General features: G+C 42.9%; 2 protein-coding genes across 3 annotated transcripts; one reads left to right on the forward strand and one right to left on the reverse strand.

The window, feature by feature from the left end:
- Positions 1 to 7,100: 7,100 nt before the first annotated feature.
- On the reverse strand, positions 7,101 to 41,422 carry LIAS (lipoic acid synthetase). Its single transcript, XM_077477624.1, has 11 exons — positions 41,287 to 41,422; positions 32,498 to 32,664; positions 30,008 to 30,101; positions 28,275 to 28,355; positions 20,259 to 20,415; positions 16,036 to 16,093; positions 15,666 to 15,794; positions 13,762 to 13,907; positions 11,588 to 11,658; positions 10,888 to 10,999; positions 7,101 to 7,405 (listed from the first exon to the last, which is right to left on the reverse strand). The coding sequence occupies exons 1-11, from the start codon at positions 41,335 to 41,337 to the stop codon at positions 7,353 to 7,355; spliced, it is 1,119 nt and encodes a 372-aa protein (XP_077333750.1). The 5' UTR covers positions 41,338 to 41,422; the 3' UTR covers positions 7,101 to 7,352.
- A 227-nt stretch (positions 41,423 to 41,649) lies between these two features.
- On the forward strand, positions 41,650 to 54,830 carry RPL9 (ribosomal protein L9). Of its 2 annotated transcripts, XM_077477626.1 has the most exons (8): positions 41,650 to 41,744; positions 44,306 to 44,352; positions 44,473 to 44,588; positions 47,070 to 47,165; positions 48,259 to 48,391; positions 51,724 to 51,804; positions 52,903 to 53,012; positions 54,681 to 54,830. In XM_077477626.1, exons 2-7 carry the CDS (start codon positions 44,307 to 44,309, stop codon positions 53,007 to 53,009), a joined length of 579 nt encoding a protein of 192 aa, XP_077333752.1. In that variant the 5' UTR covers positions 41,650 to 41,744; position 44,306; the 3' UTR covers positions 53,010 to 53,012; positions 54,681 to 54,830. The 2 variants fall into 2 exon arrangements, with proteins under 2 accessions (XP_077333752.1, XP_077333751.1); XM_077477625.1 differs by lacking the exons at positions 41,650 to 41,744; positions 51,724 to 51,804.
- The last annotated feature ends 17,259 nt before the right edge of the window (positions 54,831 to 72,089 follow it).

Below are 72,089 nucleotides of genomic sequence, written 5' to 3' on the forward strand. Positions count from 1 at the left end.
GCCAAAATGTGGGTAGATGGAGTATTCCCTAGAGTTCAGCTATCTGTCCTCACACCAAACAATGAAGACCCTCCAATGTTTTATGCTAAATCTTGCATTTCCAGTGACTGAGAAACCGGACAAATAGGGGGGCCTTGGGCCAGTAAGCTTGGTCCGCTTGGAATAGGCCAAGGCCAGTTTGTTGTGGCATGAATCATCGGGACCCTGTCCACATTTTTTGTGCAACACTTAAAGGATCTTTCTTGGAGGAAGGGCATAAAACAGTTTTGCATAAAGTCCAATGTATCACTATAGCATTTACTGCAAAGGCCAGAGAATCCCTGAACCTGGCCATTAACTTGTTAGCTTGTTGAAACTGGAGGACAGAATGTCCACATCTGGGTTTCCCTATTTTAGATAGAGGCTTTGAAAGATCTGGGGGTGTAGAGTCCACTTTCCCAGGTCTGTGCATTGTCTGCTTAGGAAGTCCATCTGCTAGTTCACTCCAGAATTGTGGACTGCTGAGAACTGAAGTGTAAGTTTCTGCCCATGAGCATATTAGACTTGTTCGTTTTAGTGTGTGGGTTGTGTTTGTGTCCCACCCCCCCCCCCCCCTCCTTTAGGCAGGTTTCTGGTGCCCCCTTGATTTATGTAGGCCCCTGCTAAGGCAGTACTCTTGGCTGGGTGACCTTTGAAGTCAGGTCCCAATGTTGTAGAGAAGACTGCTTCAAGTCCCAGAATATTAATGGGCTTTTTTGACTACTGCAGGAACCATATTCCCTGGACAGTCAGAGAGTTGTAAATTCCACCCCCTGTCTGTTTGCACCACTAGTTAACATTTCACAAGTCGTCTGAAATAATGTCTTTCCCATTTCCAGGCCAGAATTGATAATCCACCAAGCCAGAGATTTTTGGGTGAGCCAAGGATTGGATTTTTTTATTCCATGTCTTGAGTATATTAGATTGAAGAGGTCTGGAGTGAAACTTGGCAAGTGGAACTACCTTGAAGGCCACCATGAGGTCCAGATCCCTCGGAAGCAAATTGAGGGGTGCCATATTAAGCTGAAAGTTGGAACTTCGAGAAGCAATATTCTCCTAAGCAGTAACGAGCTCAGGCATATTTGGACACAAGTCCAAACCCACCTGAATTAGCCTGTCAGGAAGCTATCAAAGCTGACAGCTAATGATAGGAGACGGAGGCATTCCCTGTCCAGCAGTACACTTATGCAAAGGGTGTATATCTGTGGGGTAGGAAATGCCTCTGCAGCCTATGATTGGCCTTCAGCTTTGACAGCTTCCCGTCAGGATAGTTTTAAGTGGGTGTGGACTAGAGTTTGGGTCCAAGATTAGACCCAGGTACTCCAGACAGTGTGAGGGCTGGACAGCCAACTTTGAAAAGTTGATTATCCAAAAAAACTTTTTTTGTTTTTTTTAATATAGGAACTGAATGGTCCTTTGGCAATGTCCTGGCTAAGCAGCCCTTCAGCAGGGGGGCTTCTGGGGTAACCTGTGATATGAATGCTCCTGATTTTTAGAATCAGAAGCAGGGCAAATACTTTTGTGAACACCCGAGGTGCAGAGAAGAGCCTGAATAGCAGTTCCATAAATTTGGAGGTGCTGGGCTCTAAGAGTAAAACATTGGTTTGATGGGAATTTGTAGCTAGGTATCTTGTATGTTTACTGATGTTAAATATTCCCCTTGAGAGAATCCAATGACAGATCCGTGACCCAATCATGACATTCTGTACACAAAAAATCTTTATGGATTTAAAAAATATGTAAACCCAACATTTCATATTTCTGCTATCTGTCTGTCCCTGTTCTTTGCATCACTTCCTTTTGTGTGAAAATTGTACATGATTAAATAAAAGCTGATAATTGTAAACGCCCCTGTCAGTGGTAAATGGTTTGTCCCAAAACTAACTGCTACATTTGCAAGAGAGCTTGTTTTGTTGAAAAACAGACTTAAGTCTCGTACACACGGTACGATTGTTGGCCAACCGCGCATCAGATTTTTGTGAAAAGGGCATGTACCATGATCTTGTCTTGCATACTAATGTTACACGATTGTCATGCCACGAACGTAGTGACGTACTATGAGGAATTTCAGCTCTTGAGCGCCACCCTTTGGGCCCCGTCTGCTAATGTTGTGTTTGAGCATCGATTCCGAGCATGCGTGTTTGTATATTAGACATTTGTGTACTGACCATACGAAAATCGGATGTGTAGCCATTGTCCGTCAAAAATTTACTAACCTGGCATCCAACATTTGTTGGCTGAAAATTGGACAATAATTGTCAAAAGGAACGTACTAACAGTAAGAATTTAGGACAACAGTCTCTCAACAGACAATCCCCTTCCAACAATCGAACCGTGTGTACGAGGCTTTACTGGCTCGACCACCAGATGAAAATATAGGAAAGAAAGACATCACATCTAAATTTTTATAATCCGCAATATAATGTTTTGGGCTTTTTGGCTTAATACTGCTTAAGGCTGAAAGCATCAGCTGCAATTGTTCCAAGAGAGCAGGGTCATTAGACAGGCTCCTGGTCTCATTCATTTGTCTTAACCAGTTAGCAATAGTCTAGCAAATAGACATGGCAGCAATTGTCATCTGCAGGGCTGGACTTTCAAAAGCAAATAAGGCCTTTTAAAGAGGATCCTCGGCCTGTTCTAAATAAAAAAAAAAGCATCTTAAAATACTGTAGCTGGTAACTTTTAATAAAGGGACACTTACCTGTCCAAGGATCCAGTGCTGTCCTCACCCGCACTGCTTCTTCACTGGTCTTTAAGGCCCTAGCAGCAACATGTTTAGTGTGAGAAGCTGACTGTGACGGCTTCACAGCATGCATGCTCAAGCGGTGCTTTGCTGTGTGAATGGTCCCACAGCCTCTTGGGACCTGTGCCATGTCCCAAGAGGTTGTGGGTAATGGGGGGGGCTGAACTTCAAGTGGAATTGCTTAGGCGATCTACAGGAAGTAGGATCCAAAATAAGGTACCCACTCTGCCCAACCCGTAAAAAAAAAAAGGGTCTAAAAGTGTTGGAGGAGGGCATAAAACAGTTCTGATTTTAAAGGGCTTCAAAAACATTAACAGAATCCTTAAATAAAAGAACATCATCCTTATCCTCATCCTCAAAAAGAACTGTTTATTGAGAGCTGAGATAGATTGATCCACTATCGGAATTGCCCATTCTTTTTAAATCCTTTTACATAGGAAAAAGCTCAGTGTGAAAACATTTTGGAGCCTGGATGACAGCTGGCTCTCAGCAAGGGGCTAAAAGTGAAAGGCAGATGCACCAGCCCAGCGCAGAGAGCGATGACTGATGCCGTGTACACACGACCGGACTTTCTGAAAAAACTGACTTGGCCACACACAATCACACCAAAGTCTGACGGATTCGACCGTGATGATATACGACCAGACTAAAATAAGGAAGTTCATAGCCAGTAGCCAATAGCTGCCCTAGCATCGGTTTTCGTCCGACGAACTAGCATACAGACGAATGGATTTTTCGACCGGACTCTAATCCGTCGGATAGATTTGAAACATGTTCTAAATCTAAAGTCCGTCTGATTTTTTCAACAGCAAAGGTCAGACGAAGCCCACACACGATCGAATTGTGCGACGGTTTCGTTCCGTCGGACCTAGTCTGCCGGAAAGTCCAGTCGTGTGTATACGGCATGACAGTCAACACTCTGCTCCAGGAAGCTATTTGGCACAAAGACATAGCTTGAACCTCATGGAATAAAATCCTCTGCTACCTCTTTTACAAAAGTGCTGCCCTCAATAATATCTTCAAGTAAAGAAGGTTCTGCTTCCTGAATAGGTTTGGGGGAATAGAGGATGTGTATTATTTCTGAACTTTGAAAACCGAAGTCTTTAGAAGTGACAAAATTGTACAAGGAATTCAGATATAGGTTGAGTTACTGAAACGGGAGAGTGCAAAATCTGGTGCAGCTGTGCATGGTAGCCAATCGGCTTCTAAATTCAGCTTGTTCAAATAAGCTTTGACCAAAAAAACGAAAAAAAAAAAAAAAACAGTGGTTGGTTTCTATGCAGAGCTGCACCAGATTTTGCACTTTCCAGTTTTAGTAAGTCAACCAGAGAAATCTGCTTTTGTCAGACTGTCTGCATGGTGCGTGGATGGGAGGAAGTTGCAGTCAGATGAGAGCAGCTCTGTCAATTTTAAGACGTTGCTCCAGGACAAAAGATTAGCTATGACCCTGAGCAGTATTCTGGGTTTCCAGTAGGTCAGCAGCAGAACCCATCTTGTTCTGGCCTTTAGTCCAAACCCCCTTGTACCATTTCTAGTGAGGGGATCCCCAGTGGGGTGCTCATGGTTTAGGAGGGTGGAATGGGGGGGTTTTGCCTGTTTGGGGAATGAGCTGGTATAACCCAAGTATTGCCCAAGTTCCTGCACCCGTTCCTTAGTGGGGTACCCATGTTTTTTTTAGAGGGCGGGGAATGGAGGGGCTATAACCAAGATGTGTAAGGTAAATGTGTAGCGCTAATGGGATATTATACGTTGTACCACATCTCAGATGTAAGTCTGAGAAATGTGTGCACTATAAGTATAATAACAAATCGCTGTGACGAAATGTGTAAAAACGAAATAAAACTTGGTATGCAAATGATGCGATTAAAAAAAATCGCATGGGCAAATATAATAGTTGTGTGTGATTCTAAAAGTAATAAGTGAGCGCATATAATAGTGAGTGCACTCACACAAAGTAAAGGAAGTGCTCAAATGGCAGCAAATTGTCGGCTAGAAAAACAATCAGTGTATCTGTTGACCAAATGATTAAAGTAAATGTCTATTTCTGAAGGTATATGCTGGGACTATAAATAATAGTCCAAGGTGTGTACTTATAGATAGTGCCCCAAACACTTACACAATCCCGATGTGGCTCAAAAGTCGCACAAAATAACAACTAGCAGTAATTAAGACTGCACTGACATATATCGAAAACAGGGAATGGGGTTCACATATAATGCAGTGAAATCACTGTGAAAAGCTGGTACAATTATGTGAAATATAGTGCAAAGTATAGTGATAAATGATAATGCAAATAAAAAATAGACAATAGTATATATCAAAGTGCAACAATGAAAAAAAAAAACTCTCGTATTACCCCCATCGCACATGCTTCAATACACTCCAAGGAGTTAAAGCACAGTGCTATGGGCCCAGGGAAGGACTAGAAGCTCAGACTCACTGCTGCAGATCAGACTTTCTCCAATAGCAGGATGTTAGGGACAATTCCCATGCTGGCTTTACCTTCTTAGGGTGGTCATACCGAGAGGGCCTACAGGGATGGGTCACACCTTTGGGGATTGCCAAAGCCATGGACCTGTATAGCACCCTGTGGCTAACTCCATGCATGTGCTGAAAATAAGCGCCAAATGCAGAGTCCTACAGGCCATCCCCATGTCTTCCATCCAGCAGAGCCTTGGCACAGTCCCAATGGTATGCCTAAGATATCCGGAAGCTGTGCCATTAGCCTAAGACACCAGTGCACATCTGGTACTGGAAGAAGGAACCAGTAATCTTGTTCAGGCAAAAGAAATATCCATCACCAAAAAACACTAGAAAAAACTCAGGAGTGCTAGGGGTGATATGAAGGTCTATACAGCTCTGTTTTGCCAGTATCTAGTCACCTGAAGGTAGCTGCATATAACCCAGTTGTCTCTGACTATACCTGTGTCTTGTATTGTATGAGAAAGAAACATGGATTTCCACTGCTGTACCTTTCTTCCAAAATTGTCAGCTACCTCTCTGACATTGGTTTTGGGCCACAAAATCAACAGACTGAAGCCAAAGATAACCAGGACTGTAGTATTTTTTGAAGGTCAGTAATGGCAGCATATGTTATTCTTTTCGTATGGATTTCCTTTACACAATGAACCTTCTGGCTTGTGCCGTGGTTGGAATTTGTATGCTTCTTTTACTATTAAAGGATAAGTTCACCTTTGGAAACATGTTACATGTTCCACCTATTTTTAGGGTGGAACATGTAACACGTTCCCACTGCTGCAGCCGCATGCCCCCTCTCCCTGTGACGGGGGGAAGTTCCCCGTACTAGCTGTCACTTTTTGAAAACAGTGTGGCCATGCGAGGTTCTGCCCACACGGCCACATCATTCACAGAACAGAGTTCTGTATATGAATGAACTACAAGTACAGATATCCTTTGCGGCTGCCGGCTTGTAGTTCTCAATTAACTACCATTGCATGGTTGAGCGCTATGGCAGTTCATTGATGCTTCCTTTCAGCGTGAAGCTGCCCACTCATATGATGTACAGGTAGACAGTTTACACTGACAGTCTGTAGGAGACCTACATGGCACCAGCGATCTGCTGATTAAATAAAAAATACAGAACATTTAGGATGCATACTTTTTTTTAAATATTTGTTGATTCAACGTTCTATATTATACTTTGCCACAGAGAATATGTTCACACCATATACCTAAAAGAAATTATTTACTTGCAGCTCTCCTGCGGTTGAGAAATTACAACTATGCATCAGCTGCTACTAGGGCATGTAATTTCTGTACAGAGACTGGCCACATGGTGACCTTAAGTCCATTAATTGTGAAATATCATCTGTTTTATATTTTCTAAAGTTCTGGATGGATCCAGACTTGAGATTAGCCTGCATGTTCACTACAGCAAGGTACAGAGGTTCTACACAGGCAGAAGATCTCTATAATGACTTTGGGACTAGACTCACTTGACAGTAGAGACTATAGCAAAAGCAGTACTGTGCACCACATATGGAACAAGGCTGTATGTATCATACAAACTGTCAAAATTGCTCCCAGTTGCAAGATTCTTGCTTGAGGCTACTGAATGATTCCCATAATTATAACACACTTCCAGTGTTTCCATTAAAAACGTAGCACTTGATTGTGCATGAGAGTACACAGTCCATGTATCCATAACACCAGATTACAGAAGAAGGCAGGGTTTACAAAGACATATTCAGGTTATGACCATGTGCATTACTCTGGGGAATGCATTTTACACATATCTGGTCTTGTGTATCCCCCAAGTGGTCACTAGTAGTACTGCAATAACTTCCTTTGATCAGATGGACGGTTGTTTAAAGCAGGGCATTTTACAAGCATTGTGCTCAATTTATTGCAAATGTTTGAAGAAATGTTGTAGACAGGTTTGAAGGCATTTGGGCGGAAGAGCTGCAAGAGCAATGAAAACCTTTACAAATCCCTTGCTGGATAAGATATACATCCATCATATTCATTCTCCTCGGCCTCCTAATTTTTTCCCCACATGTCATCGTTCCCACATCACGATTCTGGTTGTTGAGTCCACCAGTTCATACACACAAAAAAAACACTTTATCCTTTAACCAACTTTTGTCTTCCTTTTCTCCACTAAATTCTTCAAAAAGAATTCACCTAATAAACAAAATAAAGGTTAGTTTTTGATACAGCATTTCCCTTTCCACTGTCATAAAAATATGAGGTCCTCCAGCTTAAAGTGGTATTAAAGTGTTACTAAACCCAGGACCCTGCATTAACTATATCTGGTCTCCCCCCAGTACACACAACATGGAAATGCAATTATTTTAGTAAATATAAACTGCTAAATACCTTTTCTCTTCAGCGGTATATAGCAGTCTTGTGACTTTCAATCAGTGCCTGGTTAAAGCTTGTAGGAGTTGTCATACTGTACTGGCTGTCCTATCAGGATGCAGGACCCCTGACCCTCTGTCTGTACAGTGCTGATTGACCCGGTGCTGACCACATGCACTCTCTCAAGAAAAAAAGAAAAAACTCTCTAGCAATACATCCCAAACTGAGCATGTGTAGACTGACTATACTAACTCTGTCTTATCCGGACATGTTTTGGGGGCAATGCAAAAAAGGGGAGGATCTGTGCATACAGGATCAAACAGCCTTTTTACACACTGCAGAGGATTAACCCCTTAGGTTCCACAGTGAGTATAACAAGCATGTTATGCTGCATATACAGTCTGATTTTACTGTTGTGGGTTTAGTAACACTTTAAACCCAAAAGCAAAAATGTAATATATTTCAGCTCACCAATCCTTTAATGTCATGGCTGCATGATTTTCACCTGGTAATTCTCCCATTAACACACTTCCTATCTTAGGGTACCTCCACACATTTGGACAGAAGAATTGTTAAGCCATGGAGAGGGCAGCGTTAGATGCATTAGCAAATTTAGATTAACTTGACTAGAAAATTAAAGCCAAACTCCATCTAACACATTTTAGGCAGTTACAGCACATGCTTTGTTGGGATAGAGTTTTTACATAAATAAATAAAAGCTGATGATTGTAAGCACCCCTGTCAGTGGTAAATGGTTTGTCCCAACCCTCTAGTTCATTGATCTGCAATTAGCGGACCTCCAGCTGTTGCAAAACTACAAGTCCCATCATGCCTCTGCCTCGGGGTGTCATGCTTATTGCTGTCAGAGTCTTGCTAGGCCTCATGGGACTTGAAGTTCTGCAACAGCTGGAGGTCCGCTAATTGCATATCCCTGCTCTAGTTGCTACTATTGCTGCTGCTGTGAGGCTCCATTCACACCATGGTGTTCCGTTTTGCAGCCAGAATCGCAGCGATTCTGCCAGTGATTCGGAAACGCCGCAAATCACAGGACAGCCTTTGCGATCCCCGTTACTTTGAATTTTGCCACAATTGTTGCCTGACGATTTGCAGTAAAATTGCGCAGGACCCCCGACGCCCAAAATAAGGATAAGAAATGGCACCAGGTGAAAATAAGGAAAAAAACGAATAAAGAAAGCTAATGCAGACAGCATATCTAAGGATTAGTAAACTGTAATATAATAGGAATTCTGCCATGCCTGTAAATTCTGTATCTTGGGGTACAGTACAGGACGCAGGAATTGACTCTTATGCCGCGTACACACAACCAGACTTTTCGACGGATTAGGTTTTCCTACCCAGTGTTTCCAAAATAAAACACTCCCACCCTATGAATCTTCAGTTTTTTAGCAAGCAGTAAGGAGATCCCAGAGGAGAGGGACCTGTGTCATGTACTTTACTGTAAGACAGGGATCTCCAAAGTACGGCCCTCCAGCTGTTGCAGAATTGCATGTCCCATGAGGCACTGTAAAACTGACAGTCACAGACATGACTACCAGAGGCATGATAGGAATTGTAGGTCCTGAACAGCTGGAGGGCCATGGAATTTACAGGTACATTAAACATAATTAACCGCTACATGTACATGTGTCAGGCGCAATTGAGAGTTCTAATGGCATGCATTCTAACGGGCAGAATAAATTAATATTGCCAATGGAATCCATTAACGCTCAAGCACTTGATGGGCCTAAACGTGCATGCAATATGCAGCTTTGGGCACATTTTTTAAAGCAATTTTTTGCCAGTTCTGGCATTCAGGGGGCTAAACAGCCACCCTGTGTGCATAAGGCCTTATTATTATTATTATACAGGATTTATATAGTAGCAACAGTTTATGCAATGCTTTACAACATGAGGGCAGACAGTACAGTTACAATACAATTTAATACACTAGGAATCAGAGAACCCTGTTCGTTAGAGCTTACAATCTAAGAGAGCGGGTCAAGAGATACAAAAGCTAATAAATGTGGGGGATGTGCTGATGGAGAAAACAAATATACAGTTGTTAGGTGGGGGCAGGATAGGCTTTTCTGAACAGGTGAGTTTTCAGGGATTGTCTAAAATTGGATAGAGTAGAAGATAGTTGCACAGATTGCAGTAGGGAGTTCCAGAATATCGGAGAGGCTCTGGAGAAGTCCTGGAGGCGAGCATGAGAGGAGGTGATAAGGAAGCTAGAGAGCAGAAGGTCTTATGAGGAATGAAGAGAACAATTAGGTTGTTGTTTTGAGATTAGGTTAGGCATGTATCTAGGGGCAGAGTTGTGGATGGCTTTGTAAGTTGTTGTTAGTATCTTGAATTTAAAAGTAGAATTATAGGCAAAACTTTTTTTTTCCATTTTGGATAGAGTAATGGAGGGTTATGACTCCCCCATTAAGAGAGAGAGTGAGAGGAAACCCCTGCAAATTAAGGGTGACCCCCAGGTCACCAGAACTAGTCACCCAATTGGAAGATTTCCCTGCTATTACTTTTCTGGGGACAACCCAAAATTTGAGATTTTCTTTTGCTTTCAATGATAATGATAAATAGGACAAATAGAGAGAGCAAATGTCCTTAACACGGACACAGGTAGGAATAAAAGATGACAGGTGATCTAACTCATCTCCATTCTGTCCAAAATTCAAAAAAAGATTTGCCTTTAGTTATACTTTAATATGTTGGGTGAGCAGAAGACAGTGGAGGGGTCGGCAGAGAAGAGTAGCAGACACGGAGTGGTTGGTAAGGTGGATAAATATGGCAGCAGCATTTATGGTGGACTGAAGGGGGGATAGCCTATGTAAAGGTAATCCAACGAGAAGGGAGTTACAGTAGTGGAGGTGGGAGATGAACAGAGAGTGAATTTTGAGCTTTGTGGTGTCATTGGTTAAGAAGGGAGGTATTTTGGAGATTTTGCAGATGTTGAGGCAGCAAGATTTGGGCAGTGATTGGATGTGGGGCCAAAAGGATGGTTCAGAGTCCAGGATTACACCTAGAACCTTGGCATGTGGGGACGGGTTGATAGTCAAGTTGTTTATCTTAAATTTCTCACATTCAAAATCAATAGTTTCTTCCTCCATAAGGGGAGGATAGAATAGAGCACCAGTATACCCCAACAGAGACTCCATACTATCAGATTGTTCCATAATTTTCTACCCGGCTCAGTCAATTTTTTTAATTGAAAGGCCACCCACAGATCAACATTGCCTGATTCATCAGGGATCAGACCAAATATGAGGCATGTGTGATCCCTCCAACAGCACTGCTGGACATACCTGCTTTAAAGGATGACCGAACCAGAGGTCCACTAGCTGTGTAAAGGAATCCTAATTTGTTGCCTACTTCCTCCCAATATTTAAACTTTTCAGGAGTGACATATTCTTCAACCTGCAGATGACATAGAAATAGCAATCAAGTTTCCATCTTTCAACTGCCAAGGCTATGCAGTAAGTGAAAATCAGTACATTTATACCATTTATTTTATCCTCAATACCTTATAATCATTCAACTCCAATATATGTTTGTTACGTGTTTCCATCCACGCATACAACTGATGATGAGATCTGCCAGCAGATAAGATCATCCAATCCTGGAGTTCTCAAAAGAGTATTTTTAGGCTCCATGCACACTGGCTTAAAAATCGAAGAATGCTTCTCTTTAAAATCAATTAATTCTTTCACACTGGGGCGGTGTGCTTGCAGTGCGGTGCTTTGGAGCATGTTTGTAAATAAATAAATAAATAAACCACATCAAAAATGCTCCTCTCCATTGAAACGAATTGGAAGCACCTCAAAATTGCCCCACAGCGTTTTTCGTGCAGTTTTAGAGTCACGTGCCCTTTAAAAACCTCACTGCAAACGCCTCAAAAGTGGCACAAAAGCAATGCGTTTTGCGAAGCAGTTTTGCCGCAAATCAGCGTGAAAGGCCTAAGGTTGCGAAACACTATATTTATTTATCTCAGAAGTTGTTTATTACCTTTAGATGACGTTTCGTTGGCTGCATATACTGGCCAAGGGTCAGACAGTCCACATCTGCTTCTCGGAGAGCTAAAAAAGATAAGGGGATTTGTATACTGATGTAAATGTGCATATGAGAAAAGTGAGAACTGCTTTCTTTCCATTTCCAGTGGAAGAATTACTTCTATATAATTTAATATAATTAAAGTCAAGCACAACATTTTGAAATATTGCAGCATAGCAGTCATTAATAGGGGGGAGGGGGGGGGATCCTTCATCCATCAGTTTGTGTGGATGGAGGATTCGGCTCATTTGTTTTTCGTTCGGCCCGCTGGCTGAACAAAAAAAAACAAAACTAAAAATGTTAATTGCAGCACAAAAAACTGCTGATGTCAATGCTCTCGTCATTGCAGCATCTAAACAAAGCTAGGATTTCACTTAACCACTTGCTTACTGGGCACTTAAACCCCCTTCCTGCCCAGACCAATTTTCAGCTTTCAGTGCTGTCACACTTTGAATGACAATTGCGCGGTCATGCTACAGTTTTCCCAACTTACATTTTTATCATTTTTTCACACAGATAGAGCTTTCTTTTGGTGGTATTTAATTGCTGCTGGTTTTTTATTTTTTGCTAAATAAAACAAAAAGGGACCGGAATTTTGAAAAAACAAAACAAAAACGGTTTCATAGTTTGTTATAAAATTTTGAAAACAGGTAATTTCTCTCCTTCAGCGATGTGATCTGATGGGGCTGCACTGATGGGCACTGATAAGGCGGCACTAATGGGCAATGATAAGGCGGCATTAATGGGCAGCACTGATCTGTGGCACTGATTATTAGACAGTGATGGGTGGCACTGTGGGCACTGGTAGGTGGCACAGTGGCCACTGGCAGGTGACATTGGTAGACGCAGCTGTGGCTTTCTGAGTGAGGGACCAATGTCCCTCTGACAGAAGCCGGCTTTTTTTCCCCTGACACTGTCAGCGTGAGGGAAAAAAAATAAAAGAGATTACCGAGCTTCTGTTTAGATCACGTGATCAGTCGTCATTGGCTGACAGCTGATCACGTGGTAAGGGGCTGGGATCGACCCCTTATTGGGATCTGTGATCAGCCAAGTCTCATAGACTCGGTGATCACAGACTGCGCTTGCTCGGGAGAACATCCAGGGACGCCCTCCCGGCGAATTAAGGCGGGCACCAAGTAGTTAAAGTGGATGTAAACCTAAAAACATTTTTTTTTTAATGAAGACTTCTACCTGGTACAGTAGAGAATGTCAAGTCATCTGTGTCCAGTATTGCCATGAAGAGTTATGGCCTGTACCCATGATCCGAAAAGTGGACGAAAAATGCCGCTTTTGAAGCGATTGTACTATAATCGGATTGTTAGTTCAGAGCTTTATGAGAGCCGATTATGACAGTTCACCCAATATTATCCGAACAAACACAAATTTTTTGATCGTATGATACCAGATCGAACAATTTCCATTTCGTACCTTTAATAACCTCTCTATTTTCGATATGCGACTAGCATGCAAATAAAGAAAATAGAAAAAAAAAAGGTCTGTCGTCTGATTTTCGGATTATGTGTATGGGCTATTAATCCAGCTCTGAGCAAACCTCTTTTCCTTTTGTAGTAGGATAAAAAATGACACACAGATAAGTTTGTGTCGCCACATCCCCCACTGCTGTGACTGACATCTGATTTCTTTATCTCCTGCATGGTATATGTGCAGAGAGAGAATGTCTACAATTCCAGCTTCACATCCCCCTCCTTTTTTCTCCAGCTCTCCCAGGATTGGCTGCTCGACACCTCACTCAGCATGTGGTGCCTTTCCTGAGTTTTGACTGGATGTTACTCAAAACTCGTGAATAGCGTGTAGAGGTGGGCAGGGAGTCTTGTGACATCACGACTCCGCTCACCCAGCTCCAGCAAAGAGACCCACCCACCGATTCCAGAGTTTTGCAGGGCTCCTGCTGCTTAAGGGTGTGATATTTGCAAGGGCCAGGGATACATGCAGGAGGCTTGCATGTATATATATACACATAAATACTGTGCCATTAGTTTATACTGGGTGAGTGGTGGGTTTACATACACTTTAAAAGCCTCTTGCGGTAGGCTAGAAACACTTGAATTGCTACAGAGTCAAGGGCTTGTCTATTGCTACCTGTACATATAACAATATTTATCTCATACCTGTCATTGTCTCATACACTTGCTCATCTGTCTCTCCTAAACCCAGCATGATGGAGGTTTTTGTTACAATGTCTGGATGGATATGTTTTGCATGCCTCAAGACACTTAAAGACTGTTCAAAATTAGCCCGAGGGTCACGAACATACCTGGAAGATTAAAGATAGACAGTTCTGTGCAATTAAAAGAAAATGCATAATTTTTTTTTATTATGTAAAATACCTTTGTTCAAAATAGTGGTTTCATTTTTAATCAGGTAAATGTAAAATATTGAATATGTAATCAAAATGCTGTATTTGCAAATAGGACTTATAATAGAGTAATTTTCATCTGAATATACAGGTTTTGGTTCCTGTATTGGCGGGGTCTGGGGAGGGGCCACGGGCAGAGACAGGGGTGGGGCTGAAGGAGGGACAAGGGGTGGAGCTGAAGGGGGCCCTGTCAGGTAGGCTGTACAGGGCCCTGTCAGGTAGGCTGTACAGGGCCCTATCAGGTAGGCTGTACAGGGCCCCATGATTTCTATCAGCGGCCCTGTAAGTATGCATGTGCCAAACCTGGCCAATCCTTGCAGAAGCTAGAAATCAACATAGTAGACACTGCTACTACAGTGATCTCTGCTGTCTTCTGGATCTCTTGCTGAGCGGCTTTCCTGCTTTTTAGTGAACACAGTAGGTTTGGTCGATCAGCATGGCCACAATGAAGAGAACACTTTGCACTTTCTCAATGAATGTAAAGCATTCTCTGATTGGACAAGGTGGAGAGTATGATGTCACTGCCCCACCTCTCCACCTCACCCAATCAGAGAACTTTGCACTCATTGGGGAAATGTTTAGAGTTTTCTGAATGGCATACGTGGTGAGCAAGGAACCTCCTCTACTGATTAGGCACCTGCGCAGACGCTCAGCAAGGGACCCAGAAGACAGCAGAGATCACTGTAGCAGCGTTACCTACTACATTGATTTCTAGATTCCATAGGAATTGCCACATGTATACTTAAACATTGGTACAAGCTGGACCAATATAACTATGCCAAATTCTCCATACCTAAAGTTCAGCTTTAAATTGAACAGCTGTAAAAGTTTTTAGCACTCTTTTTGAAAAAAATTAAATAAAAAATGAGTCAGGTTTTGATCTGTCAAGTAAACAAATTTCAGCTAACAGTGTGATGACCATGACACAATAAGCTGTTGGTGAATTCTGGTGATCTGTTTGTGAGCAGCTAGGCTAGGGCTACACAGGAGATTGTTATCTCAGAGAATGGAAAATCGCCTAGAGATGGAGTTGCTTTTATGTGTAAAAGTCATGTGATTAATCGCACACATTTTCTTTTCTGTGTGCAGATATTATTTAATGACAATTTCCTGTTTATAGTATTTCCTAGTATCACAGAGGTGAAACACATTTCCTCTAAGAAAAACACTTGTAGGTTAATTTCACACCCCAGTCATTTCTATGGAAGTGGAAAAATGATCATTCAGAGGAGATTTTGCACTATTGTGCAACAAAAACTGCCTGTGTAGCCCTAACCCAAGGCTGCTCATACCCAACCTGATAAAGACTCATCTGAGCATTACTTGCTACAAATCAGAAAAGGAAAGGGTTAACTGCCCTTTTTCAGTTGGAGAGATTTTCCAACAGAAACAAAAAGATGATTCTAGTGTGTGAATGGGGGAGTGTGTGAAAAGGTTTGAGACTTGGTTTGAGAATGGGGGAGTGTGTGAAAAGGTTTGAGACTGTTTCAGTAAAAAAAAAAAAACAAAAAAAAAACAGTTTTTTAACATTTCATTAAAAGTATGTGAAGTAACCAGTTAAAGGAATAACAACTTGTTCTGTTCTAGGTTGAACAGTTCCAGCAAACCCATCCTTGTGCTAATTAGGACATACCATTGATAAGTGTGCATTAGTACCTTTGTAAAGCTGGCACAGTCTCCACATTGTGAGCAAAGACATCTAGACCGGAACGAACAATGGTTTCTACAGCTTTCTTATCTCCTCGGAAGTCTGGTGTTAAACACTCAACAAGTATTTTAGGATTTCTGCATTAAAAAAAAGTTAAAGTGTTTACTGAAAATCTATGCATACAAGTAAAAATTTGAAAAAAAAAAAAAAAATTTCTATTTCATACCATAATAGTTTATTTAATGCACCTTTCTAAGTCCATCTTAGGATGGTTATATAGCCCAGGAAGAGCATTTAGTACAACAGATGTAATAATCTTTTGTAATGATCAGAAAGCAATTAGTTTGATTGAATTAACCGCTTATTGACTGCATGTACCTTTCTTTCAAGTGAGACACAGTTTTTGCAAAGTGTTCAGCACCACCATCTGTGAGATCTAAGAAGAAATACAAAAAAAAAAATATGGTGGACAAATAAGCATGTATCTAAAATAAACTAACAGCTTTAGCTCACATGCACACTGGGCATCAAAAATTGCATTTTTAAAGTGATTGCAAAGAAAAGAATGAATAAAAATAAATAGAAAACTAAACATGTTTTACTTACCTGCTCTGTGTAATGGTTTGGCACAGAGCAGCCCCGATCCTCTTCTTCTCGGGTCCCTCGCTGGCACTCCTGGCTCCTCCCCTCCACTGAGTGCCCCACAATACCAAGCCTCTCGCTATGGGGGCACTCAAGCAGACTCGCTCCTGAGCCATGCTGTGTGTCCATTCACACACACAGAGTGCCACTCAGCCCTGTCCCCTGCCCTTTCCTCATTAGCACACTGGCTGTGTGAGGTGAGACAATGAGGAAGAGACCCGGGAAAGCCACTGCTCTCGTGGACTTTGCTGAATTGAGACTGGGCTCAGGTAAGCAATGGGGGGAGCTTCACCCAGAGTTTTTTTTTACCTTGATGTATAGAATGCATTAAAGCAGTGTACCGTTTAGGAAATATTTTAGTGAGCAACAGCTGGTGATGTCACCGATGCATGCTCTCTGAAGAAACGGAATGCCCATGCCATTCCTTCAGAGCTGTGTGCCGTGACTGAGACTCCCATAGGCATGCATAGGAGTGACACCAACATGGCTCAGCCATTCATGGAGCCCAAGAACCCGGAAGGAAGACCTGGTGAAGATGGAACCCTTTGCAGAGATGAGGGCTTTGTTTTAAGGCAAGTCTTTCATAATGTGCTTATATGCAGTGCTTATTAGCACATTATAATATTGCCTTGCAGGAGGAAACTTTTTTTTCCCCCGAAAGTTTACTGGAATTTTGAAGTTAAAACCTTTAGAACCACTTTAGGGGCGTTTGACACTTTTTTTTGCCTCTAACTGCCCCTCTATGTCAGCCTATGTGTCCTTGCACACATAGGTGTTTACAGGCAGAAAAAAAGTGCCAGCATGCTTAGGAAAGGAGCATTTTGCCACAAAACAAGCGCTAGGCACATTTACTGTTCATTCATTCCAATGGCCAGAATAAAGAGGAAAAAACGCCCTGTGTGCATGAGGCCATAAATGTATGCAGTAAGGAATTTATATAGTAAGGAATGTTATATATTTTTTTGCATTGTGTTCTTCTGCACATGATTTTAACATTTCTAATAAATTATTAGCCTTTCATATATTTGATGTGCTGATTGCCATTAAAATCCCTTGCTTAATCATTAAAGCAGATCTCCAGTCGAAAATACACATACCCCTTTTACACAAAGTACCTTAAGTTGAGCAGTCTTCTAGGTGTGTATACATGACAACCTGGGCTCTCAGGAAACGGGTTGAATGAAGTTGGTTACCATTTAACTTGGAAGAAGACCTGTGGTCAAATTTTTTGCATGGGACAGCACTGGAAGCAAGAGCTGCTTTTTTCTTTTCAAACATTCCTGGCAACAATTTTTTTTTTATTTGCACCATAGTTTCACTTTTACACCTTCCAATCCCCGCTTACCTTAATCGCATCAAAACTACTGGGTGTTTCTGTGTCAGGTCACTGCCAAAACAACCTGCTCTTTGCACCAAAACAGGCAGTGCTGAGATTCTGGCACCAAAGGCACTTCTCTGAAATATAAATACTGATGCACAGATATCCTCAATATCAGTTTTTAGACAGATTTTTCTATAATCAGATGTTCAGACTTGAGGTAAGGTGTTTAAGACCTACAATTTCAACTGGACTGGAACACATGACTTAGGTCCTGTTCTCAATTATTCCCAACAGGAATAGAGAATTTTCTTTAGAAAGAAAAGTTGTTGTAAATATGACTGATATTACTTGTACAAGGTAAAAGGGAAAGACAAATCTTTTTTTTTCAGTTTTGCATACAGTAGGGGAGGGTTAGTCAAGCTGCACTGCTGTCCCTGCTGAGTAGTTTGCCTATATAATTTAGTGACTGCTGTCACTGGGATCAAAAGTGATGGGAATTCCAACATTTCATAGTGATCATTGGAACATAAAATTAAAAATCTTCAAAATGGGGACACCTGTACCAGTGACAAATATCTAAAAGGGCATATACCCTCACTTTGCAAAGATTTCCCCCAGCTGTGTCTCTAGTTTCTGTTATGTGTACAGCAGGGCTCGACAAAACCCGGGCGCCAGGTCGCATTGGCGACTAGAAATAGCGACCTCGCGCCTGGGGCAGCACAGCTGGGGGTATCCTGTCTCTGTGGACCCCCCCAGCGTGATCGCGTCGGGCCGTTACGCCGGCGGCCGAAAATTTAGGCCGCGGCTTTGAGGCCTTCTGCGGTCCTATGATTCCTTATGGAATCTGGCGCCCTCTTGTGGTCGCTGTTGGTATGACAAACCAGCAATGCTAATGACTGTTTTATATTACCTGCCTCTTCTTCCCTTTATTTAGAACCCCCTAAACATTATATATATTTTTTATTCTAACACCCTAGAGAATAAAATGGTGGTTGTTGCAATACTGTCTGTCACACCGTATTTGTGCAGCGGACTTGTGCAAGCGCACTTTTGTTGGGAAAAATAATTTAGTTAATAAAAAAATTAGACAACAGTAAAGTTAGCCCAATTATTTTTTATATTGTGAAAGATAATGTTACGCCGAGTAAATTGATACCCAACATGTCACGCTTCAAAATTGCACCCGCTCATGGAATGGCGACAAACTTTTACCCTTTAAAATCTCCATAGGCGACGTTTAAAAAAATTCTACAGGTTGCACGTTTTGAGTTACAGAGGAGGTCTGGGGCTAGAATTATTGCTCTCGCTCTACCGATCATGGCGCTACCTCCTATGTGTGGTTCGAACACCGATTTTATATGCGGGCAGGACAGGGCGCGTTTAAAAATTATTATTTTTTCTGCTTATTTTAACTTTTTTTTTTTCCACTGTTCTTTTAAAAAAAATGTTGTCACTTTTATTCTTATTACAAGGAATGTAAAAATCCCTTGTAATAGAAGAAGCATGACAGGTCCTCTTAAATATGAGATCTGGGGTCAGAGAGACCTCGGATCTCATATTTACACTAAAATGCAATTGAAAAAAAAATTGTCATTTGAAAAAAAAAAAAAATGTCCTTCTAAGAGCTATGGGCAATGACTTGGAGACGGGGGGGGTTGGGGCGGCATCGGCGCTGCTATCTTCCCCTCACTCGTCTCCATGTCAGGCCAGGGACAGGTCCGGATCACCGTCACGGATCTGGCTCCTAACTTTTTAAGCTGGCTCCTAGATTCCAAGCAAATTTGTCAACCCCTGGTGTACAGTTTATAGTTGTATACATAACTGTGGGAAATAATATTCACAATATTACATATAAGGTATAGCACAATGTATTTTATGTAAAGTAACTGCATATTTTTTTGGGCTACATGAACAAAGGTGTATACATTTATGCTCCAAATATGCTACCAGAAGTTGGCAGAAAATGCCTTCAATGCAGGTTTATATATGGCATTTAGAAGCGTATGAGCATAAACTCATTGTATTGGCTAGAATATTCATTTATTCTAGCCACTGGAATAAATGTATGTGCATTGCACATGTTTGTATGTGTTTAGGAGCGTATGGGAGTGAATTAGGATAAAAAAAAAAAATCCTCTCCGATTGCAGGTTTGGGGCTTTTTTTTATGCCCCTGAATGCTGCACATATAAGTATATGCACAAGAACGAACAGAGCTGCTTTCAGAGGTGTAAAAACAAAAACAAAACACCAGACACCTCTAAAAACAGCAGATTTTCTGCCCCCCCCCCCAGTCTGCCCGAAAACAGTAGACATTGCTTGTGTACTCAGTGAAAATACACTTTAGCTTCCCTATAAGAAGACCCACTGAGGGTACATAATGGTCAACTAATGACAACAGAGAATCACACTGTGGGACTTCTGCTAGGAGAAAAAGCTATAATACAGATCAGAATTCTTCATCCGACTGATAAAACAATAAATATCCTCTCCCTTAGATGATACTTAGGAGAACATACAGCTCACATATAGGACAAGCCTTCATATTTATGTAAGTATAGAGAAATAAGGCCCTTTTGCTAGTTGAGTTTTTTTTCTGTATACATACACCTAATGAAAGTGGCCAATGAGCATACCAACCATCTCTATCCACAGAGGTGAGAACCACATAGTCCAGTCCCCATTCTGCTATGGCTTTAGCAGTGTTATATGGCTCCTCTGGGTCCAGCGGAGGAGGTTTTCGGGAAGTTTTTACAGAACAGAATCGGCAACCTCGGGTACACGTATCTCCCATTAACTGGCAATAAAGCAGAAAGAAACAAACATAAAATATTACCTTGAATGTCCAAAAACATAAAACATCTCTAAGCCCTTGTACACACGGTCGGACATTCTGACAACCAAATCCGTTGGATTTTGTCCGAAACTGTTGCATACACACAGTCGGACAAAGTTGTCAGAAAATCCGATCGTACTTAACGTGATGACGTTATTTCGTTAGGACGGGACTACATTCAGGCTAGTAGCCAATAGCTTTGGTATAGGAATTTGATCTGAGCATGACAAAGTCCGATCGGATCATGTTGTCGGAAAATTTTATAGCCCAACTGGAAAACTTGGTCCGTCGGATACTCAGACGGAAACAGTCCGATGGAGCCCACACACTGTCGGATTATCCGACAACACGGTCCTATCGGACATTGTCCATCGGAATGTCCGACCGTGTGTACAAGGGCTTAGAGCAAAAAAAAGATTTAGATTTTAGATTTAATAAGTTTAGGGCTAAAGAAAGTCAGCCAGCAGTAAAGTATATGATTTCCAAACAGCAGGGTGAACTCTAGGCTTTATTAGTAAGCTTATATGGACTGCTTTGCTGGAAAAAAAAAACACCATACTCTATAAAGCTCCATAGTTGAAGCTCAGACTACACACCCAGCTGAATGAGTCAAAAGGGTAATTTTTTTCTCCTTCCTTCCTGCCTACTCTGTACAGGGGATAAAAAAAAAAAAGAGGGACACACGCAAGCTATAAATCATGGGCATTGTGTCTATTAATGTGTTAATTGCAAAGCAAATGTTTTATCTAAATCAGGGGTGTCCAAACTACGGCCCTCCAGCTGTTGCAGAACTACACATCCCATGAGGCATTGTAAAACTCTGACATTCAAAGACATGACTAGGCATGATGGGGATTGTAGTTCCTGAACAACTGGAGGGCCGTAGTTTGGACACCCCTGATCTAAATAGTAATAAAAAGGAAATAAAGTATCAATTTAAAGACTTAAAATGGAAAAAATAAATAAAAATAAAATTTTCCCACAAATTGGTCCAAGTATGCAAGATTAGGAAGAATGCAACAAGCGTTCACTCGTCCTTGAAAAATTCGGCCCTTATTTTGCTTACCCTCCCCGGCAGTATGATTATTTCAGATTTTAGGTGCTGAAAGCAGTACCATTATTTTGCGTAATTTGGCGTTTTATATTGTAGGCCTGTAATTAGAGGCCGGCCGATATTTGCCGTTTTTTTATTAATCGGCATTGGCCGATTGTGCTGATAAAAAGCCGATTTAGAACTACAGCGGGACTTTGAAATGACTTCTGTAAGGGCCGGTTCACACTGCAGGCACGGCGAGGCGTCTCCGACTTGCCTCGCCGCGACCTGCGGCGACCTCAGCGGCGACTTGCAGAGGACTTCTGTATAGAAGTCAATGCAAGTCGCCCCCGAAGTTGCCCAGAAGTAGTACAGGAACCTTTTTTCTGAGTCGGAGCGACTCGAGTCGCTCCTCTCAGAACGGTTCCATTGTACAGAACGGGGGCGACTTGCGGGAGCGAGGCGAGGCGAGTCGTGTCGCCTCGCATCGCCCGCTGTGTGAACCGGCCCTAATAGAAGTCAGTGTAAGTTGCCTGAGTCGTCATAGAAACGTCTTTCCTCCTCTCTGGGCAGGCTGCCAAGAAAAGAACAGAAAGATACAATGTTTACACTTCAATGAATGAAATCATCTCTGTGTGTAGAAGTTCTCAGTTTAACCATTTAAAGACTAAATCTTTTCTGACACTTGTTGCTTACAAGTAAAAATCCTGTATTTTCTGCCACAAAATCACTTAGACCCCCCAAAAATTATATATATATTTTTTAGCAGAGATCCTAGGGAATAAAATAGCGGTTGTTGCAATATTTTATGTCACACGGCATTTGCACAGAGGTCTTTCAAATGCATTTTTTTGGGAAAAAAATACACTATTTAAAAAATAAAAATAAAATAAAAACAGTAAAGTTAGCCCATTTTATTTTTTTCGTCCAAAAGTTTTGACTACCTGTTTTTATTTAATATATAGTTTTTTTTTTTTTTTTTATCTAAATCATACATACAAGTAAACTGATTGGAGGTTTGTTTTGTTTAACCACTTCCCGACCAGCGCACGACGATGTACGTCGACAGAATGGCACGGGCAGGCATATTGGCGTACAGGTACGTCCAATATTCAATGCCGCCCTGCCATCGGGAGCGCGCCGCCGGCGGCGCGCTCCCGCGCTGGTCGGGGCCCCCGTGAGTCCAGTCGCGGGACCCGATCGCCGTTGGCATCCCTGCGATCGTCTCATGGAGCGGCCAAATAGAGGAAATGCCGAGTAAACAGCATTTCTCCATTCTGCCTAGCAAATAGTGACGCTGATCTCTGCTCCATGTGATTGGAGCAGAGATCAGTGTTCACTAAATGAAAGCCCAACCCCCCCACAGTTAGTAACACACCCCTAGGAACACTTAACCCCTACACTGCCACCCACTGGTTAACCCCTTCACTGCCAGTGTCATTTACACAGGAATCACTGCATTTATATAGCAGTGATTACTGTATAAATGACAATGGTCCCAAAAATGTGTCAAAAATGTCCGATGGGTCCCCCACAATGTCGCAGTCACAATAAAAATCGCTGATCGCCGCCATTACTAGTAAAAAAAAAATTATAAAAAATTATTAATAAAAATGCTATAAAACGATCCCTATTTTGTAAACGCTATAACTTTTGCGCAAACCAATCAATAATCGCCTATTGCGATTTTTTTTACCAAAAATATGTAGAAGAATACGTATCGGCCTAAACTGAGGGAAAAAATGTTTTTTTATATATTTTTGGGGGATATTTATTATAACAAAAAGTAAAAAATAATGCGTTTTTTTCAAAATTGTCGCTCTATTTTGGTTTATAGCGCAAAAAATAAAAACCGCAGGGGTGATCAAATACCACCAAAAGAAAGCTCTATTTGTGGGAAAAAAAGGACGTCAATTTTGTTTGGAAACCACGTCGCACGACCACGCAATTGTCAGTTAAAGCGACGCAGTGCCGAATCGCAAAAAGTGGTCTGGTCTTTGACCAGCAAATTGGTCCGGTCTGAAAGTGGTTAATAAATGTTTAAATGTAAGAAATTTTCTGTATCCCTTATGAAGGCTGCTTTCACACTGGAGCGGGCAGGCGTTGATGGTAAAACGCAAGTTTTAGCGGCTCTTTACCATCATTTTAGCGGTGCTATTTGGCTGCTAGTGGGGCACATCTAACCCAGCTAGCGGCCAAGGAAGAGGTTAAATGCGCCCATGAAGCACCGCTGCCAAACCACATTGCATGCGCTTCGGCAGTGGTGCCCATTCATATCAATGGGCAGGAGTGGTGGAGGAGCGATATACACCACTCCAAACGTGCTGCTTGCAGGACTTTTTTTTAAGATCCTGCCAGCGCATCGCCTCAGTGTGAAAGCACTCTGTCTTTCACACAGACTGCAGGGGAGCCATTTTGCAGGCACTTTACAGGCGCTATTTTTAGCCACGGTCTCTCAGAATGTGGGTCTCAGCAGCCAAACCGTCAAATTTAGACTGCGTAAAGCAGGATGGTAAATTGGACCCTGTGAGAGCAGATCTGGCCGGAGAGGGAGGAACCAATGGCCTGCCTACTGCCAACTTCATGATCTCTGCGTACCACGGTCATCTGGGCCAAGCCGGGGCCACTAAAAGGACCGATTTTGTCTCCCTCTTGACTCTTGCCAGGAACCGAGACAGAAGCGGGCTCGCGGGGAAGGCATAGATCAGATTGTACTGATCCCAGGGAACTGTCAGAGCATCTGACCCCTGAGCATGTGCATCTCTTGTCCTTGACACAAAATGGTCCAGTTTCCTGTTGAACCTGGATGCAAACAGATCTACGTCTGGAGTACCCCACCTGTGACATATGTTCCGAAAAACATCGGGGTGCAGAGCCTATTCTCCTGGGCACAACTACTGGCGGCTCAGAAAATCCGCCTGCCAATTTTCCACTCCTGAAATGAAGACTGCAGAAAGACACGGAACATGCTTTTCTGCCCAGACAAGTATGCGATTCACTCAGACTCCTGGTACCACCCTGGTGATTGATATAAGCCAACCACCATAGACGCTGGTGAAAAAACTGAGGTGCCTCCCATATGGGAGGGGTTATATAGGGGAGGAATTCTCCTTAATTGGGGTTAACCAGTGTCCAATCACCAGAGGTGCCTATATAACCTCACTATGTAATGAAGCTCCTGTGTCCCATGATGTACTCTCAAGAAAAGGATTTTACAGGTAAGCTGTATATAAAAATCCCATTTTATTCAATACATTTTAAATAATATAATCAAAAACACTGACATTCCTTTTGGCCAAACAAGGGTGCAATATTAGTAGTCATATTGCTTCAGTAAACGTCCCAGGTATGGAAATTTTAAAACATGGTACAGCACAAAGTCCGACGTCACAGTCAGGACAGTAGAACCTGGTTTAATTTCAGATTTTCCTTCCAGTGTTGTCACGCTTAGAGCAGCAAACCACACACATCCTTGTGGCTGCTGCCTTCTTTTCCGTTGGTGGAATGTGGTCCATAAAGTGACGACCACTCAGGTGTTCCAGGTTCACATCTCCAGCAGCATGACGTCCAGATCTATTTACAGTCGGTGTTTGGTGCTTGAGAAATATGTTTGGCAACTTTCCAAACAAAGTCCACATGAACCACAGGCTTGTCACTCTTTTTTTATTTTTTATTTTTAGAAGAATGAAAGCATTCCACAGGCACTGTCCAAGAAGATGCCTGAAGATTTTTTTGTCATTTTTCTTTGTTGCATTCTCATGGCTGCATAAAAAGTCATGGCCTGGTCAGCTCTGTCAACACCTCCCATGGTGTGGTTGTAGTCCATCACGACTTGACATGGTTTCATTACGTCTTTTCCAGCTTTTGTGTGTACCATGACAGTAGAGGTGTTGTGAATAGTACTCATTAGGCACACATCTTTTTTGTCGTGTGCCATCATTTTGCCTTTCTGCCAGGCAACTATTTCTCCTGCCTTGAGCTTTTTATTGGCAAAGGTTGGTGGCAAGTCACGCCGGTTCGCTCTCATATGCATCCGTCTTATGCTGTAGAAGGAACTACTCATAGAGTTCTGGAGAAGTGTAAAAATTATCTGTGGTTACACAGTAGCCCTGATTCAGCAATGGTTCAATCAAAGTAAGAACGGAAGCAGTTGCCATTCCATAATTGCTGAATCTTTTGTTGAAATTGGTTCCTTTCCCAGTGTAAAGGACCGAATTCCATATGTAACCAGTGCTGGATTCACAGAGCATGAATGATTTTATGCCAAATCATGCCCTCTTAGACGCAATATACTGTATCCAGCTGAGTCTTCCTTTGTAGGCCATTAGACTTTCATCGATACTGATGTCTCTAACTGGTACATAGGTCTGCTGGAAATTTTTCTGAATAATTTGATATACCTCTCAAATCTTTTTCAGTTTTGGTACTGGATGAGAAGTTTCATCAAATTCTTCATTATTTTGAAAGTGCAAATATTTCATCATAAGAGAAAATTTGTACTCCAACATGACGGTGACAAAAAAAGGAGTGGCTAGTAATTTGTTGGTTGTCCAATACCACTTCTGCAGGAGTTTCCCCACCACTCCCTGAAGAATTATGGGGTCCAGAAACTTCCAGATGTCCTCTTTGGTCACTGATTCCCACTTTCTGCTCCTTGTAAACCTCTGATGCGTAGCAGCTTGTTGTGCCTGGTACCGATTTGTCTCCATAACGAGTTGGAGGTATGCCAATGGGTTATCATCTTCCACATCCACTTTAATACCAGGTGCTCCAGTAAATGGGAATCTTGGGGGCGCTGCATGCTCCGTACGCAGTCAATCGAGCACCAAGTCCGCACATCGCTGGGCACAGTCGCAGGATCGTCGCTGAAATCGCTTTCCGTGCCTGATGACGAACTTCCCCACGAATCGCTATCACTCAAATCTGCAAGTGATTCTGTATTGCTGTCGCTGTTTTCCAGGAGGTCATATGCCGCTTTTGACGTAGAGGGGCGCTTTTTTGATGCCATGGTCGCTCTGCAGTTTACGGACAGACAGTACAGTAAAACTGCAGGCAAGGGCACTGGATAAAGCACTGGGGGCAAACTAAGGTCAATTTTATTTTATTTAGTAATGTAATCCTATAGGATTACAATGTATCAGTGTGTTTGTGTTTTATACTGATTGAATTTGCCACCAGTTCATCCTCCCTGCGTCGCGATGCTGGCAGGGAATGGAAGCCAGGGCACACAGTGCATCGGGCGGAAGATGTGGAAGATCCGGCCGCCGTACACAGCAGGAGCACATTGTGGAATCCCGGGGACAAGGTGAGTAACCTCTTTCAGGATCCAGCAATGCGATCCCAAGGGTGGCTCGGGGTTACCAGTAATGGTACTGAAATCTCAAACGAGCCACACTCGGGAAAACTGCCAGGGGGGTTAATACAGTGATTTACTATAATTGTCAGGGCCATCTAGCGACCTTAATGATATATTTTTTTCTGACTGAGGTATTTTAGAAAAAATACCGCATTATGGCAACTAGATGGAGCTAATGATTACAGGAAATCACTGTCTTATGCAAAATATGGTCAGAATCTGTCAAGGCTGGGCTAGTTATTTTTTTTTTTTATAAATAGACCCCATAGAAATAAAACTATGAATAGAAACACTGTATACTGTATAAACTGTTTCTATGTATAGTATGCAGTTATAAACGTGTACTACTGCAGCCACACTTACTATGCAGGTTTTGCTTCCTACTTAGTAGCAGCGTACCTCTTTGCTCCTCTTTCTCAATAACTGTACATTATAGTCTTTTACATATGTCTAATTCTGTCATTTCTACACTTTTAGTGCACTTGTACTTCATGACCTCAGATTGGGGCATCAAGTGGGCCGCACCGGGAAGATTTCCCTTTCCAATTCACTATAAAAATAATATTCTCTAGTTCTGCCAGGAGTTTTCTGTTACAGTAAAACCTTGGTTTGAGAGTGTTTTACAAGACAAGCAACGTTTTTTAATAAATTTTGACTTGATATACAAGTAGCATCATTTCACGACTGAGTATAAGGGATAAGAAAGGCGCATCTAACTGTAGCAATATGGTTACATTTAATGAAGGTACAACATTTAGCAACTCACATGGTTGATGATTTAAAACAGGCACATCTAAGTATGCAGGCACCCGGGGTAAAGCTGTCCACATAGACCAGCCTCCACACCATCATCGATGTCATCTCTTCAACACTGGGCTCCACGAGCACTTTAAGCCTTACTTTCAGATTGCTCTACTGCAGGGTAGTCTTCCCGGTCATGATTGCAGACTGACAGTGGTGAGAGCCGGCGGTTCGGCGGATGGTCTATGTGGACAGCTTTACCCAGGATGTCTGCATACTTGGGAGGTGCCTCTTTTAATCAGCAACCAGGTTGCTAAATGTTGTACCTTCATTATTGTAACCATATTGCTACACTTAGAGGCGCCTCTCTTCTTTTATACTCTGTAGCTCCTGCTGGATTTTGCTTCTAATCCCCTTGTGGAGGTTTCCATTTGTGGATGGACATATTATGATTACACAATCTATCACATTGCTATACTCTTTTATATGGACTATAAACTGAAGGACTTATGGATAAATGGTTGTGGAAAGGATCATCTGAGTTTCCATTATCTCTTATGGGGAAATTCGCTTTGATATAAGAGTGCTTTGAATTACAAGCATCCAAGGTGTTACTGCATTGTTCAGCATCAATCACAAATAATGAAACATTTAGTCAAAAAAGCAGTTTGAAATGACGCTTTCCCTCACCATGATGGTTGCTGTAGCAGTGCCATACTCTCCACCACCCCAGCACTCTCCGATGTTGGGACACCGAGCCTCTTCACATACCTGATAATACACAATATATTATCAGCATGTTCAGAAATACACCCAATAGTACGAACAGCATGCCATTACATGATATGTCTAACACACATATCTAATCTTTATATTTCGCACGTACCATCACAACCTCAATGCAAATCTTATTCCAAATGTTTACTAATCAGAATGCTAAAAAAATAAATTGTGAAATATATTAATAAAGCGCTGATATGAGAACAACCTAAAATAATGGCACTAATTAATGAAAAACAGTGAAACCATTTAAAATGTGTTCTGGTACCACATATAAAATATATCAGCAAAAATTAATTGTGCGCTAAAATTTAATTATAAACTTCATATTAAACTCTAGTGAATATGTGACAAACCATGATCTTAAAAAACATTTAAATAGTCCATATGCACAATAATATAAAAAAAAAAAACTCTTGATTGCTGAAGAAACGTGAATAAGCTCAATCGTCTCTGCTAAGAATACGTGCTGACATATTCACTGGAGTGTAATATGAAATTTATAATACAATGTTAGCACACTATTCATTTTTGCTATTCTATGTTAAAAAAAAAAAGAAACACTTCATTCCAAATGGAATTACTCAATGGTCCTTCTATGATTTCTGGTATTACAAAAGTCTTCAAAACACTCACTCTCAGTATGGAACAGAGTATATATATATTTTTTTTACTTCAAGCTAATCTCCAGGAAAACAGCTAAACAGATAATATATTTATAAGGGAGCAGTTTTGCCTACCAAAAGATTAGTATTTCTGTCCATCCAGATCTGAAATTTACACAGCTCTGGCACTCCACACAGAACTATCTATCATATTTAATAAAAAAATATTGTGCATTAATGAACACAGAGCTGCATTATTTGGTGTGTTTTTATACCTGACTGGAGTTCACTTTGCACTAATTTTTCCTTAGTTAATGTAATATGGTAGACTTAAAGTGACACTAAAGGTTCGTTTTTTGTTTTTGTTTAAATAACAAACATATCATACTTATCTCCACTGTGCAGCTCGTTTTTACGAGTGGCCCTGAACCTGCTCTCGTGGGGTCCTTCGGCGGCTCTCGCGGCTCCTCCCCACATCAGATAACCCCCTGGGAGAAGAGCTCTCCCGGGGGGGGGGGGGGGTCCAACATTCTGTGTCCATAGAGGCCGAATGCAGGACTCGGCCCAGCCCCCCTGGCGCACACGTCATTGGATTTGATTGACAGCAGCGGGAGCCAATGGCTGCGCTGCTATCAATCTATCCAATCAAGAGCCGAGAACCCCCGGGCAGAGAGACAGCGCGTCTCCGTGAGTCAAGTTCTAGGGCTCAGGTAAGTAAAACAGGGGGGCTGGTCACTGCCTGGTGTTTTTTCACCTTAATGCGTAGGATGCATTAAGGTGAAAAAACACGCAGGTTTACAACCCCTTTAAAAAATCTAGAAAAAAAAAAAAAGTTGTCTTTAGTTATACTTTAAAGACTGTAAGTAACAACCATTATGGAAATCCAACTGTTATTGCAACGTACAATAAAACAGCTGGCAATGCATCTAGGCAAGACTGTGTGTATATATATATATATATATATATATATATATATATATATATATATATATATATATATATTCAGAAATGTATACTCTCATAGTGTGTAATACTTACAGTGTGGAGATTCAGGTTCCGTAAGGTGTTTTTCAGTTTATTGTAATTTTTACCCATTGGAATTGAAGTCTTTGCCCAAGGTGGGAGTCTTAACCTGTGAAAAAGGCAATACTTCTTACTTCAGTACCCCAAAAAAAAAAATCATTATTGGGACATTTGTGAGATGTAAAGAGCCCATATTTTAAGGCTGAGCTAAGAGAATTTAATAAAAATAGAAAAAAAATACAAATTCTACTTGTCCTACAATTATTTTGTAATGACATCAAAATATTACTGTCTCAATTATTACTATTTGATTGTTAAAATGGGGGCTGGGAAATATTAAAATAAGGCCTAATAAGTAATACAGACTATAATATTATAATTGCATTGGATAAATTCTTCATTTACACAGAGATGGTCCGAGCACCCTGCCAAAAGCCTCCAAAACGGATTTATGCAAAACAGAGGGCACTTTGCAAAGCTACTTTTAGAGCTCGGGTAGAGTCCCAGGCATCACTTCATGCAAGATTATCAACATGTTCCTTCCAGTTTCAAAATGCCTACTTCTATACTGATCCTGTTATAAAGTTATATGGCATGAATGTCAAACTCAATGTCACTGCGGGCCGCATCAGCAGTACGGTTGCCCTCAAAGGACCAGTTGTATCTGTAAAACTATGTGTCTACTTAGATACATAGGAGTACGTGGTGTAGAGTGCAGAGTTCAGGAGTGCGCGAATACAAAAAGTACAGATTTCAGGGATGCCCTGTGTACAGAGTTCAAGGTTGAGGAGTGTGCTATAGAAAGAATGCATGGTTTAGGGTTGTGCTATGTACAGAGTGCAGAGTTCAGGAGTTTGTTGCTATATACATAGTGCAGAGTTCATGACTACATGCTGTGCAGAGTTCAGGGGTGTACTGAGTGAAGAGTTCAGGAGTACATGGTGTACAGAGTACAGGGGTGTAGAGTGTAGAGTTCAGGGGTGCACTGTGTGCAGGGTTTAGGGGTTTGCTATGCACAATGTGAAACCCCAACCCTCTCTCCACAAAGCTTCCTCTCATCTCTACTCTCTCCTACCTGGGCCGGCTCCAGCACCTCCCTCTGTAGGTAGCTTTAGTACTAGTGTATTCAGCTCTAGTACCTCCCTGTATAGGCAGCTCTACTACCTGTGTATTTGGCTCTAGCACTCCCTGTGTAGGTAGCTCAGCCTCGCAGAGAGATTGTTCTCTCTCTCAGATTCTAGAGATCTGTCCCTGCTGTGAGTGCTAACAAGGATCTGTTAGATGCTATAGCTGCTGATAGCAAATCTGTCCCTTGTAAACACAGTAGGCTTCCATGTTTACAAGTGACAGCGGATGCAGAAGTCGAGAGCCAGAGGTGGCAGAATGGAGTTCCTGCCATGTTGCAGCTGCAAAACTGGGTGTGAGGGCCACATAACAAAGCCTGGCAATCCGGATTCGGCCCCCGAGCCTTGTGGTTCACATATGTGCTATAGGGCATTATTGTATTACAATAATTTATATGACCTGTACTGCATATAGATAGCAGCAGCCAATCATCTGGGCCAGCTGAGTTACCTGTATATATTGGTATGTAACATTCAGAGGGCTGCTGGGGATGCAGAAATTGTCAGTTGTTATCTGTTACAAACAGTGAATTTATGGTTAGGCGCCCCTCGATGTGAAAGGCATCAACACCTGCTCTTACTGTGCATTGTGCCATTTGAACTCTTGATTTTTTTAAATAATGTATGAATCTTAGCAACAACAATGTGCGGTCATCCACCTGGTAATTGTCCACATACAGTGAGAGCTTTGTTCTTCTGGCAGTGCTGCAATGACTTCCCATTTCTTGTAGAGAGCATAAAGAGTTGCTTGCTCTGCACTTCCTCCGTTCAGAAAATGTCTTGCATTATTTAATGAACATGAGGTGTTCTCTGATTGGACAAGGTAGATAAGAAGTGTCACAATCTACCCTTGTCCAAAGGATGCCTTGCATTTATTTAAAACAATACATTTTCTGAATAAAGACAAGGCGTGAACACACTCTATCCTCACTGGAAGAGATGGGATGTTGCTGCAGTACTGCTGGAAGATCCAAGCTCACACTGTGAAGCAGACGAATCTCATGGGCAGAAAAAAAAAAGCTGCGTTTAGTCGCATATTTTCTGCATGAAAGAAAGATCCTGCGTAAAATATGCGCCATAAACTCACATTTATGTGCGTTTATTCACATACATGAGTAAAATCTGCAGATCTTCGCATGTAAATTCTGCAGCTGTGTCCTGCTTTTTTGTGCCCAACCAAATGCAGTGCCCATTTTAATAAGTAGATGCAGCTTTGTGTATGGGTTCATTGATTACTATAGTGCTGCATTTAGATGCCTACAAAGCCATCTGCTGTATAAACACACAGTTTTTGTTTTTTTTTGCCTGTGTGAGTGAGCCCTAAAGATAACAAATGTTGGCTCAATCTAACTTTTAAAAATCAAATAAGTGTCACTCTTACCGCTCTCCTTTCTGGCGCTTCAGATTTCCCTTGTATTCAGCCCATGTGGTTTTGTCTGTTAAGTCTCCTGATATAAACTCACGCAGGTCTGGCCCATTTTGGATGAGGTCCTTCTGATCATTTGACAAACTAGACAGTACTCTGTATGATGTGTTGTATTCTGCCAACTGCAAAAAAAAAAAAAGACATGAATCTAATATGGCACAATATTGTATGCCTATTGCTGTAATATAAAACAATGATATCCAATAACAATACAGTAAATATTATCCCTTTATATATTGGAAATAAGTCATTGAGAAAAAATGAACAACTGATTGTTAATTCACTGGCCCCAAACTCAAAGTGTTACTAAACCCACAACAGTAAAAATCAGTCTGTATATTCAGTAAAGCATGCTTGTTATCCTCACTGTGGAACGTAAGGGGTTAATCCTACGCATTGTGTAAAAAAAGGTTGTTTGCTCCTGTCTTCTCTGATCCTCCTGTTCTTTTGCTGTCCCCAATCCCCATCTGCTGATAGTACAGAGCCTTGGAGGCACTCTGCACATGCTCATTTTGGTGTGTATTGCTATAGAGGTTTTTTTTTTTTTTGGGAGGGTGCCTGTGATCAGCATAGGGCCAATCAGCACTGCCCAGATAGAGAGTCAGGGATCCTGCAGCCTCATAGGACAGTCAGAGGAGAATGAAAAATCCTCCCACAAGCTTTAACTAGACACTCTTAGCCCTTGTACACACGGTTGGACATTCCGACAACAAACTCCAACGGATTTTGTCTGAAACTGGTGTTGCATACACACGGTCGGACAAAATTGTCGGAAAATCCGATCGTTCGGAATGTGATGACGTTTGTACGTTACGACGGGACTACGTTCAGCTTAGTAGCCAATAGCTTTGGTCTCATAATTTGATCTGAGCATGCATGGCACTTTGAGAGCTGGATATAAAATTTTCCGACAACATGATCCGATAGGACTTTGTCCGATCGTTTGTAGAGAATTCCGATCGGACAAAGTCCTATCGGATCATGTTGTCGGAAAATTTTATATCCAGCTCTCAAACGTTGTTGGTCGGACATTCTGACGGAAAAAGTCAGATGGAGCCCACAGACGGTCGGATTATCCGACAACAAGGTCCGATCGGACATTTTCTGTCGGAATTTCCAACCGTGTGTACAAAGGCTTAGAAATCATAAGACTGCTATATACTGCTAACGAGAAAAGGTATTTAGCAGTGTATATTTGCTAAAATAATTGCATTCCCATGTTCTGTGTACTGTGAAAGACCAGATATAGTGAATGCAGGGTCCTGGGTTTTGTAACACTTTAAGTGAATTCAGCAATGTGAAGTGACCACTAAGGCCGCGTACACACGGGCGGACTGTTCGCCCAACCTTGTTCGGCAAACAGTTTCATCAAACAGTCCGCTCAAAATTTGCATGAGCGGACTTGCCCACACACGAGCGGACTGTTTGACGAACAAGGTTGGGCAAACAGTTCGCTCAACTTTTGAAATGAACGGACTCGCCCACGTAAGGCGGAGGCAAATCCGCCCATTTCGAGCGCGTGTACAGGTAGGCGGGGCCCGCGAAGGAGACGTCGCGGGCTCCGCCGCCTGGAATGGGCTTAAAGGGGAACCCCAACGCCGAAAAAAATCGGCGTGGGGGTTCCCCCCAAGTCCACACCAGACCCTTGTCCGAGCACGCTACCCGGCCGGCCAGGAAAGGGGGGCGAGCGAGCGCGCCCCCCCTCCCGAGCCGTACCAGGCCGCGTGCCCTCAACATGGGGGGTGCCTTGGGGAAGGGGGGGCCGCGCGGCCCCCCCACCCCAAAGCACCTTGTCCCCATGTTGATGAGGACAAGGGCCTCTTCCCGACAACCCTGGCCGTTGGTTGTCGGGGTCTGCGGGCGGGGGGCTTATTGGAATCCGGGAGCCCCCTTTAAGAAGGGGGCCCCCGGATACCGGCCCCCCACCCTATGTGAATGAGTATGGGGTACAATGTACCCCTACCCATTCACCTGTGAACTAAAGTACAATAAAAAACACAACACAGAGAAAAAATATTTTATTGCACAGCTCCGGGGGTCTTCCGTCTTCGGGGGTCTTCTCGCCGGACTCCTCCGCTATGTGTGTGTAGCTCTTTTGCTAGCGGAGGAGTCCGGCTTTCTTCCTCCCCGCCGCCGGCCTCTTCTCCCGACTTCGGGGGTCTTGTCCCCCTCTTCGGTTCTTCTGCCGGGCCACCGCGCCTGGTCCGGTGGCCCGGTCTTCTGTCGCCGTCTTCCGTTCTTCTGTCGCCGCCTTCGGTTCTTCTGCCGGGCCACCGCGCCTTCTTGTAGCTCTTTTACAGGCGGTGGCCCGGTCTTCTGTCGCCGCCGCCGCCTTCCGTTCTTGTTCTTCTTCTTGTTCTTCTTCTTCTCCTGGAGATGTTGACTCGACGAGCTCTCCGGCCGGAATGCCAGGGACACGCTCCGCTGCCACTTATATAGTGACAATGGGGCGGTGTCACATGGTATATGTCACATGGGTTGGTCACATGGGTTGATGTCACATGGGGACTATGACATCGTAAGGGGGCGGGGTCACCATGTGACCAACCCATGTGACATATACCATGTGACACCGCCCCATTGTCACTATATAAGTGACCGCACAGCGCGGCTCTGGCATTCCGGCCGGAGAGCTCGTCGAGTCAACATCTCCAGGAGAAGAAGAAGAACAAGAAGAAGAACAAGAACGGAAGGCGGCGGCGGCGACAGAAGACCGGGCCACCGCCTGTAAAAGAGCTACAAGAAGGCGCGGTGGCCCGGCAGAAGAACCGAAGGCGGCGACAGAAGAACGGAAGACGGCGACAGAAGACCGGGCCACCGGACCAGGCGCGGTGGCCCGGCAGAAGAACCGAAGAGGGGGACAAGACCCCCGAAGTCGGGAGAAGAGGCCGGCGGCGGGGAGGAAGAAAGCCGGACTCCTCCGCTAGCAAAAGAGCTACACACACATAGCGGAGGAGTCCGGCGAGAAGACCCCCGAAGACGGAAGACCCCCGGAGCTGTGCAATAAAATATTTTTTCTCTGTGTTGTGTTTTTTATTGTACTTTAGTTCACAGGTGAATGGGTAGGGGTACATTGTACCCCATACTCATTCACATAGGGTGGGGGGCCGGTATCCGGGGGCCCCCTTCTTAAAAGGGGGTCCCGGATTCCGATAAGCCCCCCGCCCGCAGACCCCGACAACCAACGGCCAGGGTTGTCGGGAAGAGGCCCTTGTCCTCATCAACATGGGGACAAGGTGCTTTGGGGTGGGGGGGCCGCGCGGCCCCCCCTTCCCCAAGGCACCCCCCATGTTGAGGGCACGCGGCCTGGTACGGCTCGGGAGGGGGGGCGCGCTCGCTCGCCCCCCTTTCCTGGCCGGCCGGGTAGCGTGCTCGGACAAGGGTCTGGTCTGGACTTGGGGGGAACCCCACGCCGATTTTTTTCGGCGTTGGGGTTCCCCTTTAAGCCCATTCCAGGCGGCGGAGCCCGCGACGTCTCCTTCGCGGGCCCCGCCTACCTGTACACGCGCTCGAAATGGGCGGACTTTCCGAGCGGGAACAGTCCGCTCATTTCGAAAGTACAGCGGACAAGCCCACACACGGGCGGACTGTTCGCTCAAACACAGTTTCAGCGGACAGTTTTTCGGAATTTCCGAAAGACTTTGTCCGTCCAACTGTCCGCTGAAACTGTCCGCTGAAAGCCCACACACGAGCGGACTGTCCGCCCAAACACTGTTCAGCGGACAAGGTTGGGCGAACAGTCCGCCCGTGTGTACGCGGCCTTACTTTGTCCATGAAGGACAAAGTAGAAGGGTCACTTAGCTGCCACACTCCCCAGCAGCATATACTCACTTTTATTTGCTTCCCTGTCACTCTGTTTAGGCAAGAAGAGCAAAGTGAAATGTGAATGCACCGAATGGGTTTTTTGGTGCCGAAACCGATACCGAAAATGAAAAATACACTAGGCCGAAAACCGAAACCGATACCGAAACAGCACCGATACCAAAAATGACTGTTTTAAAAAAATATTTTTATACAGTACAGGAGATGGTCAGAGACTGGGGACATGGTACAGGAGATGGTCAGAGACTGGGGGCATGGTACAGGAGGTGGTCAGAGACTGGGGGCATGGTACAGGAGGTGGTCAGAGACAGGGAACACGGTACAGGAGATGGTCAGACTGGGGACACGGTACAGGAGATGGTCAGACTGGGGACACGGTACAGGAGATGGCCAGAGACTGGGGACGTGGTACAGAAGATGGTCAGAGACTGGGGACATGGTACAGGAGGTGGTCAGAGACTGGGGACATGGTACAGGAGGTGGTCAGAGACTGGGGACATGGTACAGGAGGTGGTCAGAGACTGGGGACATGGTACAGGAGGTGGTCAGAGACTGGAGACATGGTACAGGAGGTGGTCAGAGACTGGGGACATGGTACAGGAGATGGTCAGAGACAGGGGACACGGTACAGGAGATGGTCAGACTGGGGACACGGCCCAGGAGATGGTCAGACTGGGGACATGGTACAGGAAATGGTCAGAGACTGGGGACGTTGTACAGAAGATGGTCAGAGACTGGGGACGTGGTACAGAAGATGGTCAGAGACTGGGGACGTGGTACAGAAGATGGTCAGACTGGGGACATGGTACAGGAGATGGTCAGAGACTGGGGACGTGATACAGAAGATGGTCAGACTGGGGACATGGTACAGGAGATGGTCAGAGACAGAGGACGTGGTACAGGAGGCATCCCCCATTGCAGGCCAGTGTGCCCCATTGCAGCCAGTGTGCCCCATTGCAGCCAGTGTGCCCCATTGCAGCCAGTGTGCCCCATTGCAGCCAGTGTGCCTCATTGCAGCCAGTGTGTCCCATTGCAGCCCATTGCAGCCAGTGTGTCCCATTGCAGCCTGTGTGCCATTTTGCAGCCAGCCTGTGCAGGGAAGAGAGCCGCCTCCGCCGCCTGTTTGATCACAGTGCCAGGAACATCACAGCTTTCATTTCAATAGCTGTGTGTTCCCGGCCGCGCGCCATCACACGCAGCCCCTCCCCCTTGTCTGGGCACTTTGATAGACAGATCATCCATCCAATCCTGCGGATGATCTGTCTATCTAAGTGCCCGGACAAGGGAGAGGGGCTGCGTGTGACGGCGCGCCGCCGGGAACACACAGCTATTGAAATGAAAGCTGTGATGTTCCCGGCGCTGTGATCAAACAGGCGGCGGAGGCGGCTCTCCTGCACTATACACCCCCCATGATGGGCGTCACCAGGGGCGGGGGCGGAGCCCCACCCAGGCCACGCCCCATTTTAGGCTCCATTATCGGCCATTTTCGGCCGATATGTTTCGGCGGCCGAAATTTCGGTGCATCACTATGTGAAACCATAAAATGTTCAGTATAGATAGAATATAAAACAAAATCCTTTATTATAACCTGCTTAAAAATACTGGTAAACAGGATAAATAGAGTGTGAATCTTGCTATCTGCATACTAGCACATTATGACATTACCTTGCAGTGAGAAGTTTATTTTGCTTTTTAAGTAAAGCTGTAGTAAAGTTTACGTTTAAGTTCCTACAGGTGTGGGTCCTCTTGTGTCTTTGACACATCTAAATGTATTGCTAGTATCCTTTAGGTACAGTGCCTTGAAAAAATATTCATACCCCTTGAAATTTTCCACATTTTGTCATGTTACACCCAAAAAGGTAAATGATTTTATTGGGATTTTATGTGATAGACCAACACAACGTGACACAATTGTGAAGTGGAAGGAAAATGATAAATGGTTTTCAACATTTTTTATAAAAAAATATCTGAAAAGTGTGGCGTGCATTTGTATTCAGCCCCCCTGAGTCAATAATTTGGGGATGTCTCTACCAGCTTTGCACATCTAAAGAGGGACATTTTTGCCCATTCTTCTTTGCAATATAGCTCAAGCTCTGTCGGATTGGATGGAGGGCGTCTGTGAACAGCAATTTTGATGTCTTGCCACAGATTCTCAATAGGATTTAGGTCTGGACTTTGACTGGACCATTCTAATGCATGAATATGCTTTGATCTAATCCAGTCCACTGTAGCTCTAGCTGTATGTTTAGGGTCGTTGTACTGCTGGATGGTGAACCTCTGCCCCAGTCTCAAGTCTTTCGCAGACTCCAACAGGTTTTCTTCTAAGATTGCCCTGTATTTGGCTCCATCCATCTTCCCAACTCTGACCCACTCCCCTATCCCTGCTGAAAAAAATCATCCCCACAACATGATGCTGTCACCACCATGTTTCACGGTGGGGATGGTGTATTCAAGGTGATGTGCAGTGTTAATTTTACACCACACATATCATTTTGCTTTTAGGCCAAAAAGTTAAATTTTGGTATCATCTGACCAGATCACCTTCTTCCACATGTTTCCTGTGTCCCCCACATGGCTTCTCACAAACTGAAAACGGGACTTCTTATGGTTTTCTTCTTGCCACGCTTCTATAAAAGCCAGATTTGTGGATTGCATGACTAATAGTTGTCCTGTGGACAGAGTCTCCCACCTGAGTTGTGGATCTCTGCAGCTCCCCCAGAGTTACCATGGGCCTCTTGGCTGCTTCTCTGATTAATGCTCTCCTTGCCCGGCCTGTCAGTTTAGGTGGACGGCCATGTCTTGGTAGGTTTGCAGTTGTGCCATACTCTTTCCATTTTTGGATGATGGATTGAACAGTGGTATGTGAGATGTTCAAACCTTGGGTTTTTTTTATTTTTATAACCTATCCCTGCTTTAAACTTCTCCATAACTTTATTACTGACCTGTCTGGTGAGTTCCTTGGCCTTCATGATGCCGTTTGTTCACTAAGATTCTCTAACAAACCTCTGAGTGCTTCAGAGAACAGCTGTATTTATACTGAGATTAAATTACACACAGGTGGCCTCTATTTACTAATTAGGTGACTTCTGAAGGTAATTATTGGTTCAGCTAGATTTTAGTTAGGGGTATCACAGGAAAGGGGGCTGAATATAAATGCACGCCACACTTTTCACATTTTTATTTGTAAAAAAAATCAAAACCATTTATCATTTTCCTTCCACTTCACAATTATGTGCCACTTTGTGTTGGTCTATCACATAAAATCCCAAAAAATACATTTACATTTTTGGTTGTAACATGACAAAATGTAGAAAATTTCAAGGGGTATGAATACTTTTTCAAGGCACTGTATCTATAAATGGATTCTAACCTGAGCAGTATTTTGTCAATTGTCTAATAATAAAGAAAGATATGGTCAGCACTCAGGACAACATTGAAAAAAATAGTACTCCTTTATTAAAAAGACATGTAAAACGCTGTAAACACAGCCTGCGTGTTTCGGAAGTTAGTCATAACAAATGTGTTGAACGCATTGGCTGTTTTTACAGTGTTATAGGAGTACTATTTTATGGATGTCATCCTGAGTGTCAACCATCCCTTCCCTTATTCTGGTACGTTGGAGGTGTCTACAGCCTTGGGGTTTGAACACCGGGTGGAGCTGTTATGTGGAAAGGTTGTAGCGCCTACACACACACTGGTGTTCCCTATTTTGTCAAATGTCTTCTTTGCGAGAAGCTCGAAAAAGTACAGGCATGTTGTTGGCCCCATAGATTCTCATAGCAGCATTTGAATTTTTTTTTTGCATTTTGGATAGAGTAGAGCAGGTTATAACCCCAGCCAGGTTTTTCTGCCATCTGTGTCACATTAGGGAGATTTTACTTCCCTTTACTTCCTGTCCCATAACCAAAACAGGAAGTGAGAGGAAATCCATCCAAGATGAAGGTTGAGACAAACCATTTACTACTGACAAAGGTGCTTACAGTGATCAGCTATTATTTATTCATTCATGTAAATATTTTATCCCAAAAGGAAAAGAACTGATGTAACTGATTATAAAGTGGTAGCCGGAGTTCAGCTTTAACTTGTTGATCAAATCCATCTCAATCTGCTAGTCTAATACTGCCGTCTCCAGACATTGCTGCTGACCAGGGGTGTCTCTGTTGCTGCCCTATAGATAAGGAAAAGATCCATAAGCCTCACATCATGAAGCACATCCATGTGCATGAAGTGAGATGAATGGCAGCCCCAGCCCGGACTCCAGCTAGACCATGCCCCCTACGCGTTTCACTACACCGCTTGGAGTGTAATCATGGATCTATCCTCCATATATAGTGGAGTCAGAAGTTGATTTCTCTATTGACTTCTGTAGCACCTGAAAAAAACAGCTCCTTTCACACTGAAGCAGTGCGCTAGAAGGACATTGAAAAAAGTCCTGCTAGCCGCATCTTTGGAGCGATGAATTCACCGCTCCTACCCATTGAAATCAATGGGGCAGCGCGGCTATACTGCCGGAAAAGCAGCCGCTGCAGCGGTGCTTTGCGGGCGGTTTTAACCCTTTTCCGGGCGCTAGCGGGGGTTAAAACCGCCTCGCTAGCGGCTGCACACCGCCACAAAAGATGCGGTAAAGCACCGCTAAAAATAGCGGCGGTTTACTGCAGACGCCCGCACCGCCCCAGTGTGAAAGGGGCCAAAGTGCAGTGCACTGTATGTGTAGCTGCTGACTTGTAATTATTTGCTTGGGGTGGGGCTCCACTTTAAAATAAAATATTTAAAAAAAAGCTAAAACAAAGAAAACGAACGCAGACACCACATCTAATGACTGAAAGGCTGCAATATATTCAACTTCTGGTTTGGGGTTCGGAGACTCTTTAATCAGCCCCAACAACCTAAAGTCTCCCGGTATAGATACAGTGACGTCTCACCCCGGTGAGCCTCAGCAGCTCCGCCCCTCTCCTCAGCCCGATCAGCCTCATCGTGTCCCTGGAAAACAACCTGACAGATCACGGGAGCTCGGCAGTCTGCTAATCGAGTCTGGGCTCCGTAGACTGAGTAAGGGCGGGCTGAGCCCTCCAGGCATCCGTAGCAGAGCCGTAGTTGGTGATTACCCTGTGGCCGCTTTTATAACCTTTATACAGGTAGAATCGACGCGTTTTGTGTTTCTTTTATAGCCAGACACATACCAGAACCTCTATAGCCTGCAGCCCCGTGGTTAAAATATTCAAGCTGTTGGCAATTCAGATTCTAAACATCTGATCGATAATCGACTGATTACGGCTGCGTTATAGAGTCCTGCCTGGAAGAAGCTTTGGAGGCTGTACGTCGCCGGCTGTATAAAAACGTGATGACGACACGCCCCTTCCCTTTCCCCGTCAGCAGCGAGGTAAGGAGATGGCGGTGTCTGTAGAGGAAGAGAGGGAAATCCGCCTCCATCCTTGTGTATGGGGCCTCAGCAGAGCCCGCGAGGGTGTACAGCATAGAGCGCACGGTGTGTGGAGGAGGACGGAGCGGGTATGGGGCTGAGGCGGGCCTTGTGTGTTGTGTATAGAAGCCACCCAGTCCTCTTCCCACCCGGGCCTACAGATGGCGGAGGGCTGTGTGTGCAGTCTGTCTATATAGAGTATAGACCGTTCTCTGCTATGGTGCTGCTGGGTGTCCTGGTGTCCCCAGCTGCCCTGCCTAGGGGTGATGTAACAGTGAGTAGTGGGGTATTGCCAGCTATCAGAGGTCTCCATTCCTTCCTCCACACTAATCTTTATGATCAATATCATGCAGTTCTGTGCCAGCTCTACAAACCACATGCCATGGGGCTCTGGTGCTACTACTAGTTTTATTAGATGGATTATTATTCTACCTCCTTTGTAGGATTGTTCCATGGATGTGTCAGATTTGATTACATTGCCCCAAAATACTTATACCCTCAGTGTATAGCGCGCTCTCTTTGTTCTCTGACTGCAGCTGTCACTTGTGAATTCTTGGAGCTTTCTTGCCTTGGGTTTTCCATCTTGGGTTTTCCATCTTGGGTGACTCCACTATCCACCATGGAGCCACATTTCAGTTGGTGACAGGGCATGCATGTGCCTTGCCATTATGGCAATGGTTTAGTCATGGGACTAGGGTGTGCAATCTTCAACCTGGGGCTGGGCATGCAAGTGCTGGAAGGGATCGCATAGACAGCTGATGTATGGGGGGGGTGTACATGGGTCACACTATCAATAGAGGTGAGGGCTCAAGTATTGTCAGTGTGCAGCTGTGTTACCTATGCAACACACCTTTGCTATCTGGAAGTTCCAGCTAGGAGCACTGATGTGTAAGGCGCAAGTGACAACAAAAAGTAAGGTCAGGGAGTTATTATCTTAAATAGTTGATGCTGTATGATGTAGTGTTGGTGAATACATTAACACAAGGGAAGCTTCAATGCTACTTTAAAGTGATATTAAAAAACTTGAGTGAGATTAAAGCCGCTTTAAAAAGTCAGTGTCCACAAACACTGTAGCTGCTGACATTTAAAGAGTAAACTCCCCTAGTTTTTTTACTTATAGGTAAGCCTTATTATAGGCTTAGTTATAGGTACTGTAAATATCTCCTAAACATGTGCCATTCAGGAGATATTTACTGTAGATGCAGACAGTGCATGCATTCTGAAGGAACGGCATACCTGTGCCTTAAATGGCAGCTTCCCTGCAGAAAAGTGACGTCATTGTGGCTCCGACCACTCGCACAGCTTGAATCCGCAGACAGGAGACTTGGTCAAGATGGAAGCCTCTTCCGAGGTGAAAACGTGCCCGTGGAGGCCACCATTCTAAGGTAAGTTTCACATAATGTGCAAGTATGCAATGCATACTTGGGCACGATGCTATTGCCTTAAAAGTTTGAAGAAAAAAAAAAGCAGTATTGAAAAGTTAGCTTAATAAAGTTGGACTTTAAGCCAAAAATAAAACTGCGCACAAGCAGGAATTTTAATGTAGAAGAGACATGTTTTATGTCTTCTACATTAAAATTACTTACCTGCTTGTTCGCCCCTGTACAATATGCTGTGCAACTCACTGCATAATTTAGGTAATGCCGACTCTCACTGAACTCCAGCACATGCAAGGGAGTGATGTTCTCCTTGCCCAGCCAATGAAAGTGGCCAGCAATCGAGAACTGGAAGCTGGCCGGCCAAAGATGTCAGTGTCTGTGCAAGAAGTTCCAGAACACAGTATCGCTGGCGCTTGGGTGGTTATAGTTCCACTTTAAGCAATCCAGGGATGCAGCACTCATCACTTGGGGTGGTTAGTTGTGAAAGAGCCTCAAGAGATTAGTTTAAATAAGATGCCATCGTCCCAATTTAGACATGGGGTGGTTGTTTTCTGGTCTTTGGGGCCCAGACATCACTGTTTTGTTTGGGAAGCTGGCTGTGACTTCCTGCTGGCTCATTTGTTACTATACTGCTCATGCTTGGGACACACTGCCCTTTCTGAATGGTCCTGCAGCCTCCTGGGACCCGTCCAAGGAGGGTTATTGTGGTGGGGGGTTATGCACTTGGCTCACTTAAGTTGGAACGGGTACTAGCCACAGATACCCGCTCCCCAGAAAAAAAGTTTACAAAATTGTCAGTCAGGGAGTAGGAGCAAGATCTGAGCTTTAAAATCTCTTTAATTTTGTACCTGCAGGTTAGCTTATGTCTTACCTGTAGGTACTGTGATCGTCTGAACTGGCACTGTTCAATAGTCACATCAGCTGCAGCCAATGACATCTGCATGCGCAATGCACTCTGCGTTCAGGGCACACTGAGTGTAGAGTAGTTTAGAGGTCCCTTGAAGGAGTTTTACATTTCACCAGGCTGTTGCATTGTGAAACTTGGCTTTTAGCTATTTCCTGCAGAAAAGTAAAGGCTGTGTTTTAGCAATATGCCGGTCTGTAGTTATCCTTTTACCAATAGTTTTTTTTTTCTCCCTACAGAATGAAGACCATTCTCAGCAACCAGACTGTCGACATCCCTGACAAGGGTAGGTGTCTTGGGTAGCAATGCTGATCTTGCTTGGCTGCACTGGATTTAGAACACTTGTGTAACGGTGCTTATTCTGTTTGGGTTTGATTTTGCTCTGACAATTTTGTTTTCTTAACAGTTGCCATTTCCTTGAAGGGCCGCACCGTAACTGTGAAGGGGCCCAGAGGAACTCTGAGGAAGAACTTCAACCACATAAATGTAGAGCTGTGTCTATTGGGCAAGAAGAAAAAGAGGGTAAGTGCTGCATTTTGTGATTTTGTTGTAGGTGACTTAGTGGCCGATTCATGAAATCTGACCTAGGCACATGTATCGTGTTTAATGCTCTAAAGCTCCAAGTGCTGTGTATTCCTGCTGCTCTGTTCCTCTTATCAGCAGAGTCACTTGAGAAGCAGGAGGGAGCTTAGAAATGAGACGAGAGCTTGTTTATTCACAGTACAGCTCTGCATGTTCGTTCATTACGCTGCTTATGTAGGGTGGGGGGTGCCTTTTCTCTAATCAGCTCAGTGAATGCCCATACTCCACACCCACTGCTGGAATAGGAAAAAAGATTTCTAACATGATCTGCACTTTATCAAGAGTGTAGAAAGGGAAAGACTGCAGAATATACATATACAACTTGTGTAGAGATTTGTTTCATCCCTGTGTATAATCTGAGGGTGCTCGCTGGTTATAGGAGAATGTTTACATCCTTTTGCTATCCATGGGTCATTTTATATACAGCCTGAATTTCAAGTGGTTAAACTCGTGCTTAGTTACAGATGTGAGCTTTGTACTTTTTTTATATATATATTCATTGGACTTCTGGCTTTTCAGTAAGTGAAGGCTGTAGAGCAGGGGTCTCAAACTATCAGCCCTCCAGCTGTTGCGAAACAAGTCCCATCATGCCTCTGCCTGTGGGAGTTGTGCTTGTAACTGTCCTTGCAATGATTCATGGGACTTGTAGTTTTGCAACAGCTGGAGGGCCACCAGTTTGAGACCCCTGCTGTAGAGCCACTTGATTGCTTTAGGGTATATTATACACATTTCCTCTAAAGCATAATCTGCATTCAGGTAGTGCTTCACAGTTGATTGAGAGGAAGTGATGTGACTACTCACTGCGTATTTTTGGACCTCATTTTGCTGATAAACTGCATTTGTTGCACTTTTCCGTTCATCTGAATGTGTTGCGTTTGGTATTTCCACCCGCCAATCAATGCATTTAGATTTTGCCACAGGCGCAAAACATTGCTACCATGGCATATAAACACCCTCATCTGTTGCCTATTTCAGCTTAAGGGGAAGCGGTTGGTGGATAACGCAGCTCAGCAGGGTTTATTCTTAGGATTGACAAACACTTTAAAACGGCATAATGTGCTAGTATGCATTGCTTACTAGCACATTATGAAATACATTAGAACAAAGTCACCGCTGAGGGGCTTATATGTTCCCTCTGGGTGTGCTGGTGCTGAGTGGCCAGAGCAGTAACGATGGCAGCAGGAGCCCTCTGTTCCGGCAAGGAGCTCCTGAAGTTCTGGCAGGATACGCCTGACCTTCAGAGCGCATGCGCTGCTCACGTCAGTGGCTGCATGCAGGGTGAATATCTCCTACACCGTGGAGGTTTAGGAGCTATTAATTTTACCTACAAGTAAGCCTCTAGGCTTATAGGTAAAAAAATCACCAAGCGGGGGTGTACAACTGCTTTAAGGGCCAGCTCACACTAGCCTGTTGCGGTGCCATATGTCTTAAATAACATGCATACGCATCCTTGTATATGTGCACTAGATCCGTATCCTCATTAAGGATTAAGGTGAGTGGAAGTGATTTTTCTAATTTAAACTTCACGATATGTTCACCTTTCCAAAAATACACAGGTACATTTTTTTTTTTTCCTGGCAGCCTGTAAAGCAGCATACCTGCAATAAGCAGCAGGTGTAGTGCTAGGAGCGAGACGCCAAGTCAGCTGTCTGCCCATGTCTCCGGTATGGGCAGACAGTTACTGAAGAGCAGGAAGAATCCCAGGAGTGCTCACCAGGACCCTCATAGTTTATCGATAACTACAAGCAGTCTGCTGCTCCGGATGACTGTAGTTGTAGTTCATTTATTCACAGCAAACGGAATGATGTGGCTGTGTGGGCAGAGTCCCACACAGCAGTGCCAATTTAAGTGACCGTGAGTGGGGCGAACTAGAGGCGGCAGACTAGATGCCTGTTACGTTACACCCCTATTGGGGTGTAACGGGCTTCTAAAGGTGAACTTGTGCTTTAATGTAATTTAAATTTATTTTACCGTTCTGCTTCAATTTGGAAAAGGCTTTCTCCTCCCTTGTCCATACTCAAAATGCCCTGTGTTTTGCAAATGGTTTAAGCATATGAGCTGGGAAATGAACAAGGGGAGAGATGCATACAGTGTAGCCTCTTTGTATGAAAGCTGCAGCAGGCTGAATGTGTGAGCTGTATGATCTGGTCTGAATAGAGAATTTCAGCAATGTGATATAAACCCCCTTTGAGTTAACTTTTTACACTGCAGATTAATAAACATTTTACTTGGATTTCTGGTTAAGATCTCATGTGGGATGTTTTAGGAGGGTGGGGAGTTTTCGTACTTGTAGATTTCTAGATTTTTGTATTGCTTGAATTTGTAAGGTTGTGTAGTAGTGTGCTTAATTCCAGGGATGAATTATTTGTCCCAAGGATGATTTAAATGTGTTACTATGTTCAGTGCTTGTGTTTCTTGCAGCTCCTTGTTGACAAATGGTGGGGTAACAGAAAGGAGCTGGCCACAGTGCGCACAATCTGCAGCCATGTGCAAAACATGATCAAGGGAGTCACACTGGTAAGTTTATTTTTAGAATTATGTAGCTATATAGTATTCTGCATCCCCCTTCTGTACCTGAACATATGTAGATAAATTTGAGTGGAACAATCTGAATCTAGCAGAACATTCAGTAGATGTGGGAGAGTGGCAAAGTGAAGTCAGTAGCAGAGGGAACAGGCTGTCAATGCTGTAATGGAGAAACTTGAAATGGATTAAAGTGGTTCTAAAGGCTGAAGGGTTTTTACCTTCATGTTTTCTGCATTAAGTTAAAAAGCCGCCTTCATGCAGCTCTTATACTTTAGCAGACTCTCGGCTCTTAGTCTTCAGTAGCTCAGACAGCAACAGAAGCTATTGGCTCCTGCAGTCAATCCCAACCAGGGGGTCTCTGGGGCAAGTATATGCAAGTGCCCCTGTTGTGGGGCCAAAGAAACGGAAGCTTGGGGCTGCTCTGTGCAAAACTATTGCACAGAGCAGGTAAGCTTTTATTTTTTTTTATTTTTTCTTCTCCCCGAACCTTTTAATACCACTATAAAGATGCACAGTTCTAATAGTTAGACCACCTGTTATAAAGTGAAGCTACATCCAAAAGTGGAACATCCACTTTTACGCCCCCCCGCTTTTGCCACCTTTCAGAGGGTGGCCTGTTTTTGAAAGGTAACCTTCCTCACTTCCAGGAGACGGGCTGCCGCTTGGTCTCCTGGCAGTTCGGCCTGCCACAAGGCCAGTTAGCGCAGTGTGCTATGCACAGTAGGGTACCATCAGTGAAGCCTAAAAGGCTTCACTGCCTGGTTCCCTTACAAGGAATGGCGGTGGCAGCACCTGGGAGTCTGTCCGAAGTTCAGCTGGGATGCCGACATTATTTGTAGCTGCCGACTTAATATTTTTTTTTTTCACCCAGGCTGGACTTCCTCTAACTTTAGAGTTTATGGTAGCTCTAGTATAGAAAAGTACAGGGAGGGAGAGCAGCTTTTTAGAAATATTCAGGTGAACCTCTGAAAATGAAATTACGCATAATGCAAAAGCTATATGTTGTGCTTGTAAGATGTAATATGCTCCTAGCACTTACTATAAATACAGCTTAACGTAATATTTTTTATTTTTTTTTGCTCAGGGTTTTCGTTACAAGATGAGATCGGTGTATGCTCACTTTCCCATTAACGTAGTTATTCAGGAGACTGGGTCACTGGTGGAGATCAGGAACTTCTTGGGTGAAAAATACATCCGCAGAGTACGTATGAGACAAGGTATGTGAGGTCGCTTCTCCTGATGGAAATTTTTTTTATATAGACTTGTTTCATGTGTTAACTCATTTCTGAAATACAATTGTCAGAACAGCTGTATTGATGAATGATGACTTTGTCAAGCATTTGACAATGAAGCTTTAATAGGGCCTTATTTTGAGTCATCTTGGAACGTTGGGTAACACATTAAGTAGGTCTGTCGAGCTGTGCACTTTTAACATAAAGTGTACCTGTTATCATATCTAAACGAGAAGTATATGCAAGGTTTTACTCTGTTGGAGTTCATGAAAGTGAACCCCTCATTGCCTTGTGCTGAAGGATGCATCTGGTTTTATGGTAGGAGTAGCCTACATACCGGATGAAGCTAGAGAATGTGTGGGATGCTGCAGAGTAAAATATTGATCACCCATTGAAATTAATACTTCTGCGGCCTTGAAATCCCAAGAAGTGCTGCTTGAGTTTCACCAGCTAAACTGAAATCCCCCTCATTTTGAACTATGACAGGTTTAGTCTGCAGAGGAGAATCCAAGCAGGGCTGACAACGCTGGTTGGAATCTTGGTGCACTACTTTAACTAGTTGAGCTCCTATGGATGTATTGTACATCCTGGCTTTGAAGTGGGTAAAATGAGCTTGTGGCTGTTTTGTGAAGCAGGCTGAGAGCTTCAAATGTATATTATCTGATCAGCTATAGGGCTGTCTGATCACAGGACTTCTGGTTTCAGAACATTTAAATACTCAAGTTTTTTTTTTTTGTTTTTTTTTGCTAGCAATAAATGCTGACTGCAGAAATCAAAATGCCAGCTTTTCTAACAGTTTTAACTTGTTAAAGTATAACTAAAGGCAAAACTTGATTTTTGCATTTGGATAGTGGAGAGGGATTGGAACACCTGCCAGTTTTTGCTCTGTTCCCATTAGAAAGATTCACTGTGTCCTGTGTACCATTATCATTGAAGGCGAAAGTAAAAAAAAACACTTTTTGGGTTGTCCCCAGATGAGGGGAAATCTTCCAACGAGGGCACTAGTTCTGGTGATCTGGGGGTCCGCAAGAGATTCCTTTAATTCTCACTTCCTGTTTTGGCTATGGGACAAGTGAAGTGAAATCTCCCCAATGGACATATATGGTAAAAAAAAAAATAGTACAGGGGTTATACCCTCCTTTTATCCAAAATTAAGTTTTGCCTATAGTTCTACTTTTAAGATTATTTAAAATTGCACTTGTTTCCAGACAATGGACCCTTTTTGCATATTAACAAGCAGTAAAAACTATCTCTCGAAGTAGTTCATCCTCAGGTCACAACGGAGTGTTGACAGTTTCTAACAGATTGCAGTTGCTAGTGCTTACATTGGTCCCTGTGGCCATGGAAAATGAATTCAGTGCCAGTTTTCAACATTTTGAAGATTTGTTTCTCTACAGTTTCTGAAGCTACAATAAATGCCAAATATGTTATGCAAATCTTTCTGAAGTCAATCTGGTCACTCAGCCCAATTTTGGAGGTTTGGGGCTTGGTTTTTGCTTTGGTTTTTGAAATTGGAAATAGTTTGATACTGAGCCTGCGTTCACATCCAATTTGCAATAGCAGGAGATTTTGACTGCCTCTCTATGGAGCCGGTTCACATATCTCTGCTGTGGCTCCTGTGCAAGTTTGCACAGGAGCCCTGTCTTCTGGTCAATTTCAGGTCCAAATTCAGCCCAAAACGTGGGCTGAAATTAAACCTGTAACTATGTACCAGGACGCAACAGACCCCTGCTGTGAGCTGCATGCGGTGATGGTGTGAACCCAGCCTAAAGGGAATTCGTTGGGATAGAAAAATGTGGGAACTGCCAATGCTGGCTTGTTTGGTCCAAGCTCTTGGGCTGTCATCTTTTACTGCTTAAAGTGGTTGTAAAGGGTTTACCTACAAGTAAGCCTAGATTAACGTTTGTCTGTAGGTGCTTCAAAATATCTCCTAAACCTCTACGGTTTAGAAGATATTTGCAAAAGACTGTCTACGGTCAGGCATATTGTAGAAACTGCGATCGTGCTTTGACTGGCAGCTCCCGCGTACATGCGCAGGAGTGATGTCGTCGTGGCTCTGGCTAATCACAGCGCCAAAGCTGCGATACCCAGAAATAAGAGGGTGAAAGATGGACGCTTCAAGGAGGCGAGGAAATTGGGGCTATCGCAGGTTTTGGTTTCAGGTAAGTGACACATAATGGGCTACTATGCGATGCATAGCAGCACATTAGAATTTACCTTTGCAGGGAAATGGGAAGTAAAACCCATCAGGGTTTACTTCCTCTTTAAAGAGGAAGTAAACCCTGATGGGTTTATGTCCTCTTTCATTCCCTGCAAAGGCAAAGCATAATGGACTACTATGCATCTCATAGTAGCCCATTATGTGTCACTTACCTGACACAGGAGCCAGCGAAGTCGCCGCTGTCCCCTGTAGTCCGCCGCATCCATCTTGGTGGTGTCTCGCAGCTCTGCCGCTGTCATTCGGCGAAGCCGCGATGACGTCACTCCCGCGCATGCGCACAGGAGTCGACACGCGCGACAGCTCCATTCTTGGAAATGCCGAGCTCAGTGCGCCTGCGCGCCGCTGTCTACGGCGCATGCGCCGTAGACAGCGGTGCCCGTTTTCGGGCAAATATCTCCTAAACCATATAGGTTTAGGAGATTGCTTGAACCTACAGGTAAGCCTTAATCTAGGCTTACCTGTAGGTCAAAGTGGTTTGTAAGGGTTTACAACCACTTTAATTGGTCTTTGCAATAAAATTGGCTTTGCTATGCAGATTATGGCAGTCTAGAAATACTACTGACAAGCAATTGGTTTGAAAACCTGGCAAGTTTTGATCCTGCATATATGCATTTGTATCTTTATTTTATCTGAATCCTAAATTGCATGATCCTTTCTAAATCAGATAAACCAAACATTGGAGCTGTGATTCTGATTGCAAGCTCATTCACTTTTCTGATTATTAGGTAACTAAGAACAAGTATTCAAATTGAGAAACTTCACTGGCTGCTTTCTTATTCCAGGTCATTTAATTTGAGGGAAACATGCCATCTTCTGTCCCCAACAACTTTTGAACATTGGTACTAGGTTTCTATAAGTGACAGGTTCTCTTATAAAGCTACCATAGGCTGTCTGTGTGCTTTGATTTCTTTGAGAGGACAACTTATTGAGAAACTATATTCTAAAAAAGTCTTAGGATTGGATAACTAGGTGAAACTTTTTAACATAAATACTAAAACGTTCTTTTGATAGAAAGCAATTGATGACAAATTCCTTTGATATTTGAATGTATTGTGTTGCTTGCTGACAGAGGCTGAATGTCATTATCTGTTTGCAGGTGTCGTTTGTGCTGTGTCTCAAGCCCAGAAAGATGAGCTGATCCTGGAAGGCAATGACATTGAGCTTGTTTCAAACTCTGGTATGTTACCTTAGATTAATGTTAATGAGCTAACCTCTGAAAATCCAAAGCTCTGAAGCAAACGTTTGCTTTACTGCTTCAGCCCCAGAGTTGGCTACTCAATGACAGGCCATTTTTTGCGATACAGCACTGCATTGCTTTAACTGACAATTGCGTGGTAGTACGATGCTGTACCCAAACAAAACATTGACAGCCTTTTCTAGTTTTGTTTGTAGCTAAATTATGGGACTCAACATTTAAAATACATGACCCCCCTGCAGTGACTTATGAGAATTTAATGGAGGCTGCCATTGCTGATTTTATCCTTATGGAGAATGTTAGCTCTGTGGCTGCTGTTTAGTACTGTCACTGACAATGAGGATTTATGTTGCTCTGTGAGGCAAGTACTTGAGTCAGCCAGGCAACTAGTATTTTCTAAGAAGCCAACATCGGCCCCCCTTTTTTTTCAAATTTGTGATTTAAAGTTCTGAATTATTGGGGTCCTACCCAGCTGTGATTTGCTATGATCCTTTTAATTTGGACCTTCTTTAAATTCTGGAACCATTGTTTAGAACAGTGGACTCCAAAATGCGGCCTGCTGGCCAGATCTGTGTCTTTGCTTACCATTTTATCTGACCCTTGGGACACTGTTCTTCCCACTGATATGGAGAACTAATCCTTCCACTATCAACAATGAGGCAGTTTCTTCATCTTGTACCAATGATTGGGCACTATTGCAGTATTCCTACTGACCACCGAGCCGAAGACATTCTATATGCCCATTGATTAATGGGCATTTTTTTACTCATTGGCTACAGTCTGGCCCCACTACACTCCGAAGGACTGGCCCTTTGTTTAGAAAGTTTGAACACCGTGGGTTTAAAACATTGGGTGTAAATGTGGAATCGGGCTAGTTTCATAATTATGGAATTTTGGTCAAAGATCGGCTTGATTTTCAGCTTTTTTTGGTCTAAAATATTTACTGTGATATTGGTGTATTCTCATTTATATTTTCTGCTCTGCACAACGTATAACTCTTTAAAATTTATTGTAATAGTTTGTCATGCAAAAAAAAGGTGATCAGAAGTTGTTACATTTTTTACTGCCTTTTTTTCTTAGCTGCATTGATCCAACAAGCCACCACAGTAAAGAACAAGGATATCCGAAAATTCTTGGACGGTATCTATGTCTCAGAAAAAGGAACAGTCCAGCAGCTTGAAGAGTAAAAGGTTTGTTAATTTATCTCTAAATTGTGTGTAAATCTAACAAGCTAACTGTTGGTGTTAAGGTGGAAGGGACCTAGTGGCTGTGTGCCAACTGATTGCTACCACCGATCCCTGGTGCAAGCCCAGGACCCTCCATGGTGGGTGCTGCTGGGTAGGGGAAATTCAAAAACTTGTGTTTTGATATCCCCCTATCTAGGATGAACACGGATGAAATCTGTGCATGAATCCGTTTCAGTGGATGGCTGGTGAGACATCAGGGGTCTAAAACCCCTGATGTTTTGTTGTAAGAACCTGTTATAGCAAATTGTAATCACATAAGGGGCATTTGGTCCCCTCTGTGATTATGTGAATAAAAACGTTGGAAGAAGACCCGTAGGAACTTTAAGTGTTGCCTATGGAAATTTTTGGGTACTGAAGTATGTCAATTCATGGGAGCATGCAGTTTTAAAGCTGGTCATGTTTGGTGTCTTTTTATATTTTTTTTTTTTTTTGCGCAATCTTGCTTTGTTTTACCAAATAATTGGGCAATGCATTTGTCTGACCTAAAATATTTAGGGGTTGTAAGCCTCAATCTGTCTCAGAGCAAACTTGCTAGCGCCATGGAATGTACTTATGACCATTGCATATTACCCAAGTCTCCTAACTGGGGAGGCGGAGATTTGATATCACTTGCTTCCTGGACCAACATGCCTACCAACTCTCTGCCTCTCCAGTCTGTCAATCATAAGGGGTGAGCAATCTTTGGACTGCCTGGTATTGGACTAAATTGTAGCCAAGCAGGGGTGATTGCAGTAGAATGAGAGCCCTTCTAGATATCGTGCTAAGCTCAAATGCTCAATGTATTGTTTGACTGAACTCCTAAACTATTGTGATGATACTGTGATTAAAAAATTTGAAACCATCACTTACCATATATACTAGTATAAGCCGACTTATTCTGCACTTTTTTTATGCTGAAAAATGCCCCCTTGACTTATACTCCAGTGAGGGATCATCCTCACTAAGGCCATCTACAGCTGTACCTTTGATTATAAAAACAGCGGGTGTCTCCTGTGTCATGCAGTCTGTTCAGTGGCTGTCCACTGTAACAAAGCCCTGCCTTCTCTTCTGTGATAGACAGCACACTGATACCATGCTGGGAAACTGTGTTCCATCTATCATGGTTGAGGAGGAGGTGGGGCTTTGTTAGTGTAAGCTGCCGAACAGACTGTGACACAGCTGCGGATGGGTGTTTACCCAGTAGTGGCTGCATTTCCCACCCTAGGCTTATACTAGAGTCAATACGTTTTCCCAGTTTTTTTTTTTTGTGGTAGAATCAGGTGCCTCGGCTTATACTCAAGTATATACGGTATTCAGGCTTTCTGCTTTTTAGTAAATGTTTGGGGTTTTAACTTGCCTTCAGGCTTGCCATTTTTTTAAATGTGTGCAAAAACTGCAAAAGGGTTAAATAGGTTAGAAAGTGGCGATACAACTCATCTAGCAGGAAAAATGTCTGTACATCCCAGTGCATTAAGGCAGATGTTTGCTGTTGTAGTTGGGCATTGACATGCATAAATTGCAGTATGACAATTCATTATCTGCTGGAGTGTGCCATAACATAGTGGCTTAGTGTGTAATTTGTTTTCCACCATGTATGCAATACTAACATATATAAAATGTTTTCTTTTACAGATTAAATTGAAGAAATCTGGATCTTTTGCTATGTCTAATAAAGCCCATTTATCAAAACGTGTGCTGTCTACTTTTTGAGAGCAGGTCATGTGTTCTAAAATGGTGTGCAAAAATCTAGGATTTAACCTAATAAAACTTTCTGTAATCATACAGCTCAATGATCATAATGGATTAGCAAATCTAAGTTTGACTTTGCCTAAATATTCATGCACACTTGGCTAATCTTTAGGTATTCACTGGTTAAGGTTATATGGGGCTGTCTGGTTTTTCATGCACATTTGCAGGTTCACCTGGTCTTTAGGTGTAAATTTAATGATATACCGTATATACTCGAGTATAGGCCGACCCGAATATAAGCCGAGGCCCCCAATTTACCCCCAAAAAACTGGAAAACTTATTGACTCGTGTATAAGCCGAGGGTGAGACATGGCTGTCCATCCCTGTGTGTCCGTCCATCCCTGTGTGTGTGTCCGTCCATCCCTGTGTGTGTGTCCGTCCATCCATCCCTGTGTGTGTGTGTCCATCCATCCATCCATCCCTGTGTGTGTGTCCGTCCATCCATCCCTGTGTGTGTATCCATCCATCCATCCATCCCTGTGTGTGTGTGTGTGTATCCATCCATCCATCCCTGTGTGTGTGTGTGTATCCATCCATCCATCCCTGTGTGTGTGTGTATGTGTGTGTGTGTGTGTGTCCGTGCAGCCTTGTGTGTGTGTGTGTCCAGCCTACCTGTGTCCCAAGCCTCCGTCCCGTGCCGTGCCTCCTCCGTCCCGTGCCGTGCCTCCTCCGTCCCGTGCCGTGCCTCCTCCGTCCCGTGCCGTGCCGATGGATCGCCGCTCTTCTCGGCGGCCATTCTACAATTCAAAATTCCGCCTCCGCCTGTGATAGGCGGAACACTCAATTTCCCAGCAGCCTGTGTTCCGCCTATCACGGACATCCTCTCATACTCGTCCGTAGTATGAGAATGAGCGGATGTCCGTGATAGGCGGAACACTGACTGCTGGGAAATTCAGTGTTCCGCCTATCACAGGCGGAGGCGGAGAAGGAGGCGCGGCTTTTGAATTTTAATGTCCGCCGTCTGTCTGCTCGATACGCTGATCGAGCAGTCAGACAGCGGCGACTCGAGTATAAGCCGAGGGGGCACTTTCAGCCTCAAAAAAGAGGCTGAAAATCTCGGCTTATACTCGAGTATATACGGTAACCCCTCACATCTGAACAGTGATTTAGTAGTGTGACATCTTTATTGTTGTAAGCTTCATGGCTGTATCTTTAGAGTTCAAGGGTCAGAGTAAGCAACTTGGATATCAGTAGTAATATGGTGATCAGAAGTAAGTGTAACAGATTTTTAAAGTCAGTATGTAACCTAGATTTCAGACATCAGAAGTAACTAAAACATGTCTTGCTTAACAAGCAAACATGCCCTGTTACCTTGCAAATGTCTACACCCTGTAAACTAAAAATCGCCCACAGCACAAATTTCCCCCCTCTGTAAAACTTGCCATTCTTTAGATGTAGCAGTGCTTGGCTGAGTAAGGGGAAGTCCTCCCATGACATGACACAGATGAGGGGGAAAAAAACCTAGGGCTTCTCTTGGCTCTTTCAATGGCATTTGCTGCTCTGAGAGGCATTGCAATTATCTGTTGCTGGCCCAGCTTTATAGCCTTTATCCCTTTGGTATCAGGAAGCCAATTTTTCCCCTGCTGTAGCAAATTGGTGCCTGCCTTGCTGTTTTTTCCTTCCTCTGGATCAACTGGCTGGGTGTGCAAATTTTTTTTGGCTCAACTTGATGGCCTTTTTTTTTTTCTTTTTCGAACCTGACTATGAATGGTCATGTAAAATACCCAATTGATATGGGTACCAAAAAGTTTAAATCTGACAATGCTTAACCCCTTCCTGCCATGCGTACTCTGCTTCCGTGGGTTATGCAGCTGCAGGCATCATCCCAGTACCGTTTAGAGCAAGCAATTGGCTATCCAGGGATAACAACCGATGTGCCTAAAAGCTGCTTGGTTGTTATTCCGGAGGAGCGGTTCCAGGGCCTCCTGTCCACAGGCCTGATCAATGATCCGCCGCTTCTGGCAGCTAGGGACATACTGGAACAAAGCTGAAACTTCCAGTCTCCTGATTGTAAACGCTGAAGCATCGTCCCTTCCTGATTATTTGGCTGCCAGTGGTGATGGTTTTAAAAAAAATATATACAGTATTCAGAATTGCCAAAAATGGCTATCTGAATACTTTGAAGGGCAAAGGTGGGATTTGAGGTGTTTTAGACCCCCCAATCCCTCCCATAAAGAGTACCTGTCACCACCTATTACTGTCACACAGGATGTTTACATTCCCTGTGACAGCAATAAGTGATCAAAATTTTTTTTTTTAAACACAACTTAATATAAAAAAGCTTTTAAAGCGCCCTTGTCCCCGCAAGCTCACGCAGCAAAGAAAACACATACAGAAGTAGTGTCTGCATATGTAAACGGTGTTCAAATCACACATGTGAGGTATCGCCATAATTGTCAGCAATAATTCTAGCACTAGACCTCCTCTAACTCAAACCTGGTAACCGTAAAAAAAAAAAAAAATTAAAGCATTCCCTATGGAGATTTTTAAGTATCATAGTTTGTTGCCATTCCACGAGTGTGTGCAATTATAAAGTGGGACATGTTTGGTATCTATGCTGCATAATATCTTTCATGTTGTACAAAAAAATTGGTCTAACTTTACTGTTTCGTTTTTTAAAGTGTCCTTTTTCCCAAAAAGTGGCGTTTAAAACACTGCTGCACAAATACTGTGTGATGTAAAAATTGCAACAATCGCCATTTTAGTCTCTATATTCTCTGCTAAAAAAAAATGTTTGGGGGCTCGAATTTTCTTGAAAAAATACAGATTTGAACTTGTAAACACCAAATGTCAGAAATAGGCTTAGTCATGAAAGGGTGAACAGACACATTGCTATAAAGTCTGAGTGAGTTTACAAACACCCCCACACAACAGAGAATTGCTGCGGGCCATGGGCAAGCTAACTATGGAGAACCACAACCTAAATTGGCATTAAGGTTACAACATGTTTTCCATGCACTGAACTTATCTTCATTTTCAGAGTTGAATCTGTATTTTGTAGCTTTGTTAAAATACCTTTTTCTAAAATGTAATTTTACCTAATGGTGTTGGGTCTCTGCTCAAGTACTCCTTGGCACGGGTGCCTTAGTTACCAGTACCCTCTAATTTATAATGGAGAGAGCTACTTCTGTCACAAGTACACCCCAATTTTTGCTTTATATTGTGCCTGCAGTTTAAAGTCTTTCATAAAGTGAACATTATGGTGTTCCCTGATAGATGTAGAGCAGGGATATGCAATTAGCGGACCTCCAGCTGTTGCAAAACTATAAGACCCATCATGCCTCTGGGTGCCATGCTTGTGGCTGTTAGTCTTGCTATGCCTCATGGTACTTGTAGTTCTGCAACAGCTGGAGGTCCACTAATTGCATATCCCTGATGTAGAGTATAGTCAAGATTTTGATAGGAGGCTCAGAAGTAAAAGGCATATTTGTAAATGAAAATGCAGTGGCATTTTAAATTTGTTGGCAGCAATACTGCTTTATAAAGGGGCCCGTTTCTAAACAGTTGAGAAAAAGAAGCACCCCCAGCATTACAGGTTCCTTCAGTGCTTACACAAATTTGTTCCAATTGGATTATCTTGGACATGGTTAGCATCCTACTACATTAACTTTTCATCCTGCATCAGTGGGCCTTCATGCACGTTGGCCATTTTAGCTCCCTGGGCCTCCAGATTCTGGTGCTGTGCAGGCAAAAGACACGGAGGAGAGCCACTGCCATCCGGTGTCGCGAGTAGAGTGGGGTGACCGTGTAGACAGGAGCAGGGGAAACTACCAAGCGGGAGGACACAAGGCAGACTTATCTGTGAAAGCGGGGTGCCTTTGGAAGACTCAGATGTTTCCATAATTAATGCACAGATGCATCTTGCCATATGTGATTGGAAATTGCACCAGTTTTGTTGACTCATTGCTGAAGGGTTCCTGGGTCTATATTTTCAGTAAGTGTACCTGCATTATTCTTGGTTGTGGACTACATTGTGGTGGAATTCACGGAGTGAGTAGATGCCCTTCTATTGTCACTTATATGAATTTTGGGGTGCATCATGGTGGCCTCCTGAGTTGACTTTCACCTTTCAAGATTCCTTTGGATTATATATGGTCACATTTTTTTCTGCATTATATATCAGAATTGTCTGGTTTTGTTTCGTGCAGTCCACGTTTATTATATGGTTTCACCACAATTATGCCGATTGTGCTATAGTCTATTAGTGCAATAGACACAGATAAACACTTCAAACCCTGCTATGAGGGGTAAACTTCTTGCATTTTTCTCTGGGTGTGTACTGCCCTAAACACTACCACTCAATGCGTCATCTTACCCTGTTAGACTGCAACAGCTTTCAGCCTCTCGTAGCGTTTTACAGGTCAGTGGGGCTGGATGATGTCGCTCTGCCTTCTGCCAGTAGGAAAACACCCGAACCTCATGCACAGGGGCTAAGGAGCTAGTGTGCATTGACTGGATTAACCACTTAAGCCCTGGACCAATTTGCAGCCAAAGGACCAAACCCCCTTTTTGCGATTCTGCACTGTCGCTTTAACTGACAATTGTGTGGTCGTGCGACATGGCTCCCCTACAAAATTGGCATCATTTTTTTTTTTTTTTTCCCACAAATAGAGCTTTCTTTTGGTGGTATTTGATCACCTCTGCGGTTTTATTATTTGCGCTATAAGCAAAAATAGAGCGACAATTTTGAAAATATTGCAATGTTTTTTACTTTTTGCTATAATATCCCCAAAAAATATAAAAAAAAATTTCCTCAGTTTAGGCCGATACGTGTTCTACATATTTTTGGTAAAAAAAATTGCAGTTATCGATTTGCGTAAAAGTTATAGCGGGATAGTTTTATAGCATTTTTATAAAATAAATAAATAAATAAAACATTTTTTACTAGTAATGGCGACGGTCAGTGATTTTTAGTTTTTTTTTTTTTTTTTTTTTCGTTTTTTTATTATTGTCACCGTGACAGTAGGGCGGACACATCGGACATTTTTGACACCTTTTTGGGACCATTGTCATTTATACAGCAATCAGTGCTCTTTAAATGCACTGATTCCCATGTAAATGACACTGGCAGTGAAGGAATTAACCACTAGGGGGTGAGAAGGGGTTATGTGTGTTTGTTTTTTTGTTGTAGGGGGGTGTGGCATGTGACATCAATGATAGTCTGTTCCCTGATGTAGGGAAAGGCAATCGGTGACGGCCACAGTAGGAAGCGTGGCGCGAGGTTTGTTTACACAGACCTCTCCTCGTTCTTCACGGTTAGGGAGCTCAGGACCGGGTCGTGAGCTCGCCACTGGGATCCACGGCTGGGCACTTAAAGAGCTACGTACAGGTACGTGATTGTGCCCAGCCGTGCCATTCTGCCGATGTATATGTGCAGGAGCTGGGCCTTAAGCGGTTAACAAGTGAAAAGGTCAAACAAAAATGTGTAGCCACCACATCTAAAGAGTGGTGTGCTACAATATATTGCATATTTGTTTTGGGGGCTCAATACCATTTTAAGGTTACGTTTTGTATTTCTATGGTCCATCTTTTGCTAGGTTGGTTTCTTAAGTTGCTGTTGACATTTTAACCTCCCATTGTCCCTTCTCTGTATGTGGCAGAAGTGCATTCCTTCCAGCGCTATAGCTGTTGACCTTTTAAAGAGGAAGTAAACCCTGGTGCATATGTTAAGTGAAGTGTGAATAAAAATCCCATATGATGTGAAAAATATATTTATTATGTGTACATATTAGTTTGTCAATTAAAGTGGTGAGAAAAAAAAAGGAATTAAAAAAAAACTAAGAAAAATAGTGTACCTATGGCCAACAGAAGACCTGTGAAAATGTGAGTATGATGATGTAGAGCAGATAATAGTATGTGATCCTAACTGATGAAATGCCTAAATAGGTGCACCGCCTTTGTCGCACCCCCAGCACCACGCTGACCCAGACAACACCAACAAGAGGAATGCTTTCTCCTGTGCGGCTCGGCCGTCTGGCGATTAGCGCCAGTCCATCTCCCCAGTGTGTCTAAGCCAGGGGATGACACTGTGCCAGCAATGCATCTCCACAAGGATCCAGCATGCCTGGTGTCCACAGCGTGATGCAGGCAGGGACCAGAGGTCCGCCCCTCCCCCCGTCACAGGGAGGCGGGGAAGGGCGGCGTACCCGCAAGGCACATTCCAGTGACCGGAAGGTGAGCAGCAGCGAACGGGACAGCTAAACCAAATGCATCCCCCAGGGTGTGCAAACGCAGACCCGGGACACAGCCCGCACCAAAACCTACTGTTTATATGGTTTGATAATCAATATATTCAAAGAAAAAAGTGAAATAAAATGTAACTAAGCAATATTTTTTCCTAACTAAGGGAAAAAATATTTTTTTTTAAATATAAGGCCATTGATGTCAACAGCTATGTCTGCATACAACAGAAAACATTAAGATTGAACTACTGCTGTGTGCTTCCATCCCTAATTAATTTATCAAATAAGGAAAATAAATTGAAGCAAGCATCAAAGGGGTGCCCGCCTCCATCCCTCTCAATAATATAAAAAGGGGGGGGAGTGGGACTTCCCTCCTCAGTGCTCGGTTATGAATGGACAGTCTGTAATCACTGACTCTGCATTTGGAAAAGGAAGGACTCGGTAAATGATGTGTGTGTATGTGTGTGTGTGTATGTTGGCTCCTTCCTCTGCTCTCCATCCTGAAAAATCTGGGTGGTGGGGGCGGGACCAGAGGAGGGCAGGGCAGAGATCGGAGGAATACAGGGGACGTTATCATCACCTATCGCCCTGCGTTTTCCTCCTCTCCCCTCCATGGCTGTCAGCTGCTTTATTGAAAGCCACACAGGGGAAACGGTGATTATAACTTTGCTGCCGCTGCACCATTTGTTCCTGAGTGTCCAGGTATCAAATACTCGGTATCGGGACAACCCTTCACATAAGGATGTTTGTGCTGTCTCTTCAGCTAATAGGAAGTGAGGAGCATACTGCGTTTTTGGCAAGAACAATAGGCAATTTTCTGTACTTGCTGAAAATGTTGTTCACTTGAAAAATGAAAGCTTATCTAACTGCCACACCCGTGGACTGGTAAATGGCAATATTATATTTTTAAAGTTTGATATGCTTTTAAAAGAGAACAAATCTCCAGAGGAAGGTTTATAAAAACATTTTTTTATTTCACTTGTGTATTTTAGAATTTATTCCAAAATGTGGCTAAATTGCAACTGATCAAGTTTCCAGAATCCTTATATTACCAATAGGGCATTAACTTTGTATTGAACTTGCATATATATATATACTAGCTGTTGGGTCTTTCAAGAGGGAGGCTAAAATGTTTGCTGATTTATTGACCAGAGCAAACGAAGTTTCTCAGAGGCAGACTTGCACTGCAAAGTGTTGCTACTTATGTCATGCATCCAAATCCAAAACTGGTAGATGCACATGTGGGTCTTGCAGATAGATCAAGACAGCAGAATTTTTATTGTCGCTGTTTCAATGGAGCTCAGGCTCTTTCTGAAGACTGATGGACTGAGCTTCAGCAAAACATTGACTATATAAATGCTGTTTTTATCTCTTCTGACAATTTTGGATTTGTATGGATTTCTTTGCGGGTGAGTACCTGCACGTTTGGTTCAATGTGGTAGCTACCCTTGGTACTATGCCATATATGATCATAGTGGTGGGTAGATCAGAAAATCCATAAATTACTTTAGAAATCTTAGATATAAGCTATTTGGTCAGAATTTTCTGGCGTATCTCTTTTTTTACTGCTCAGATAGCACATCATTTATTTACCTGCACTTAAAGTGGAAGGAAAACCTAATATATTCTCCCCTGCAATGATTCAATATAAGCCAAGTATAACCTTATGTATAAATGGGGGGAAAAACAACAGTTTTTATACTTTTTTTATTTTGCAGTATCCAGTGCCTGTCACATTACTTAAATCCCTCTTCCTTCTGAGTTTAAGGGCCGGTTCACACAGCGCGGCGAGGCGTCTCCGACTTGCCTCGCCGCGACCTGCAGGGACCTCAGCGGCGACTTGCAGAGGACTTCTGTATAGAAGTCAATGCAAGTCGCCCCCGAAGTAGTACAGGAACCTTTTTTCTGAGTCGGAGCGACTCCAGTCGCTCCTCTCAGAACGGTTCCATTGTACAGAACGGGGCGACTTGCGGGAGCGAGGCGAGGCGAGCCGTGTCGCCTCGCATCGCCTCGCATCGCCTCGCATCGCCTCGCTGTGTGAACCGGCCCTAAGAGCAGCCAGTGGGTGTGGTTACTAAAAGCCAGTGACATCACTTCCATAAGTGACACTGTTCCTATGTAGCTAGTGGGTGTTTAACGGATGGAGGGAGCTGATCATAGGTTCCCTGGTCAGCGTGCGTTCATGAATAAGGATGCTTGTGCACCTTTTTATGTGTGAAAAAATTAAGAAAAAAAAAAGAACCATTCACATGGGATGACTGGGAGGTCTAGTGCACAGATACAGTACAGTATAGCTGTGCAAGGCTTTGAATCAAGACTACTTACAAGAGAAGGCCTCTGTGGCTAGGCTGTGACACATGTGGTATTGCCATACTCAGGAGTAGCAGAATGTTTTGGGGTGTTATTGCAAGTATGCCTGAGAAATAACTTAAAAACACAAAATGTATTTACTTTCTTAATTTTCCAAAGAATTGTGGGGAAAAATTACAACTTAAAGCGGAGGTCCACCCTAAAATGGACCTCCGCTCATCGGAATCCCTCCCCCTCCGGCGCCACAATTGGCACCTTTCAGGGGGGAGGGGGGTGCAGTTAACTGCACCCACTTCCGGGATAGCTGTCTGCGGAAAGGGGCGTAGATTACGCCCCTTTCCGCAACTGCCCGCCCCTTTGCGCAAGTGCCCCGCTGCCTGCTGGGAAACACACAGTTCCCAGAGGCAGCGGGGACCGTCCGGATTGCGCCGCGCGGCTCGCGCATGCGCAGTAGAGAACCGGGAAATGAAGCCGAAAGGCTCCATTTCCTGATTCCCATACCCAAGATGGCGGCGGCAGGACCCGACAGACGACCTAGCGATCGGCTTCGGTTGCCGACATCGCGGGCGCGCTGGACAGGTAAGTGTCACTATTTTAAAAGTCAGCAGCTGCAGTATTTGTAGCTGCTGGCTTTTAAAAAAAAAAAAAACGCGGAGTCCCGGTGGACTCCCGCTTTAACCACTTACCAACCGCCACACGACGATGTATGTCCCTTTTTTGAAGAGGGATATCTCGGTAACAGCAGCAACTACTGCCACAACCGAGGTATCCATCTCTTCAGGCGGCGGTTCACCATTATCGGCGGGGAGAGAGAGGCCCCCCTCCTCCACTTACTGGAGCCGTTGGCAGCGGCGGAGGAGATCGGGTCATATCCGTGGCTGGGTATGGAGACGAGTGAGGTTAAGATGGCCCCTACCCGTCTCCATACCATAGCAGGGCAGAAGCAAAGTCAAAACATCACTTCCGCCCATACGTCTTAAAGGCACATTTTTCTACTGTCATTTTTCAAATGACAATTTTTTTTTTTAGAATTTAAGTCCAAATATGAGATCTGAGATATTTTTGACCCCAGATCTCATATTTAAGAGGACCTGTCATGCTTTTTTCTATTACAAGGGATGTTTACATTCCTTGTAATAGGAATAAAAGTGATTCAAATTCTTTTTTTTTATTTTTTTATTTTTTTTAAGTGTAAAAATAAATAAAATAAAATATATATTTTTTTTTTTAAAGTTCCCCATCCCGACAAGCTTGCGCGCAGAAGCGAACGCATATGTGCGTAGCGCCTGCATATGAAAACGGTGGTCAAATCACACATGTGAGGTATTGCAGCAATCGTTGGAGCGAGAGCAATAATTTTAGCCCTAGACCTCCTCTGTAACTCAAAACATGCAACCTGTAGAATTTTTACAATGTTGTCTATGGAAATTTTTAAGGCTAAAAGTTTAACGCCCTTCCACGAGCGGGTGCAATTTTGAAGCATGTCATGTTGGGTATAAATTTACTCGATGTAACATTATCATTCACAATATAAAAAAAAATGTGCTAACGTTACTGTTGTCTTATTTTTTTATTCAAAAAGTGAATTTTTTCTAAAAAAGTGCGCTTGTAAGACCGCTGCGCAAATACGGTGTGAAAAAAAGTATTGCAATGACCGCTATTTTATGCTCTAGGGCAGTGATGGCGAACCTTGGCACCCCATATGTTTTGGAACTACATTTCCCATGATGCTCAAGTGCACTGCAGAGTGCATGAGCATCATGGCAAATGTAGTTCCAAAACATATGGGGTGCCAAGGTTCGCCATCACTGCTCTAGGGTATTAGAAAAAAATGTATAATGTTTGGGGGTTCTAAGTAATTTTCTTGCAAAAAACTTGTTTTTTAACTTGTAAACACTGAGTCTGAAAAAGAGGCCTGGTCTTGAAGTGGTTAAAAAAACTCACCATGCCTCTTACTAAATACCTTGGAATGTCTACTTTTTAAAAATGAGTTATGGGGTGTATATGTACTGTCCTGGCATTTCAGGACCTCAAGAAATAATGCTGTCAATACAATCAGGATTAGTATCATAGCTTGTGTAGGTTGTATAATTTTCACACAGATCAAATAATAAGCATTTATTTGGGTTACTTTTACCAAAGAATTGTAGCAGTATAAATTTTGATCAATTTCTGAATAAAAAAATTGCAACTTTTTTTTTTTTTTTTTACAGACTCAAAAGCTTTTTGTTTTCAATATTTTTGGTGTTTTCATTTATAGTGCGCAAAACCCCAGTGGTGAATAACACCAAAAAAAGCTCTTTGTGTGAAAAAAATAAAACATTTCATCTGGGTCCAGTGTTGCATGACCGTGCAATTGTCATTCAAAGTGTGAGCGTACTGAAAATTGGTCTGGGCAAGAAGGGGGTTAAAGTGACCAGTATTGAGGCAGTTGGGACTCATTTACACTTGCTTCGGCTTCAACACACATTTACGGCTAGTTTACACTTGCTTCAAAACAAGGCTTCGGACAGGCTTTGTTAAAGTGGAGTTCCATTACAGACCTCCCTGACTCCGAGCATAGAGAACCCTCCCTGCTGCCATTCTAACTGCAGTTCATACCTATGGCTCCTCACTCACTGAACTGTCCACAGAAGTTAGAAAGAAGGTATACTGCAGATTAGGCATGACATGCAAAAGATAAGGGAAAGGGCCACTGCTTTGGAGGGTGGGGTGAGCACCATGGAGGGGGAGCTTCCTCTACGTCAGCAACATGTTTAAATGACTGCTGTTAAAGCAACATACGGCAGCCAGCGTGGAAGACATGGAAAACAGGCTGAGATGGAATAATAGCCACATAGTTGGTATACCTGAAAAATCCAAAAAGAACCCAGTTGATTTAATTGAACGTGGCTAGCTGACACGTTTGGAAAAAACAACCTCACTCCATTCTCTTAGGGAGAGCTCACAGGGTGCCTTCTCGCCCACCGCTACCAGGGGGCAATGATAGACCTTTCCTGTTGAAACTACTACACTATAAAGATAGAGATATCCTTTGCCTGGCTAGACAAAAAGCTAATCTGGAAATACAGGGCACCAAACTATCCATATATCCAGATTTCTCAGCAGCCATCCAAAAACAGAGGGCCGATGTAATAAAAACGCCTGCAAACAATATCAGTGATGTATTCCATGCTTTACCCAACCAAACTACATATAGTTGCAGATGGGTCTGTACACTTCTTTGAAAACCCAGCTATGGCTGCCAACTGGCTTGATCGGCTCAAGATGACGGCCCGAGCTAAAAACACACGCTAACCTGCCTTCACTTATTCTGTTTACTCACCTTGCTAGCAATGAACCCCAAACAAGAACACTTAACTTGCTGGTGTATTAGTCATATTCTCAAGAGGTTAGACACCCCTTCCATACTGAAGGGGTTTTGTACCCTTCTTCTAGGATTTATACTCATAAAAAGTATCTTACCCTGCAGCTGAGTTGTCTGACTTTGTGGACAACATATAACTCCTGCAGCTTCAGGGGGAGGATAAAAAAAAAACAATTAAAGGCATCCCTCACCATTAAGGAACTCCAACTCACACTGGCCACATTCCCGAATTCTAAGGCCCCAGGTAACCATAGCTTACCTATCAAATTATATAAAACATTTGAGGGGATACTCTTACCGGAGTTACTCCATATGCTTAAAGATGCCCACTCCCTAGATTCTCTACCAAGTTCTATGTATGAAGCGGTGGTGGTAGTCCTGATGAAGCCAGGGAAAGATACTGGTAAACCTGAATCCTATCGACCCATCTCCCTGCTAAGTACGGATCTAAAGTTAGTCAGGTCCATAAATATTGGGACATGGACACAATTCTAATCTTTTTGGCTCTACACACCGCTACAATGGATTTGAAATGAAACTAACAAGGTGAACAGTGTAGGAATTACAACAGTTTGTATATGTGCCTCCCACTTTTAAAGGGACCAAAAGTAATGGGATAGATTGACAATCATCCATCACACTTTCAATTTTTAATACTTGGTTGCAAATCCTTTGCAGTCAATTACAGCCTGGAGTCTGGAACGCATACACATCACCAAACACCGGGTTTCATCCCTGGTGATGCTCTGCCAGGCCTCTACTGCAACTGTCTTCAGTTCTTGCTTGTTCTTGTGGCATTTTCCCTTCAGTTTTGTCTTCAGCAAGTGAAATGCATGCTCAATTAGATTCAGGTCAGGTGATTGACCTGGCCATTTTATAACATTCCACTTCTTTCCCTTAAAAAATCTATTTGGTTGTTTTTGCAGTATGCTTCAGGTCATTGTCCATCTGTACTGTGAAGCGCAGTCCAATGCGTTCTGAAGCATTTTGCTGAATATGAGCAGATAATATTGCTCTAAACACTTCAGAATTCATCCTGCTGCTTTTGTCAGCAGTCACATCATCAATAAATACAAGAGAACCAGTTCCATTGGCAGCCATACATGCCCACGCCATGACACTACCACCACCATGCTTCAGTGAAGAGGTGGTATGCTTTGGATCATGAGCAGTTCCTTTCCTTATCCATACTCTTATCTTCCCATCACTCTAGTACAAGTTTGTCTCATCTGTCCATAGGATGATGTTCCAGAACTGTGAAGGCTTTTTTAGATGTTGTTTTGCAAACTCTAATCTGGCCTTCCTGTTTTTGAGTCTCACCAATGGTTTACATCTTGTGGTGAACCCTCTGTATTCACTCTGAAGTCTTCTCTTGATTGTTGATTTTGACAAACATACACCTACCTCTTGCAGAGCATTCTTTATCTGGCCAACTGTTGTGAAGGGTGTTTTCTTCACCAGGAAAAGAATTCTTTGGTCATCCACCACAGTTGTTTTCTGTTGTCTTCCGGGTCTTTTGGTGTTGCTGAGCTCAGGTCCAGAGTTCATTCCAAGTGTGCTATTTGCATTGGGAATCTGTTGCTGTCAACTCTCAATATGAGATTAAAAGGGCTGTCACTATCAGTGAAGCAAGCCATCATTAGGCTGAAAAAACAAAACAAACCCATCAGAGAGATATAAAAAGAAAAGAGGGGCAAGTGGGACTTTAAATGAAGCATGTCAATTGAAAATAGAAATAATAAATACATGTGAGTAAATGAAATGATTTAGATTTAATTTATAATCAATAACCCCTAGGGGTAGTCCATGATCTGAATGCATACAATGGTAGTACAGTAATATAAATATAGATATACACTCAATATATTTTCATAATAGTAATCAGAGAATCTGGAGTATAGACAAATCAATGGACATACATGGATGCAGTTCATAACAGAAATACATAAATTACTAATCAAAAATCATAAAATCACATGAATGAGTACAAGCTCTATAGGACAAAAATTGATATTATCAAGGATTAAAATAAGCTGAAGTAGGCATCCTTAGTTTGAGAACTCTACGTGTTTCTTGGCTTCTTGCCAGTCATCAGGGGTGGGATGCGTGTTTTTACTAAAAAAGCAAATATGACAAATATTAATATATGTGGAACCTCAGTTAAATAGAGAGAGTATCAAATTGATCCACTTAATTGATAAAATGACTTACAATATAGCCCAGAAATTGGGCAGAACTTTCAGCAATGGGAACTCTTAGAGCTGAGATATAACCGTCTCATCCGGGGTTGAGGCAGGGTTCCGACCATCCCCCAACAACGTCAGGGGGCAGGCCAGGGGAAACCGAACCAGACACCCTCAACACAGGTCCACTAGGTACTAAATGTATATGTGTGTTTTTGGTCTTTTTTGGTGACACATCACACTTCTCTTTTTTCTTTTTGCAGATTTGGGTAACACACATATGCATTCAGTACCTAGTGGACCTGTGTTGAGGGTGTCTGGTTAGGTTTCCCCTGGCCTGCCCCCTGACATTGTTGGGGGATGGTCGAAACCCTGCCTCAACCCCGGATCAGACGGTTATATCTCAGCTCTAACAGTTCCCATTGCTGGAAGTTCTGCCCAATTTCTGGGCTATATTGTAAGTCCTTTTATCAATTAAGTGGATAAATTTGATACTCTCTCTATTTAACTGAGGTTCCACATATATTAATATTTGTCATATTTATTTGCTTTTTTAGTAAAAACATGCATCCCACCCCTGATGACTGGCAAGAAGCCAAGAAACGCGTCGGGTTCTCAAACTAAGGATGCCTACTTCAGCTTATTTTAATCCTTGATAATATCAATTTTTGTCCTATAGAGCTTGTACTCATTCATGTGATTTTATGATTTTTGATTAGTAATTTATGTATTTCTGTTATGAACTGCATCCATGTATGTCCATTGATTTGTCTATACTCCAGGTTCTCTGATTACTATTATGAAAATATATTGAGTGTATATCTATATTACTGTACTACCATTGTATGCATTCAGATCATGGACTACCCCAAGGGGTTATTGATTATAAATTAAATCTAAATCATTTCATTTACTCACATGTATTTATTATTTCTATTTTCAATTGACATGCTTCATTTAAAGTCCCACTTGCCCCTCTTTTCTTTTTATATCTCTCTGATGGGTTTGTTTTGTTTTTTCAGCCTAATGATGGCTTGCTTCACTGATAGTGACAGCCCTTTTAATCTCATATTGAGAGTTGACAGCAACAGATTCCCAATGCAAATAGCACACTTGGAATGAACTCTGGACCTTTTATCTGCTCCTTATAAATGGGATAATGAGGGAATAACACACAAATGGCCATAGAACAGCTGAACAGCCAATTGTCCCCTTACTTTTGGTCCCTTAAAAAGTGGGAGGCACATATACAAACTATTGTAATTCTTACACCATTGGCCTGATTTGGATGTAAATACCCTCAAATTATACTTTTTTTCCTCTTAACATTTTTCTTTGTTATGTCATTCATATAAACCTTGTTTATTACCCCATTATCTCCCCCTCCCCCCCTTTAATCTGTTGACCCCCTTTGAATCCGCTTTATATTCTTTCCACCATTGCCTGAAGGTAAGTTTCAGTCGTTTTAAACATTCTCCACTTTTCCTATATTGCCCAATACCTATACATTCGGTCTTTCTCCATATTGCTTAAATATTCCATATTATCGATATATTCGACTCTCAGTATCCATTCTCTAATACTAGTTTTTTTAGTATCCAAACATTTATGGTATATAACCAGTTTTTCTGCTGAGTTTTTCCTTCAGGTTTACCAAAACCATGTAGTGCAAGGGCCTGCCTGATTGCATACAAATTGAAACTCCTAAGGTTTGACCTCATATTATATGGTTTTGGTAAATCTGATGGAAAAACTCAGCAACAAAACTGATAGTGTGTACGTGGCTTAAGGTTATTTTATATTGGTTCTTTGTTTTCTCCGTACCATGAAATAAACAGGCCCAGGGGCAGTATGGTATCCTATCCCCTGTTATTATCTCTATATGATCTAATATACTTTGCCAATATTGTTTTATCTCTGGGCATTCCCACCATATGTGAAATGTTGTTCCAGGTAATTTACACTCTCTTCAACACTGTGGAGATTTAGAGGGATATATTCTATGTATCTTTTCCCGTGTCAAATGCCACCTTATCAGGCACTTATAATTTACTTCTATGAACATTATATCCGATGAATAGTTATATACAGCATTTATCATTTGTGACTTGTCTAATTTCATATCCATATCCTGTTCCCATTTTACTATAGCAGGTATGGCCCCCTGCCCCTCTATATCTGTGAGAATTTCATATACCCGGGATATACCATGTTTTTCTATATTTTTTGAATTACAGAGCTTTTCTATCGAGGTTAGTGCATTCACATCTCTGATAGGGCCTGGAATTGAGTTTATAAAATGTTGAATCTGTAGATATTCCCAATCCTTCAAATTTTGCCACTCATGTTTCCTTATTAAGTCCTATTTTGTCATTAATTCACCCCATGAAGTGATGTCTTTTACTTGTATATTTAACATTTGTTTCCCTAATTGTGTGCCGTTTCCTGGAATAAAAAAATGTGTGCCCCCCAGTGGGATTAGTGGGGAATTATACATCAATTTTTTCCTACAGTGTAGTGCGTCCCATAATTTAAGTGCTGTGAGAGTTAGTTCATGTGCACTATTACTTCTTATTCTATATTTTGGCAGTATCCAAATATCTTTTTGTAATTGTGAACCATATAGTGTCTCCTCCATTTTTACCCATTTGTTTTTAGTATTTACATTAGCCCATTCCACTAATCTAGCTAAAATTATTGCAATATAATACCTATATATATCTGGAGTGCCATCCCTCCTTTTTTTTTTCTTAGTTAATAGGTTATATTTTACCCTTGATTTTTATTTTGCCATATATATTTTAAGAATTGTGATTTTTACCTTGAAGAAACTTTTTGGGATACTTATCGGAAGCATTTGAAGTTTGTATGTTATTTTTGGTAAGATCACCATCTTCAACATATTAATTCTACCTATCCATGAAATTGAACCATTTCTTATGTTCGTTAACTCTGTTTTAATTTAATTTAATAATGGAATATAATTAGATTAATATAGGTCGTGGTCAATAGCTGTGATTTTTATTCCTAAATACGTTTTTTTTTTCTCCCATGTAAAGGGGAATTCTTGTAGTAGTTTCTCCTCCTTTACATCTATTCCTATGTTCAATATGACCGTTTTTATGGGGTTTATTTTAAAAATTGAGAGGGCTCCATGATCCCTTATTTCTTTAATTAAGCAGGGAAGAGACAATCGTGGGTTGGTCATATATAGGAGTATGTCATATGCCGCTACCGTATATACTCGAGT

The sequence above is a fragment of the Lithobates pipiens genome, unplaced genomic scaffold (assembly GCF_037356315.1).
Source record: "Lithobates pipiens isolate NorthernLeopardFrog02 unplaced genomic scaffold, aLitPip1_a1.2 Scaffold_13, whole genome shotgun sequence".
NCBI lineage: Eukaryota > Metazoa > Chordata > Amphibia > Anura > Ranidae > Lithobates > Lithobates pipiens.

Bases quoted from the DNA above. Each gene is read 5' to 3' on its own strand.
- LIAS (XM_077477624.1), bottom strand. From the start codon at position 41,337: ATGAGGCTGATCGGGCTGAGGAGAGGGGCGGAGCTGCTGAGGCTCACC. The intron at 28,356-30,007 runs GTAAGTATTACA...GTGTATTATCAG, and splicing joins GGAACCTGAATCTCCACACT to GTATGTGAAGAGGCTCGGTG. The intron at 11,659-13,761 runs GTATGAGATAAA...TATCTTTTTTAG, and splicing joins AGTGTATGAGACAATGACAG to CTCTCCGAGAAGCAGATGTG.
- RPL9 (XM_077477626.1), top strand. From the start codon at position 44,307: ATGAAGACCATTCTCAGCAACCAGACTGTCGACATCCCTGACAAGG. The intron at 44,353-44,472 runs GTAGGTGTCTTG...TTTTCTTAACAG, and splicing joins TGTCGACATCCCTGACAAGG to TTGCCATTTCCTTGAAGGGC. The intron at 51,805-52,902 runs GTATGTTACCTT...TTTTTTTCTTAG, and splicing joins TGAGCTTGTTTCAAACTCTG to CTGCATTGATCCAACAAGCC.